Source organism: Eleutherodactylus coqui, chromosome 6 (assembly GCF_035609145.1).
Source record: "Eleutherodactylus coqui strain aEleCoq1 chromosome 6, aEleCoq1.hap1, whole genome shotgun sequence".
Lineage (NCBI taxonomy): Eukaryota > Metazoa > Chordata > Amphibia > Anura > Eleutherodactylidae > Eleutherodactylus > Eleutherodactylus coqui.
Genome location: NC_089842.1, coordinates 28,851,870 through 28,923,958, shown reverse-complemented (window position 1 = coordinate 28,923,958; position 72,089 = coordinate 28,851,870). Strand labels below are relative to the sequence as shown.

Below are 72,089 nucleotides of genomic sequence, written 5' to 3'. Positions count from 1 at the left end.
TGGCCGAACCAGTTTTGTCTATGTGAAAACTAGAAACAATGTCCCCTCTTTTGATGTGCAAATTGCTGATGAACTTTGAAGATTACACTTCTAGTCAAACGAGAAATGTAATTAACAAAAGTAGACAGCCAAGAGTCAGTCTTTATTATCACACTGTAACTGTTTCTATGTCTACTTCAAACAGTTTTGTTGATACCTTTTGTTCAGAAAAGCTTGTTGATTTACAGTTGCCAAAAGTACTTTGTAACCAGGCATCAGGTAACATTTGGAAACGCCTTCTTTACAACTTGCATATAAACTAGCAATGTACAACAATAAACAGAATTCATTCTGATTTACTAGACAGTCTGTGTATAGTGGGTCATTATGGTTCTCAACTATGAGTACTCTATATAATATTTCCTCTTAATTTGGATACAGGCAACATTCGCATTTCGGTCTGCGTTCCAGACCCCCCACAACCAGTTTAGCATCGCGGAGCTTCCCCTTTTGCAGGACCAACATTTTCCCTGCAAAGTTGTAGTCATTGATATTCTTAGCCAGCCGGGAGGCCAGCTCATTCACAGATTCCTCCTTTTTCTCGCTCCACATTCCCGTGCTTACCGGTGTCTGTGGCTCACCTTCTCGTCTGCGGGTCTGGCTGCGGGTAACAATCTCGCTCCCGGTGCTGTCGGAAGCCGCCGTGCTAAAAAAACGGGGGCACGCTGCTGCAGCCACGACCCGGACCCAGTCTCTTCTTACCTTCGCCTGCAGCGCCTGCCTTTCTGCGCGCTACTGGCTTTCCTGGCACCAGGGGCAAGGTTTTCCCTGCAGTCGCTGATGGTGCTGCTGCCGCTGCCATCACTTCCCTCCCTCCCCCCAAGTGGCCCCAGGGGGAGGAGGTGCGGGACTCCATCTCCAACAAAGCCCAGAAAGGTGCACCTTCTTGGGATACAAGCTCAAACAAAATCTCCTTCACCGACCACACCCTGGAAGTTGCAGAGCTTCACCAGCACACACCTACTCCAGAGCTGCACTCACTATTCTGCTGATGGAGTCACTGTGTACACACATTACTTATCCTGTACTGATCCTGAGTTACATCCTGTATTATACCCCAGAGCTGCACTCACTATTCTGCTGGTGGAGTCACTGTGTACATACATTACTTATCCTGTACTGATGTTGAGTTACATCCTGTATTATACTCCAGAGCTGCACTCACTATTCTGCTGATGGAGTCACTGTGTAAACACATCACTCATCCTGTACTGATCCTGAGTTATGTTCACATGGGACAGATACGCTGCAGGGTTTCCGGCGTACAATCTGCAGAGTTCTTAAATCCCAGCTAAATGAATGAGTTTTAGTGATTTTAGTCTAGATGGAGCCGGAAGTTCCCGCTGCGTAATTGTGCTTACGGGGCAGATTTTAATGTTGTGGAACAGCAGTGTATAAGTGACTTTTTCTGCATGTCTCGACAGATGTTTTTTACATAGAGGCAATATAGAGGAATAGAGGAAAATCCGCATAAACGAACGGAACTCAAAATCGCACTAAAATCCACAAAACAGCGCGCCGTTAGCCGAATAAAACGCTACGAAATCCGCAACAGACAGCGACTTAATGTGTGGCAGATTTCAAGACCGTTAATCAACTTCCCTGCGGAAATCCAGCCTTGCATCCGTCCCGCGTGAACATCACCACCTTCGCTGTCCCCCAGGCAGGCGGGTTAGCTTGTGAAGAGCATTAACCCATTTTTTTCATTTTCGGTTTCTCCTTCTCACTTCCCAATAATTATAACGCTCCTATTTATCTACCGACGGAGGGTTGTTCATTTCGGGGCAGGTTGTATTTTTCGCTGCTGCTTATAATGTGCTGAAAACATTTTAAGTTGAGGGAAATGGAAAAACAAATGAGCCGTTGGGGTGAACGTACGCTGTTTTGGCTGCACTATTTAAAAAAAATAAAATACTTTTGGAAAAACATAAAATTATTTTCTGACCGCCGTAATTTTTTTTTATTTTCCTGGCGACATAGTTGGGCGAGGGTTCGTTTTTTTATGGGACGTCCTTTACTTCCAATCGGCACCATTTTGGGGTCCATATGACTTTTTTCAATGTTTTTTATTGCATTTTTTTCTTGGGAAAGGTGTAATTTAAAAAAAAGCGCAATTCCGGCGTTGTCTATTTTTCTTTTTGGGTAACGTTCACCGTGCGGGATAAACTATGTGTTACATTGATAGAGCAGAGTTCAACGGATGCAGCGATGCCAAATAGGCTTTTTTAATTATAAATATGGGGAAAGTTTTTTTTTAAATTTTTTTCCTTATTAATAAAACATTTAAACTCGTTTTTACACTTTTTCTTGGTCCCCTTTGGGGATCCAAACGTGCGATCCCAATACTATAGTATTACATTAGATTGTGATACAACAGGCTCTTCAGAAGGCTCCGGGCTGCCATGGCAGCCAAACGGCACCCTGTGATTTCATAGCAAAATGGCTGTTTACGACCCCCCAAAAGAAATTGGGGGGTTAAATACCACTGTCAGGACTGACTGTCTGAGGCTACCTCCACATGGGCGAGGAAATCGTGTGAGATTTGTGCATTGTGAGACGCACAAACTACACACAAGAATGAACGCCATTCTTTTGAATGGGGTCATACACACGAGCGATGTTTTCCTGCACCGCAATGGGACGCGGGAAACAGATGGCTGCATGCTCTATCTCCCTGCGTGCTCTCGCATCACAGCGCCTATTGATTTCAATGGAGCCTGCGACACAATGCGAGGTCTCCCGTTGAAAACAATGGGAGAGAGTCTGCGATCAGCTGCGGCGGAGGATCGCTGCATCCCCGATAACGAGCATGTCAACGTGTTTTACCTGCGGATGTGGGGCGTTTTTCATGCAAATATGCCTCGCATCACTGTAGTGGAATTGCGCTCCACCGGCGCTTGCTTCACACATGTTGCAGGATCGGCAAGTCTTTCCCATTGATTTCAGTGGGAAACATCACATCGCACTCCTATGCCCACGGCATGCCATGTGTTTGATTGTCCCAAAGGGCGATGTGTTCAGAGGGACGCAAAAAATATAAGACACTAGCTTACCCGTCGCGCGTTGCTGTGAAGACAGACAGACATACATTCGTTTTTATATATCTAGATAACAACCAATCACAGCGCAGTTTTTTTAGGTTACCTCAGTGGTATAATATATAACAACCAATCACAGCGCAGCTTTCATGTTACCTCAGCTTTATAATATATAACACCCAATCACAGGGCAGCTTATATGTTACCTCACCAGTATAAAATATAACACCCAATCACAGCACAGCTTATATGTTACCTCACCAGTATAAAATATAACAACCAATCGCAGCACAGCTTTCATGTTACCTCAGCAGTAAGAGAAATAACAACCAATCACAGCGCAACTTTTATTCTGCCTCAGCAATATAAAAAATAGCAACGAATCACAGCGCGGCATTCATTTTACCTCAGCGGTATAATATATAGCAACCAATCACAGCACAGCTTTTATTTTACCTCAGGATTCTCAATATCCAGCAATTGTCTTGCGAAACGTTCGGCGGATGCATCATTTTGTAGTTGAACACGCATCCCGTTGCTCGTAATGCCTTTTGCTTTTGTGCTTGAGATGGAAATCAAACGATCTATGCCCCCAACTGTCAACGACACTCGCACGCACGCCACCTATCGCAGGATAGATGTACTATGCCAGTAATCTTCCCAGGAGTGTACTCAGCAACTTCCCATTAGCTTTTCCTATTTATGACATAATAAATGCTCGTGCCAAATTTCACGTTTCTATGACACCGGAAAGTGAGAAAATTAGATTCCGTACGTAAAATTTGGACGCCAATTCTTTTGCGCATAGAATTGAATAATCGAGTTGGGACCAATTAGCGTTTCCTATTTGTGACATATTCAATGCCCGTGCCAAATTTCAAGTTTCTATGTGAGAAAATTACATTCCGCACGTAAAATTTGTACGCTAATTCTTTGGCGCATGGAATTGAATAATCGAGTTGGGACCCATTAGCTTTTCCTATTTATGTCATAATCAATGCTCGTGCCAAATTTCACGTTTCTATTACATTGGGAAGCGAGAGAATTCGATTCCGTACGTAAAATTTGGACGCTAATTCTTTGGCGCATAGAATTGAATAATCGAGTTGGGACCCATTAGCTTTTCCTATTTATGACATAATCAATGCTCCTGCCAAATTTCATGTTTCTATGACATTGGGAAGTGAGAGAATTAGTGGCAGTGATGGAAATCGAACGATCTACGTGGGGGGGGCGTAACTGTCGACGACAGTCGCACGCGCGCCATTTATCGTAGGATAGTTGTACTATGCCTATAATCTTCCCAGGAGTGTACTCAACAACTTCCCAAAGTTTCATGGCGATCGGATGAATGGTGTAGTAGCGCATAAAGGACAAACACACAGACAGACACACACAGACAGACACACACAGACAGACACACACAGACACGCATACATTCAATTTTATATATATAGATGCAGCAATATTTTTTACCTCGCAGCATCACTGGGAGAGGAGAAAAAGAATCGCTCCTGCATTCAAAAGATTTGCGCAAGTTTTGTGCGTCTCGAAGCTTGGGCTTGTGTGAATGACTAGGGCTCTTTTCAGACGGCACAATCTCGTTTACGCAAGCGAAGGAGCTGATGACATCATCACCGGCTCGTTTGCACTGTGCAGCCTGTTTAGACAGGCAGACGAGAAGTGCTTAAACGGAACGGCAAGCGAACGAGCCAACGATGATTTTTACGCTTGCTGAACCTGAACGATGAGCAGCTATTCCGTTCGCTGTTCAGTCTTTGGTTAGTTTTTATACTGAATGGAGATCGTTCGCTTTTGTTCGTTTGAACTATTTTTTGGAACGATGGATAACTGAAATGCACTTTTTAAAAATATAGTGCCAACTTATTCCGCAGTGTTTCAGGTAATTTATCTATTACCCCCCACCAAGCTGGGTTCTCATTTTACCGACCTCAGAAGGATGGAAGGCTGAGTCAACCTTGAGCCAGCTACCTGAATCATGCAGGGATTGAACCAACAACCTTCAGGCTGTGGGCAAGAGCTGTCTTAACACTCTGCGCCACATGAAGCTGATTAGATGTTATTAGCTCAGGTTTTTAAGATATACAAATCAAAATACTAAAAATACAACTTGAAGCTCTTTCTTTTCTCAGAATTACTAAACTTCCCTAATTTGGGGTTGAAGAAAATGAATGTGACATGATGAAATGATTAAGAAATAAGGTGAAAAAGTCCCCTTGTGCAAGCACCGAGTCGTGACCGACTCCTCGGGTGACGTTTTCTTGGCAGGCTGTCTTTGTGGCGTGGTTTGCCATTGCCTTCCTGGTCATCTTTACCCCCCACCAAGCTGGGTACTCATTTTACCGACCTCGGAGGGATGGAAGGCCGAGTCACCCTGGAGCCGGCTACCTGAGCCATGCGGATGAAGAAATACCTATTTTCAAGTTGGAAACCCTTTCGCTGTTGCCCGGTGTAATCGCTCCGTCTAAAAGCTCCTTAAACCAGCAAGCGAAATGTAAAAGGTTCATCCGCCCGTATAAACTGGCTGAACGCGCCAGCGCCGTCATCCATCTCTCCTGTGAGTGACTTATTGCCCTGTGTAAAAGGAGCTTATTTCTAGGTGGGGCTGATTGTTGGAGGTGATAATAGATGGTCTCCATTGTTCTGCAGGTGAAGGGCTTCACCCAGTCTGGAGGCTTATTACCTGTTCGACTGGTTGGAGCTGCACAATGGTTTCCATGTGGTGTTACAAAACACTGAGGCTTACCATTGTTGTAACAAGTCACCGACCTGCAGAGCTGTAATCAGACTGGAGAACTCCACATTCATCTCACTGACGAACACACTGAGCAGAGCAGAGTTTGTCACCTGGTTCAACTCAGCAATGTCCCAATATGTTGGGAATTACAACCTCTGGGGTAATGTTACTTGTAGCGGCTTCCCCATAACTACATCCCTGCACACAGACATACTCTGGGTCTATATAAACCCCATTGGGTTGTTCGGATGGGGGAATACTACGTAATGTGTCCCAATCTGCATCACGGAGCAAAGTCACCCATTAAAGTCTATAGGGTCACGTAAAAACGCAGCAGACTGATAGTGGTTAAAAAAATAGTGACAAGAATTGTGTCAACTTGCTTTTTTTTTTTTTTTGAATGCGCGAAAAAATGCAGTGAAGATGCGTACAAAAAACCTATATATGCACGAAGTACACATATATACATGCAGTACAAATACTGCGTATTTCATGAGCCGCGTGAAGGAGGCCGGGGGTGGGTGCACACTACTATAATCTGGGGCCGTGTGTGGGATTCCACGGACAACGCACGGCCCCATTATAGCATGTGACGCTATACACACGGATTGGTCGTCCGCATTAAAAACCGCATGGCGTGTCCTGTCCTTGTCGTATCATGAATGAGAAATACCACATCACACGGGCGGGAAAATTGCGCTAGATTTGTGCGTTGCGAGATGCTGAAATCTTGTATGAATATGAACCTCATTCTTTTGATTGGGGTCATAGACACCGGGTTGCGGGGAAACAAATCGCGGCGCGTCCTTTCTTTGTGCGTGCCCTCGCATTGCACCTCCCATTGTCGTCAATGCGGCTGGCGGCAGCATCGTGCCGCATACTACGTGCACGGGCTGCGGTGCGATGCTGGGTTTCCTGATTAAAAACTGCGGCAGAAACTCCGTGATCCTCCGCCATGGCTCTTAGCCGCGGCGGAGGATCGCTACGTCCCCGAAAGAATGCGAAGTATTTGTGACATGAAAATGCCTCGCATCCACGGGAAACGGAATGTGTTGGCGAGCGCGATATCAGAACGTGATTGACAGCGCGCTATCAGGACGTGATTGACAGCGCGATATCAGGACGTGATTGAGAGCGCAAAATCAGGACGTGATTGACAGCGCGATATCAGGACGTGATTGACAGCGCGATATCAGGACGTGATTGAGAACGCAATATCAGAACGTGATGTACAGTGCGATATCGGGACGTAATTTATAGCGCGATATCGGAACGTGATTTACAGAGCGATATCGGAACGTGATTGACAGCGCGATATCAGGACGTGATGTACAGCGCGATATCAGAACGTGATGTACAGCGCGATATCAGGACGTGATTTACAGAGCGATATCGGAACGTGATTGACAGCGCGATATCAGGACGTGATGTACAGCGCGATATCGGAACGTGATTGACAGCGCGATATCAGGACGTGATGTACAGTGCGATATCGGGACGTGATTTACAGCGCGATATCGGAACGTGATTTACAGCGCGATATCAGGACGTGATTTACAGCGCGATATCGGGACGTGATTGACAGTGCGATATCAGGACGTGATTGACAGCGCGATATCAGAACGTGATTTACAGCGCGATATCGGGACGTGATTTACAGCGCGATATCAGGACGTGATGTACAGTGCGATATCAGGACGTGATTTACAGCGCGATATCAGAACGTGATTTACAGCGCGATATCGGGACGTGATTGACAGCGCGATATCAGGACGTGATGTACAGTGCGATATCAGGACGTGATTTACAGCGCGATATCAGAACGTGATTTACAGCGCGATATCGGAACGTGAAGTACAGTGCGATATCAGGACGTGATGTACAGCGCGATATCAGGACGTGAAGTACAGTGCGATATCAGGACGTGATGTACAGCGCGATATCGGAACGTGATTGACAGCGCGATATCGGGACCTGATTGACAGCGCGATATCAGCACGTGATGTACAGTGCGATATCGGGACGTGATTGACAGCGCGATATCAGGACGTGATTGACAGTGCGATATCAGGACGTGATTGACAGCGCGATATCAGGACGTGATTGACAGCGCGATATCGGAACGTGATTGACAGCGCGATATCAGGACGTGATGTACAGCGCGATATCAGGACATGATTGACAGCGCGATATCGGAACGTGATTGACAGCGCGATATCAGGACGTGATTTACAGTGCGATATCAGGACGTGATTTACAGCGCGATATCGCACTTGCCCGTGTGAAGTCAGCCTTGTGCATGTGACCACACGGTATCCGTGCATACTGGACTGGTATCCATTTGCGCCTAAGTCTCTTGGGCGCAAATCGCAGTCACGGCTAATGTGCACCCGGGCGCTCATTCACACGGGTGCATGTAATATTGGTCTGTGAGAATCACAGTTTTCAATGCGTGTATTTCTGCGTTTTTTTTGCGCGTTGCATCTGTATTCGCTGTGCTTTTCACGCGCGTCAAAATGGAATGTAGGAAGGCCGAATTCGCGTTGCCTCTTGTTGCGCTCCGTCTCTTGGCAACGTAAGAAATGTAACATCCGTATCCACTGCGGTTTTTTTTACGCTCCCATAGATTTCCATGGTCCATGAATACGAGCTAAAATAGGACGAGCTGCGCAAAACCTGCCGTCTGACGGTACCAATTCAATGGGTTCGTATTCAGTCTGTATCCAGTCAGTAAGAACGGACTAAATGTGGACAGAACATACGCAGCGAGAGCCGGCGAGTTCAGCAGCCGCACCGTACTACTCAAATGCTACTTTGATTTCAACTTCTCACCACTTTCAAGACACCTGCTTGCTGTCAGTGAATAGAACCATCGCTCATATCCATTAGATGAATGCGGTCCAGACCACCGGCAACTGACGGCCACAGAGACCCTCATACACTAGAAGAGTCCTGCGACAGCCGATGGATGTAGAGCTGATCATTCGCGGATGTAATCCGCCCCGCCCTGAAAAACAATGCCATTGCTGGGCCTGTTACCTCAGGAGTATAAGAAATTCCAACCAATCACAGCGCAGCTTTCATTTTACCTCAGCAGTATAATATATAACAACCAATCACAGCACCGCTTTCATGTTACCTCAGCAGTACAAGAAATAGCAACCAATCACAGCGCAGCTTTCATGTTACCTTAGCAGTACAAGAAATAGCAACCAATCACAGCGCAGCTTTCATGTTACCTCAGCAGTATAAGAAATAGCAACCAATCACAGCGCAGCTTTCATGTTATCTCAGCACTATAGGAAATAGCAACCAATCACAGCGCAGCTTTCATGTTACCTCAGCAGTATAAGAAATAGCAACCAATCACAGCGCAGCTTTCATTTTACCTCAGCAGTACAATATATAACAACTAGAGATGAGCAAGCACGCTTGGATAAGGCAGTTACTCGAGCGAGCGTCGCTCTTCTGGAGTAACTGCATTCTTGTCTGAGCAGGCTCGGGGGGGGGAAGAGAAAGAGAAGAATGCAGCTACTCCAGAAGAGCGACGCTCGCTCGAGTTACTGCCTTATCCAAACGTGCTCGCTCATCTCTAAAAACAACCAATCACAGCGCAGCTTTCCTCTTACCTCAGCAGTGTAAGAAATGACAACCAATCACAGCGCAGCTTTCATTCTACCTCAGCAGTATAAGGAATGAAAGCTGCACTGAGATTGGTTGCTATAGGCAACAGAGAGATTTTGTTTTAGCGGTCTGTTTTTCTGCGGCCATCCTGTATATTATTCTCTGTGTTCTGTACGTCTGTGTCGCCTCCTGTATCTGCTGAAATGACTGAGGTAAGTAAGTGAACCCCTCTCTTCTACCTCACATCTAATGGCTTGCAGGTTTATGGTGTGATATAAACCAATCACAGCGCAGCTTTCAATTTACCTTAGCAGTAGAAGAGATGAAAGCTGCACTGTGATTGGTTGCTAGGGGCAACAGATTTTCTTTCAGGCAGCCTTCATAAGAGTGAGCTGCCGGCTGCCTCTGATGACCCCGATGGGATCCTTCTCCACGGGCCTTTCCCCAGCTTTAACACATGCACCAGTCGCCAAAATGGCAGACGCAAGCGCAAAGGCTAGGGAGGGCCCGGGAAATTAAAAATCCCCCTGCTGTTGGCTACTAAAGGTTTGGGCCCCGTTGAGCATACGGACCTAATATTACGGCCACAACGGGTATGCCTCTGAGCACAGGGCAAATGGAGGGGTGCAAATCCTCATTTTCATGTGCATTATGGAAGAAAAACGGTCTTTAACCCTTTCCAATCCACTGTCTCCGACGTCTAAAGACATTCTGATTTGAAGGGTGTACAGCTCCGCTGTCGGAAGACGTTCGGCAGGGTATTCTTACTATGTATTACTGGGCGCTCTATTGTCAGGGGCCTCTCCAGCATGTCACATACTGCAGTACTAGGTCTAGCCAGCAGATGGCGCCATTGTATAATGGCAGAAAGAGAAAGCCCCCTAGGAAACCCTGAATCCAAAATTGGATTGCAAAGGGTTAAAATATCCATCCATCCATCCATTGAATGTCTGTCTGTCTGTTATGCATTACTACACCATTCATCCAATTGCCATGAAACTTTGGGAAGTTGCTGAGTACACTCCTCCGAAGATTATAGGCATAGTACAACTATCCTACGATAGGTGGCGCACGTCGCACCAAATATTACGGAATAAGCAAAGTTCTCCAAACATGTGAACTTATCATATGGGCCGACTGCACAATGGCTCTCACATGGACAGCTGTATGTGGCCGGCTCACGCCTCGGAAAAGCTTCTGATTTATTCGCGTACGCATCAGACGGAAAAACAAAAAATATCGCGGATCCACAAAAATAAATAAATAGAATTAAGACGACACTTTGAAATGTTTTCCAGATGAAAAGGAATGTTTCAATAACAAGTAAATCCAATGTTATCAGAACCAGTTTCCTTGATTTCTTCAGATATCGCAGCAACGCGCGACGGGTATACTATATATTATAAAGCTGAGGTAACATGAAAGCTGCGCTGTGATTGGTTGTTATATATTATGCTGAGGTAACATGAAAGCTGCGCTGTGATTGGTTGTTATATATTATACCGCTGAGGTAACATGAAAGCTGGGCTGCGATTGGTTGCTACTTCTTATACTACTGAGGTTACATGAAAGCTGTGCTGTGATTGGTTGCTATGTATTATACCGCTGAGGTAACATGAAAGCTGTGCTGTGATTGGTTGTTATATATTATACCGCTGAGGTAACATGATAGCTGCGCTGTGATTGGTTGTTATATATTATAAAGCTGAGGTAACATGAAAGCTGCGCTGCGATTGGTTGCTATTTCCTATAGTGCTGAGGTAACATGAAAGCTGCGCTGTGATTGGTTGCTATTTCTTATACTGCTGAGGTAACATGAAAGCTGCACTGCGATTGGTTGTTATATATTATACTGCTGAGGTAACATGAAAGCTGCGCTGTGATTGGTTGCTATTTCTTATACTGCTGAGGTATAATGAAAGCTGGGCTGTGATTGGTTGTTATATATTATACTGCTGAGGTAACATGAAAGCCAAGCTGTGATTGGTTATTTCTTATACTGCTGTGGTAACATGAATGCTGTGCTGTGATTGGTTGTTATTTCTTGTACTGCAGAGGTAGCATGAATGCTGCGTCATGATTGGTTGCTATTTCTTATATTGCTGAGGTAACACGTAAGCTGCGCTGTGATTGGTTGTTATATATTATACCGTTGAGGTAACATGAAAGCTGTGCTGTGATTGGTTATCTATCTAAATAAATATATATATATATATATATATATATATAAACGAATGTATGTCTGTCTGTCTTCTCAGCAACGCGCAACGGGTAAGCTAGTTTGCAATAATATTAAATTTTTTTCTCCTTTAAATTGAATTAACTCCTGAAAAGAAACTGTGGGATCAATATACTCCTGACCCCCTCAGTGAATACATAAAGGGTGTAGTTTGTAAAATGGGTCATTTCTGAGGGTATCTATCATCCTGACACCTGTGAGCCTTCGTAATCTTGGCTTGGTGCAGGAAAACAAAATGTTAATAAGTAATGTTAAATTTGTACGTCTTTTTTTTCCACATTTTGGTCCCCCCCCCCCCTCTTGTAAGAGGGGTTTTTCGCTGGATACATTTTAGAGTACCAGTTTTTGATCCATACAAGCTTTTGTTTGCTTTCTCTTCCATTTTTTGTAAGATGAATGGGCAAAATTAGGAATTTTCTCCATGGGTTTTTTTTGTAATTTTTTTTCACGGCTTACACCATGCTGGGTAAATAATGTACTAACTTTTTTTTATTTGGGTCAATATAAAGCAGTGATACTAAATTTGTGGTGAGTTTTTTTTAAAACTTTTGTCCCACTAGGGGACTTGAATTTCACCATATTTCATTGTTCTTATAATACACTGAAATACTTCAGTATAGCAGTGTATAATAAAGTTTACAAAGCTCAGCCAGAGGCTGGGCCTCATAGGTCATCATACCTGGCAGAGCCAGAGATCATCTGCAAGCCTCCGGGTGGCATATAGCACCTCATCCACACTCCCAGTGGACTACAGCATGTAAAGAGTTAAACTGTGGGGATCTGTGTTTTTTCAACGGTTCCTGCTGTTACAGCAAGTGGCGGGCTGTCAGCCGGCAGCGGCAGGACCCACCCCTCCTGTCAGGGCTTCTGCTGCAGCACTGTACAATGGTGATTGCATCAGAATGAAGCCCCTTAATGACCACCGTCAAAAAGTGTATAGGCAACTGCTAAGGGGTTGGGCCGGCTTCACACAGACGTAAGCCTATTAATGTGCGCATTCGCACGATGAGCGGGGGTATATTTGTGCGCATATTTTAGTGTTTTTTTCACACAAGCATGCTCCAACTGATTTCAATGGGCAATTAAAGATTTTACTATGTGCAAAACGCACGAATATAGAACATGCTGCACATTTTTTTGCGCAGACGAAATGCACATGCGAAATACATTCATGTGAGCGAACCCATAGAAATCAATGTATTCTACTACTGCGCGCCTAATGCACAGCGCAAATGTGTTTGGTTTTCATGGCGCCTTTCTCTCTCTTCTCCCACCTCTGTTTAGCCTCACCTTCCTGCTTCATAAATAGAATGCTAGAGTTACAGTGAAGACTGACACCCCGGCAACAGGATGCAGATCTATGTGGCATCTGACGTGCGACGACGACTCGGGGACTGGAACTTGGAGGGTAGGAGCAATACCTTCTAGTGCGGCCACGATGGCATCATGTGACCAGTAAACGCCCCCATCGTAGCAGCTCTGGTTGTGGGGAACAAGTGGATGATTACAGTAATGAGATGTTTGCAGAGGATGTGGCTGCAGCTGCTCTAAGATAATGAATGTTTTTCTTGCATGTAAACGGGCAGAGTCTCTCTACTAATTATCCGGGGCGGAGATGAAGAATTAACCCTTTGCTGCAACTAAGGCCGCCTTTACACAGGAAGGATCTGCTGCGGAATCGCAGTGGGAATCTTGCAGCTTTTACAGCACAAGCCACGCAGAGGAGGATTTAAAGAAATCCCCTCCACAGGGTGCGGATATTTTACGCGATGAATGTGACTTTTTTTTAAAAACACTGCGGCTTCTGATTCCGCAACATATCGATTTAGTCTGCGGAATCACGTTGCAGAATTCAACCTTTGGCCACGGTGGATTTCATTAGGCATTGCTGTGGGTATTCCATTGCGGAATGCTCACAGCGATTTACAGGACCTTAACCCCTTAGTGACAAAGCGACTTTTCGTTTTTGCATTTTTGTTTTTTCTGCACACCTTTAAAAAAAAATCATAACTCCTTTATTTATCCATCGACGTCGCTGTATGAGGGCTTGTTTTTTTGCGGATGAGTTGTATTTTTCAGTGATACTATTTAATGTACCATATAATGTACTGAAAAACTTTTTAAAAAGTCTAAGGGGAGAGAAATGTAAAAAAAAATAGAAAAATTCCGTTATCTTTCGGTGCGTCTTGTTTGTACGGCGCACAAACTGCGACAAAAATGACACTAACTTTATTCTATGGGTCAGTACGATTACTAAGATACCAAACTTGTGTAGTTTTTTTTGCTGTACTATTTTTTTCAAAAATATTTAATTTTTGTACGTTATTTTTTGTCATCTTCTTTGATCGTGCCGGCAGTATGATGTAATGCTTTAGCATTACATCATACTGCTATCGGGCAGGCAGTCTATCAAGCCACCCCAGGACATTCTGCTACGACAGCCCTGGGGCCTTTCAGAGGGCTCCCGGCTGCCATGATACTCGCACGACTCCCGACGGCATTTAAAAGAGTTAACAGCTCCGATGTGCTGCGTGGCTTATCAGAGCTGTTGCCGCTGGGTGTCTGTTCTAAGAAACCGATGATCTCCCTTCACACATGTCCTGCAGCTGCAGGCTGTCAAAAGGCATATTGGCGGTCATTAAGGGGTTAAGATTACCTTCGCAAGTGGCGTACTGGTTGGGAACTTTCCACAGCAAATACGTTTTAAATCCACAGCGGCCAATTTCACACCTAAATGGTTCCGATGTATTTAATTGCGACCTGCGGGATTTAATCTTTGTATTTCGGCCCCATGTGAAGGACATTTTTTAAACCCCTCCGACCTGCTTGTACTAGAAATGCTGCAGAATACCAGCGTGTGTGAAGACGGCCTAAGGCTGTTATAAGACGAGCGCCTCTCCCTTACAAGATGCATGCGGCCGGTACCCGGGCTCGTCATAGTGATTGAATCACAAACAGCATAGGTCTTCTACCGGGAAGAGACGCCCACATATTAGCACCCCCTAGGGGTATGTACACGGCCATTTTCATGGAGCAAAGCCAGTTACGGAATTCTCAACAGGGATCCGGCAAGAAGCGACATGTTTCTTTTGTTCCACAAGCGGTCTTGAAATCTGCATATTATGGTACGGATTTCTTGCGCCCAAGTGCCATTCAGCTCAAAACAGGTCATTGACCACCAGTGGCCCGCACCCGGGCCCACGCCAGCGGCCAAGCACACGGGCCCATCTGGGATCATTTTTGGACACAATGGGCATTCTTGTTTTTCTTTCTCATTCTGCATGGTTGATATTAATCTTCACCACAGGGGCAGGAGGAATGGGAGCAAATAAAGGACTTCTGCACGGATGAGGAAGAGACTGGAAGGGGAACAAGGTGCTCCCTCTTGTTCCGGCATGTGCGCCCCAGTGTGCTAGATCCTCATCTTCCATATTAGTCTTGAGATTTGGATTTTTTCCCATATAGCACATCACCTCCTTGCACTGAGTCTCCCGACTCCCCTCCTCCTTACTGGGGCTCATAAGACAGAAGACATCTCCATTCATAGACATCAAGCAGAGATCATGAAACTGGTTAGGTATAAAAACTGTACTGGAAACCTGCAGAACTTTTAATCGTATAACATGGTAAAGTACAGTGACATACGGTGCAGTAAGCTGCTGCGACCACTGTGTGGCAGTGTCATCTGACGCACTCTGTAACCCTCAGCTCTCTGCACACTTTCTGTAGCTACAAGGATGAGGAGTCGTCCAGCAACACCCTCCCTCGGTATGGCGTGAATGATAGCACATATTGGGTAGGAGTGCCTCCAGCCCAGAGAAGTGCAGCAGCTTGACAAGGCATTGATTCCACAAGAGGACATAAAATGCCTGGAGGGATGTTGAGCTATTCTGGAGACCACCTACAGACACCACGGAGCAGGATCCTGGGTGCGCACAGACCTCTCCACCACATCCTATAAATGCTTGACTGGGCTCATATGAAGGAAACGTGGAGGCCGCGCCATTCATGGGAACTCTCCACAATGCAGCTTAACCCAATGCAAATGGTCACCAAGCAGTGAAACATAGTGGCCACCAGTCACTGTTGTGTTTAGGCAGACCAGTGGACCCAACCCATGCTAAGCACCCATGTGTGGCCACTGCTCTGTCCACTATGGATGGTAATAAGGTATTCCTGATACACATGTGACACCATGGATGAAGGTGTGTTGAATTCCCGCACAACTTTGGAAATGTAATGCCCCATCCGTCCGGCACCCACTATCACGCCTCGATCCAACTCCGATAATTCACATCGCCTCACCATGAGCCGCTGGCCGGTGTTCAACCTCACTCACAAGATAACATCTCACAACTTATACAGGTGAGGGTGTCCTGAACGTCACCTGAGGAAACGCCACTTCATCATCAACCTACTTACTGCTATCCCAAGACGTCTGGCAAGTCAGGGTATACTGTGGATTGGAACGCCTCAAAGACCTATGGCGGGTCCCCAAAAACACAGTCATAAAAACTTGGACTATAAAAGACGGCAGGAGATACCAGGAAACAGTGTTTAGTCTAGGAGAGTTCAGATGCGACTACTAGTTCAGCTTAAGGCTACAACTGTGGGGGAACTACAACTGCCAGCATGAGTCTCACTTCAATAAATGGAAAAATATTGGAGGGGTTTCTGAGAAACGCCATCCCAGAATACCTCAAGGAGAACAATGGGACCTCACCAGCATGGGTTCATGAGGGGTCGATCAGGTCAGACCAATTTGATCAGCTTCTATGAAGTAAGTTCTAGGCTAGACTGGGGAGAGTCTATCGATCTCGTATATCTGGACTTCTCTAAAGCATTTGACACCGTGCCACATAATAGGCTAATATACAAAATGAGACAGCTTGGATTGGGTGAAAACGTGTGTATCTGGGTAAAGAATTGGCTCAGAGATAGTAAGCAGAGGGTGGTAATAAATGGTTCATACACTGATTGGGCCACCATCACTAGTGGGGGCCACAGGGGACAATATTAGGCCCCATTGTGTTCAACATATTTATCAATGACCTGATAGAGGGGCTGCACAGTGAAATATCAATATTTGCAGATGATATGAAATTATACAAGGTAATTAATGCAACGGAGGACAATGTGTGGCTACAAACGAACCTGGACAAACTGGGGGCTTGGGCAGGAAAATGGGAAATGAAGTTCAATGTGGATAAATGTAATGTTATGCACATGGGCAGGAGAAAAGGATGTCACCAATATTCGATTAATGGAGTACCGCTAGGAAAAAGTGATATGGAAAAGGATCTGGGGGTATTAGTGGATAGTAGACTAAACTGGAGTAACCAATGCCAGTCAGCTGCTGCAAAAGCTAATAAAGTCTTGGGGTGCATTAAAAGAGGCATAGGGGCGAAGGACGAGAACATTATTCTCCCACTATACGAGGGGCTGCTGATAAGTCTTTGACTTTACCCAGAAAGAAACGAGATGGGAAGATGAAACTTTACATTTATTCCACATACTCTCCACTGATGTCATCACACTTCTTACATCGGTATTCCAAGCTCTGTAAGCCTTGCAAAAAGAAGGATTTCGGTTGTGCCTCAAACCAGTCATCCGTAGCAGCCATGGAATCAAAAATGGTGTGAAATTTGGTACCCTGTAGGTGTTTCTTCAGGTTTGGAAACAGATGATAGTCGGAGGGAGCTAGATCTGGTGAATAAGGTGGGTGGTCAACCAGCTGGAAGCCTAGCTCCACCAGTTTTGCCGTGGTCGCTTGTGCAGTGTGAGCGGAGGCGTTGTCTTGCAGGAACAAGATTCCTTTGGACAGCTTGTCATGCCTTTTGGCCTTCAGGGCTGCCTTCAATTGGTCCAGAAGTTCAATGTAATACCTTGCATTGATGGTGGAACCATTTTGAAGGTAGTCCACTAGCAGCACACTCTCCTTATCCCAGAACACAGACGCCATCACCTTAGTGGCTGAACTTCTTTGGGCGAGGAGAACCACTGTGCTTCAACTCTTGACTGCTCCTTAGTTTCAGGGTTATACAAATAAATCCAGGTCTCATCCATAGTGACCAGTCGATCCAGGAAGTTCTTATCAGTCCAGAGACGCTGACAAATGGACCAGTAAGTTTTCACTCACATGCTTTTCTGATCTGTTGTCAAACATTTGGGAACCCACTTTGCAGATAGCTTCTTCATGAATAATGACACAAACACGTTCACCAGAAACCCCCATGATGTCTGCTATTCCTGCAGCTGAAACTCGCCGATTCTCCAGTATGAGGTTGTGCGCAGCATTGACGATCTCCGGAACAACAACCTCTCTCGGTCGTCCAGGACATTCATCATTGGTGCTGAAGTGGCCCGCTTAAGAACTGGGTTTGCCAAATTTAAACTGTAGAATATGAAGGGCATTGATCCCCCAATGTCTGCCACATATCACCATGAATATCCTTCGTGGACTTTCCTTGCAGAAACAAGAATTTGATCACTCCTCTGCTCTCATTTGCTGTGAATGTCGCCTTAGACTCCGCCATTTTGTTTTCCCGTGTGCCTGGATCACTATTGCCATAAGCTACAAACACAACATTTTGAAAACATATAATAGACACATAAGGCTTTCATGTGATGTAACATTCGGTACCATAGAAACAAAAAAAAGAACACAAAGCCAAAGACTTATCAGCAGCCCCTCATATAAGACACTTGTCAGGCCTTACATGGAATACTGTGTACAGTTCTGGTCACCGGTGCTCAGGAAAGATGTTACAGTGCTGGAGGGGGTTCAAAGAAGGGCAACTAAACTAATACATGGAATTACGGGACTGGAATACCCAGAGAGGCATCCAAACTGGGATTATTTACCCTGGAAAAAAGATGGCTAAGGGGCGATCAAATAACTACAATACAAGGATCTCTCCCATGATCTGTTTATACCCAGGACTGCAAGGGTAACGAGAGGGCATCCTCTACGTCTAGTAGAAAGCAGGTTTCATCACCAACACAGAAGAGGGTTCTTTACTGTAAGAGCAGTGAGACTGTGGAACTCTCTGGCTGAGGACGTGATGATGGCAAAATCTATTGTGAAGTTTAAGAGGGACTAGATGTCTTCCTAGAGTGGAAGGATATTACAGCATATAGACATTAGGTGACCAGCGGGGTTGTAGTTCTGGGTCTTACAGACAGGTAGGAACTATCAGAGGTTGATCCCGGGATCATTCTGACTGCCATTATGGAGTCGGGAAGAAATTTTCCCCCAAATGGGCTAATTGGCTTCTGCCTCTTTGGGTTTTTGCCTTCCTCTGGATCAAGAAAGATCTTCATTCAGCCTAACATATTATGTTACTATGATTTCGCAGCCGGCTGGGTGTTGTAGTTTACAGTATTTCCCGGCCTGACCGCGGTTCTCAGAGCGTCATACGCGGTCAGGCCGGGACACTTCCAAAGTGCGCAAGGAAACTAATACAACAAAAGAGAGTGTGGTTAACCCCGTATTATCACTGGAGAGGCTGCTGCCTCGTCAAATGGAATCCGGCAACAGAAACGAGACTCCAGATGTGAAGCGGCAGGTGGAAGTATAGAGCTATTTATTTCAGAAAGGATTCATATCATCTTCACATTTCAAAAAGAACAAAAAAAAAAACAAGCAAATATGTGTTCACTGTGAGATTCTCAGAGCTGGTCGGATCATAAAAGTGTCCGCGCTTACATCCCACACAACGGATTGGCATTAAAAGGCACTTTGGATTAATACTGGTCATTGTTCAATTCAAGTGTCTGCGCGTCCCTTTAACTACGAGGTCCAAGAATATATAAAAAGTCTCTTAATTTTCTCAAAAAGAAAAAAAACAAAAACAAACAAGACATGAAACTCCCAAGTCTGACGGTGTCAGTCCACTCAGAGGTCGCATTAGATTCAAAGGGAAAAATAACTGTAAAATCCTCATTAAAAGAACAAAAAAGTCAAAGAAAACACCAGAAATTGCACTTCTAGAAGCCAAATTCTCTTCTGAGTGATGGAAGGTCCTCCACAGCGAGGAAGTGCTCCGCAGCTATGACCATGTCCACCTCGGGGCTGTTTGAGTGCGCTGACCTCTACAGGCCGGAGATGCTGTTGCGGCTGCCGCTGGATCGGATCTTTGGTTTTGTAGTTCTTGATTACAGTATAGTAGAAGGAGAGAAAATATAATGATATACGGCGACCTCTCGTCGTCCCGCCCACAGGGGTCCGATAGAAGGGGCTTCAGGAGGATAGGGCACAGCTGGCTGACGGGCGAGGTGGCGGTCTCACGTGTGCGGCTTCAGGCCTTTGTCTGTGCCAATGTCTACGGTGATGTTGGTGTAGAGGGGGTGCAGCTCCTTGGAGAGGAAGTGGTACTGCAGAGAGTTCATCCCGTCCTGTTTCCACGTCCGTCTCGTCTTCGCCAAGAGGTTGAACCTGAAACGAGAAGTGGATGAGACGGAGGTGAGAAGAGAGACGCGCTGCAGAGATTTACTCTGAGAAGTAGGTTCATACGGCGGAATCCACCGCGGATTTTCAATAAGCAAACTCATACGTGAATTTCTCAACGAAGATTAGTCCAGAAGTAGCATTGTTTTTATTTAGCCCACGTACGGATTTCGAGTACACATGTGGAAAAATCTCTGCCGACTACACTATGGCGCCGATTCCCATTTAATGTAACGGTAGACAAGATACGGATTTTGCTGTGGATTCCGTCATGTGACCAAACCCTTAGGCCTCATGTCCACGGGGAAAATCAGGCCCGCTCCGGATTCTCCATGGAGAATCCGTAGCGGGTCCCTCGTGCCCCGCGGACATGAGGTATAAAGATAAGAATTAACTTACCTCTCGCTCGCTCCGGAACTTCCCTTCGCCGCGGCTTCATCTTCTCTCCGTCGCGGCTGGATCTTGTTTCTTCGGCCCGGCGGATGCGCAGGGCACGTCGGTTGCGTGCCGCGCGCATGCGCCGGCCCGAAGAAAAAAAGATCCGGCCGCGAGGGAGAGAAGATGAAGCAGCGAAGAAGGGGAAATCCGGAGCAGGTGAGTATATTCCTATTTTGGTCTCCTGCGGATCCGAACGGCTTCCATAGAAACCTGCGGGAGCCGTCCCCGCGGGAGACCCGCACGAAAATAGAAGCCTATGGAAACCACCCGGATCCAGAGAAGATGAAGCCGCGGCGAAGAGAAGATCCGGAGCGGGCGAGAGGTGAGTTTATTCTTATTTTTATGCCTCATGTCCGCGGGGCACGAGGGACCCGCTGCGGATTCTCCATGGAGAATCCGTAGCAGGCCTGATTTTCCCCGTGGACATGAGGCCTTAGGGTAGCTGCAACACATTTCTCTAGTCTACATCATTGGGATGATATCTACTAATGCTGCCGTGTCCTGAATGCATACTGGCAGCATCCCCGTCACTTACCCGCCAGCAGGGCAGGTAGGTAGTGCTTTTGCCTTATCTTTCTGACTCTATCGCCTGCTTATCATTCGCGCGGGGCGGGACAGCTGTTCTATTCAGCGGAGCCTTGTCCACTGTGTGCCTGCCAATATACAATCAGGGCTCGGCATTGGCAGATATCGCTCCACACTGCGGATGTTCATACGGCCAGGAAATGCTGCAGAGTCATTTCGCCTCTTCACATGAGGGGGGTGAAATCAGAGTGTTACATTTGGAATTTGACGAGACATTTGACACAGATCCACATCAGGGAGGCGGAATTGGCGCAGATTTTCTATAGCCGAAAATCCGCAGAAATGGTGACCGGAATCGGCGACACTCTTCACTCCAATTAAAAGGGTGACATTTTCTGCCAATCAGCATCAATATCCAACCCAAATCCGCTACGTGTGAAGTGTCCTCGGAGGGGCGGTGTGTTCACAGGTTGTGTATTTCGGTGCAGATCCGGCTAAAATCCGCAGCATATTGTGCACTACGCACCTGAGTCCGTAGCGGATTTAACCCTTTCAACTAAAGCAACGAATTCTGCTGTGGATCCAAACGTAAATCAGCACCAATTCCTCCATGTGTGAGCTTACCCTTAAAGGGTTTCCTGAGGTTATGCAACTGCCGATACTGCTGCAGAACTCGTAACAGTGTATCAGTGCAGCGTCATGTAACGAGCCCTGCACCTGTGTCACACAGACGTGGTCAGAACCAATTTTCAGCCTTCGCGTCTAAACAAAACTGCTGAGTGTCTTTCTTGTCTTAGAGCGTTATTACACAATTGCCGGGCTGCACCTTACAAGCGCAGGTGCGGCCCAGCAATTACAGCACTAGTGTAATAGCACCCTTAGGCCAAGTGGATGGGACATGCCGGTGGTGACGATGGTGAACTTGTTCCTTGGCCTCCACATTCCTCGGACCTTGTGATAAGAGTCTTCATACCACCCACCATGATCTGCGGCATCCCAGAAGCCATTGCATCAGTCAGTCGGACTACACTACAATGTGCACGGCAGGTACATAACTACAAGCTCCATGTGTGGACAAAGGGGGCCACATGGATCACCACTGAGGGGGGAACATTTTTGAAGTTGTGCTGCAAAACTTTTTGAGTTCCTGTTTCCATTTATATCAAATGTCTGTATCAGAATGTCATTAAAAGGGAGTTATGGGGGTCTGACCGCGGGAAGAGCATTTGTAATAACCGCGTTTAATAGGAGAGTAACAGAAGAGCTGACAATCTCTGGGTATAGAGGACGAGAATCTCTCTACAGCCGGTACCTATAGAAATAACGGGGGCAGATAGGCAGCGATGGAGGGAGCGCACTATTGAAGGGGAACCTTACTGATCTCTCATATATGGGCAGCAGAGGTAGGACCCGCTCACCCAGGATGCCCGTATGGAAATAACTGTGCTGCAGCACTTCTTGAAGGTGGCTGGAGAGGCTGCGGGGGTGAGGGGGGGGGGGTGGATGGATCGGCTCCATCACGTTATTGGTAATCGCTTCTCGTTAAATCTCTTAAGACGACATTTTTCACATAGTCAAATGAGCAGAACAAAGGGCTTAGCATGAGGGACGTGATGTGAAACCCTCTGTGCAGGCGCCACGCCAACGCTTCACAAGCCTGTACTGAGAACAGGGCGTCCTAGCTTCAAGGACAGGACGAGGCGTTCTAATAGGCCATCGGGTGTTATACTACAGCCAGGCAGACAAACCTGTCAGCAGGCAGTGTAGTACTACCAGTGCATACAAACCACCCACTGCTTCCCTGTGAGCAGGCACTAGGCAGTGTAGTACTACCAGTGCATACAAACCACCCACTGCTTCCCTGTGAGCAGGCACTAGGCAGTGTAGTACTACCAGTGCATACAAACCACCCATTGCTTCCCTGTGAGCAGGCACTGGGCAGTGTAGTACTACCAGTGCATACAAACCCCACACTGCTTCCCTGTCAGCAGGCACCAGACAGAGTAGTACTACCAGTGCATACAAACCCCACACTGCTTCCCTGTCAGCAGACACCAGGCAGTGTAGTACTACCAGTGCAGACAAATCCCACACTGCTTCCCTGTCAGCAGGCACCGGGCAGTGTAGTACTACCAGTGCATACAAACCCCACACTGCTTCCCTGTCAGAAGGCCCCGGGCAGTATAGTACTAGTTGAGGCGTAAAAATAATTAGATGCTTGGGCAAGTTGGGTGACAACCACAGAGGAAGCTATATTGGTAATCACGCAGCTTTCCCAGAGATGGCGGACTAATAAGGGACAGGAAGTTTGTGGGTTTTCTGTTGCATCGCATGAAAACATGTTTTTTTGTGTAGTGTGATGCATCTTTTACAGTAGAAAGTCCTACTGTGAAAGCCCTAAAATAAGCCCTAGCTGCATTAAAAAAATACATCACCCAACAGCCGCAGACTGGTCCACCGCACTTCTCCTCGCAGGTCCCTGACACTTGTTTGAAGTCTTGTCAGCGCTTCCTGGATTGGAGGTTCAAAATCCCAACATCAAGGAAGAGCTGGCTGTGATTGGTTCTTGAGTGCCGCGGCTCAGCCAATCAGAGCCAGCACTCGATGAACCAATCACAGCCATTCCCGGACAGTGCAGAAAGCATACTACAATAACTGCAGCGGGCCAGGCTTTTAGTGCAGGCACATTCAATGGGAGCTACACCTACACTACCAACCCGGGCCGCAGCGGTGATGATGGCACATTCTGCTGTCCGTACTGATAGCGGTGCCAAGAATCAGCTGATCGAAAGGTCATCAATAGAAAATTAATGCCTGGAGTCCCAGACAAACCCTTACACTCCTTCCGACCTTCTTCGGTAGAGCTGTGATGTTGGCACCGTGTGCCCGCAGAGCCGGATACATCGCAGTCTGAGGATGCCTCATCTTCTGCTTATTTAACCAAATCCTGTTTGACTTTTTTTTTTGATCGTCGCCCAGAACACTACAAGGAACAAGGCGGGCATGCCCGTGTACCCTGGCACTAAGCCCTGTTGTTCTTCCTGTACCCCTGTCGCAGGCAGCAAACAATGAACAGGAAAATTAGCTCAAAGTAATCACAGGTAATGAGACGGTAAATACTGAGAACCTGCCAGCTCTCGGGTTATAGCTGCACCGCCGACAGTTCATGGCGCCCGGCTTATAGTGCGACGCACGACAAAGCGAGACTGCCAGTCTTCAAAGGACCAGATAAGCTGATGCGGGGGAGGTGGACCCCTCACATTCAGGCTCGCTCCTCCATTAGAGACGAGAAGAAGGGTGGGTGGGTGAACTCTGATTGTTCGTGCCTACTGATATTACGGTGGCTGCCACGTTACGCTTCATTCTGCGGAGAACACGCTGCTGTTCCACCAACATTCAGAGATGAAAGTGCCGTCGTATTTTGGAAGGTTCTGCAGCTTTCTAATGTACTTTGTGCATCAATTTCTCATCATTTTTAAGATCTCTGCTTACGGTCAGTGAATGGGAACAATGGGGCAGATTTACGAATGCTGTCCAATATTCAGACAGAGCAAACTTAATGTTTAGTGCATCTTCAGCCCGCTGGTCTTCCACAGCGCCTCATCTGTCTCAAAAACCTTCATTTAACTTTAGACCCCCTACTTGAACGAATTTTGAGCGATAATCTTGTGTAAATGGGCTTTTACTATGCGCCAAAATTCTGCCACACCCTTTATTATTTTGATGCTTTTGCTTGATAGGTCTGAGCGCTCTTTATCAAGGCCCAATTGTCGAGCGCCTGTTGTCATAGCGATAATTGCTTCTGATGATCGTTCAGTGAATGGAGGCGGAGCACAGTGAATGGAGGCGGAGCACAGTGAATGGAGGCGGAGCACAGTGAATGGAGGCGGAGCACAGTGAATGGAGGCGGAGCACAGTGAATGGAGGCGGAGCACAGTGAATGGAGGCAGAGCACAGTGAATGGAGGCGGAGCACAGTGAATGGAGGCGGAGCACAGTGAATGGAGGCGGAGCACAGTGAATGGCGATCGCTCCATTCACAGTAAACAGTTGTTGAGCGATTATCTTCTATGTAAAAGAGCCCTAAGACTTAACGGGGTTGTACCAAAATCACCTATCCACAGGTAGGTCTGATCGGTGGGAGTCTCACTACTTACACCCCACTGATCCCCAGAATGCGGGTACCGTGTTCCTCTCTACTCATCACTGCAGGTTCTATGCACTCATCCGCAGTGATATATGGAGACTGGATGGAGTGGTGCTCATACATGTGCGGCGCTGCTCCATTCATCTCAGTGAGGCTGACTGATATAGCTGAGTACAAGCGCTCACCTATAAACAGCAGTCCTGTTGAAGACGAATGGAGCGGCGCTGTGCATGCTCGACTGCTGCGCCATTTAACTCCTCCTCCCTGAGGGTGGGAAAGTGAGGATGAGAAGGACCGAGACTCCCATTTTGGAGTCTCAGTGGTGAGACATGAAGTCTTTTTTCGGTACAACCCCTTAATGTGACATTATGCCCCAGAAATCTACTATTACAATAAGGCCCAGGCACAACCACATTCATAAATCAGACCAGTTATTTTGAGAGGCTGAGAAACTGTCCTCACCGACTTCTCGGAATGGAGGGTTTGTTACAATTGCATCAAGTCTAGAAAATCTTCTGGACTCCAGACTGATACATTGTAACAGCTACTAGGACTCTCACAGCAAATCTGACTGTTACAGCAGCACAAGTCTAGGTCAGGTCAGGTTTCCAGGCTCATGATACAAAGGAGACAGTTCCCATTCACTGACAACAAGCAGAGATATTGAAAACATTAAGCAATTGAAACAAAGTATATTTGAAAGCTGCAGAATGCTTTAGAATGCAACCATTAAGGGGGTTTTCCAGGACTATCCTCAGAATAGGCCATGAATAGAAGACTGTCTGGGGTTCACCGCTTTGGACCTTTGCCTATTCGCTGATCGAAGAGGCAATGGCACTCGGCCGAGCACTGTGGCATCTTCACAGGACCATAACATCATGATCATCGGTGACATGGCATGAGAGCAGCTCAGTCCCATTCAAGTGAATAAGACTGAGCTGCAATATCAGGCACAGCCACTATACAATGTATAGCTCTGTGCTTGGTATGGATTCAAGTGACAGTGGTGCTCATGCAAACCCCTGCTAGTCAACTAATTGCCGAACCACTCGCCGCATTCTTTGAAAATTTCTGGAGAACAGGAGAAGTCCCAGAAGATTGGAGAAGGGCAAATGTTGTGCACATCTTCAAAAAAGGGGCAAAAGGTAAACTCAGGAAACTATAGGCCTGTGAGTTTGATTTCTATACCGGGAAAGATCTTTGAACAAATTATTAAAGAGCATGTATGCAAGTACTTGGATGAGAACGTTACAAACACATGCTGGCTCTGGTTAATTACTCCATTTTCATCCAAGTACTTGCATACATGCTGTTTAATAATTTGTTCAAAGATCTTTCCCAGTATAGAAGTCAGGCTCACAGGCCTGTAGTCTCCTGGATCCACCATTTACTTCTATGACAGAATCACTGACCCGGTTGATCAGGAAAATGCAGTAGATCTAGTACAACTTGACTTTAGCATTTGAAAAAGTATCTCTCCATCTTTATTGAAAAAAATGACAAAATATGGGATTGACAAGGCAACTGTTAGGTGGATTCACAACTGGCTGAGTGATCATACTCAGAGTGGTCATAAATGGCTGCACATCCAAGTGGAAGAATGTATCAAGTGAGGTACCGCAAGACCCCGTCCTAGGCCCAGTGCTGTTCAACATCTCTATAAATGAGCTGGAGGAGCGAATTGCGGGGAAACTGATCAAATTTGCCAATGACACAAAGCTAGGAGGGATAGCTAACACTAGGGAAGAGAGAGAGTATTCAAAAAAATCTAAACATGCTTGAGCAGTGGGCGGCAACGAACAGAATGGTATTTAACAAGAATAAATGCAAGTTACAGAATGTGAGGAGTTGGGCTAAGCAGCAGCACATGTGAAAAAGACTTGGGTACACTAATAAATCACAGACTGAACATGAATCAACAGTGTGATGCAGCAGCCAAAAAGGTCATCAGTGGTATAATCCCAGAAAAACCTCTTCTAAGAATTTGTCTCAAGATCTCTGCTTGCTCTCAGTAAACATAACACCATTCACCCCTTGAGGAAGCCCTCAGCTCTGGGACCCCCATGTCCTCTTAGCGCCTTTACCTTTTAGGATTCTGTTCGTTTCCTTTGTCGTGTCCGTGTTTTATCATCTTATACCTCCCGTGTCTGACAGACGGACGAGATATCAACATACCGCTGAGCGCCACCCTGATGGAGGGGAGAAAAAAAGACAGCGGTCATTATGGGATGAGAATAACCCTCTTAACAAGAAGTTGTGCAAAGTTTTTTTTTTTATATCTTGGGGGAGCATTTTACTCCTTGCCATATACACCAATCAGCCATAAGAATACAACCCCCCCACCCCCCTCCCCATGTGTCACCAAAAGCCCTCTGACCTGGCAAGGTCCGGACTCCATGAGACCACTGAAGCGTCCTGTGGTATTGGCACAAGACGTTAGCAGCAGACCTCATTGTTGGGGGTCCGACTGCTGAAACCCCCACCAAGCAAGAGACAGGAAGTCCCAGGCCTCCCTGTATGAATGGAGGGCAGTCATGTGTGCGTGCTTCAGCTCCATTCATCTTTATGGCAGAAGGAACTGTCTCCAATATCCCCTACAGAACAGTATAGAAGATGAAGAAGTGCCTCCCAGCATCCCGTCTGCCATCTTGTGAACGGAGCAGCTCTAGCAATAAGCGTATATTGGGGAATTGCTAGTTTTGCAATCACCTGATATACTTCAGACACAAGAATATATACATGTATAGCGCGTTTCTCTGTGCAGGACCTTCCTTGCACGCTTTAACCCCTTAACACCCCAGGATGTAGATTTACATTAATGGGGGCGCAGAGTATGCGTAGAACAGATTGGGGGCCGATTCTGCTCCATACACAGCGGGTGTCATTGACCCTTGTCATTAACCCTTTAAATGCCCCTGTCAATTCTGAAAGCGGCATTTAAACACCACAATCAGTATTCGGGGGTCCCAAATGGCCCCCACAGCAATGAGTTCCAGATGTGCCATTCGGTTGCAATGGTTTTCTGAATAGACTGCCTATCAGAACGCGGTATAATGCAATACTGTTGTATTAGTTCAAATCCTCTACGGAAAAATATAAATATATATGAAAAAAGTTTTATTAATTAAAAAAAATAGTAATAAAACTTTATTGTAATTAAATAAAAAAGACAAAACATTTGGTATCGCTGCATCCGTAAAGGTGTGATCTATCGAAATAATACAGAATTTATCTTGCTTGGTGAACATAATCAGAAAGAAAAAAAAAGAAACACTGTCAGGATGGCGCCTGTCCCCAAGGAAAGAAAGTGATAAAAAGCAACCAGGAAGTTGTATGTACTCTAAAGTAGTGCTTATAGAATCGACACAACTTTATTAACAGAAAACAAATATATATATATGATGGCGACAGAAAATAATTGTATTTTTTCCCCAAGGTAGTTTATAAAATTTGCAATCGCCGTAAATCGCACGGACCCATAAAATACTGTAAAAACAAGATCCCCCCCACAAAGATGGTGGAATTGTGTTTTTATCCATTTCCTTGCACCTAAAAATATTTAACAGTTTTCCAGTACATTAAATAATACCACTAAAAAAACATCAATCTTGTAAAAAAAAAAAAAAGAAAAAAAAAAGCTACAATGGAAAAAATAAAAAAAGTTTTGATTTTTTGAAAGTGGGGAGGAAAAATCAACAATGGGGAAAAAAAAGGGCCACGTCACTAAGGGGTTAAGATTTTGCCGCTCGTGCCTTGAGTCAACAGTGGAGATGACGAGTGGTGACATAATCTGCTGCATCAGAGGTGCAGCTGCACACAAACTACAATAAGGAGCTGCCCGGTCAAAGACACATGACGATGGCAGTTGCCACATATCCTGGCACAACCTGTCCATTTTACCTGACTGCAATGTCATCGTCCTCGCCGCCCCACCCCCAGTAGTTGTTGGGAAATCCATTCATCTTCATGTACTGCTCTGGGGTGAGTGCAGAGACCCCACCGAAGTACGACTTGTAAGGCAACCTGTAAAGGGAAACATAAGAGGTGTGAGAACAAGTGAAAAGTTGGGTCCTGAGGCTGCAGGGTGGGGGGATGGCAGACCTGCAGCAGACTTCACCCCTTCAACTATAAGGCTCCAGATTGTACTGTTGTTCAGAGGCTGCATTAACCATGTAATGACTTGTAAATCTGCTGCTGCAGCCAATGATAGCACTCGACACTCTCATTGGCTGCAGCAGCGTGTCTGGAGATGGCTCCAGTTGAGTACAGCATGTAAAGATGACATTAGCAGACGGGCGAGCTGGAGGCGGCGGCAGAGGGGGGCGAGCTGGAGGCGGCGGCGGCAGAGGGGGGCGAGCTGGAGGCGGCGGCGGCAGAGGGGGGCAAGCTGGAGGCGGCGGCGGCAGAGGGGGGCAAGCTGGAGGCGGCGGCGGCAGAGGGGGGCAAGCTGGAGGCGGCGGCGGCAGAGGGGGGCAAACTGGAGGCGGCGGCGGCAGAGGGGGGCAAGCTGGAGGCGGCGGCGGCAGAGGGGGGCAAGCTGGAGGCGGCGGCGGCAGAGGGGGGCAAGCTGGAGGCGGCGGCGGCAGAGGGGGGCAAGCTGGAGGCGGCGGCGGCAGAGGGGGGCAAGCTGGAGGCGGCGGCGGCAGAGGGGGGCAAGCTGGAGGCGGCGGCGGCAGAGGGGGGCAAGCTGGAGGCGGCGGCGGCAGAGGGGGGCAAGCTGGAGGCGGCGGCGGCAGAGGGGGGCAAGCTGGAGGCGGCGGCGGCGGAGGGGGGCAAGCTGGAGGCGGCGGCGGAGGGGGGCGAGCTGGAGGCGGCGGCAGAGGGGGGCGAGCTGGAGGCTAATATGGCCATCAGCTCTGACTAGAAATCGCTTCCCTCCCTGTAAAGAAACACTAAACACTGGAAGGTAATGCTGGGAAATCAGCACCAGCGTACATAAATGTACTGATAGTCTATAAGAGAACTGTTCCCCCGGGGGGCTTGTGCATTGTGGTAGGGTGGTCGCAGTAGCCGATAGCAAGAACACACGTACAGAAATCAACCATCAGTAACAGAAGCGCGGCACCCACTTATATCCAAACTTGTCCATGGCGATCGACACGTGTTTTGGAAACTTGTCGCAGGTGTACAAGTTGCGATCGTCCTCGGGAATGAGGTCCACGTCATGGAAGAACATGCAGTCCCAGTCCTCGTCCTTCATCGCCTCCTTAAAGCCGACGTTCAGCAGCTTCGCCCGATTGAAGGTGTAATTGTCCGTCTGAAAACACAAGAGAAATATTTGTCAGAGGGGACCCCAAAAAAAACTCACATTACCCCCCCCTTGTGTATAACGCAATCTCTTAAATAGCAGTCACCCAATATACTATTCTCAGGAGTAATCCCATACTAGACTAGTACACTTGTGCCCATTCCCGATAGCTTGTAAGGGGAAGCGGGCACAGGATACAAAAAGTCAGGTGATGTGCTACCAAAGTGCCTATACAGCAATGCCAACTGTGTGCGCCACTTCTAAGCAGGTGATGAGCGGCTGCAAGGCCATCTGTTGCCGCTTATCTATGGAGGATGATAGACTTTGCACTGTGAGGCCTAATCTCCTAGAGCTACTATACATTGTTGGAGCGGTAGGTATGGCCATGTGCCTCTCGCTGCTCAGATCTACGCGTTTCAGACTCCTGCATTCCAGGTAATAGGAGGTACTGATATTTACGAGGAAGGACCTATTTATAACGATTCTCTTACACTACTGCCAGGACGCTAAACTGTAAGATAATCCTGAGTGACAATGCGGTGACATCGCTGACAGCTAGAACGCCTCGCAGGAGTGGAATATCGGACACTAAAGAGAACAGGAGACTCCCCTGTCCATATACACTACTAGAGGATACTGGGTGGGGGTTATTCTCCTACCCATAAACCCTACTAGAGGATACTGGGTGGGGGTTATTCTCCTACCCATAAACCCTACTAGAGGATACTGGGTGGGGGTTATTCTCCTATCCATATACCCTGCAATAGGATACAAGGAGCTGGTATTCTCCTGTCCATATACCCTACTAGAGGATATGAGGAGGGTAGTATTCTCTTGCCCATAGACCCTAGTAGAGGATACTGGGTGGGAGCTATTCTCCTGTCCATATACCCTAGTAGAATACACGGGGAGGAAGTATTCTCCTGCCCATAGACCCTGCTGGAGGATATGGGGAAGGGGGGGGGGGGGGGGGGTTCTCCAGCCCAAACATCCTACTAGAGCATACTGGGACGGGGTTATTCTCCTGTCCCTAGAAGAAGATACGGAGAGGAGGGTATTCACCTGAACATATATCCTACTATGGGATACAGGGAAAGGGTATTCTTCTGCCCATATACCCTGCTAGTGGATACTGGGTGGGGGTTATTCTCCTGCCCATATACCCCGCTATAGGATACAAGAAGGGGTTATTCTCCTGTCCATATATTCTCGTAGAATATACAGGGAGGACATATTCGCCTGCCCATAGACCATGCTATAGGATACTGGGAGGGGGTTATTCTCCTGCCCATATACCCTGATAGGAGAATAGCCCCCTCCCAGTATCCTCTACACATATACCCTGCTATAAGGATACAAGGAGGGGGGTATTCTCCTGTCCATATATCCTAGTAAAATATACGGGGAGGAAGTATTCTCCTGCCCATATCCTAATATGGTATACAGGGAATGGGTATTCTCCTGCCGATATACCCTTCTAGATGATACTGGGTAGGGGGTTATTCTCCTGCCCATATACCCTGCTAGAGGATATAGAGAGGGGGTATTTTGCTCAGGCCACAGAGGGCTAAAACACAAGTTTAAGATATGCAATTCCCTGCATTATCTCTTCTGATTTTATTACTCGGTGTTATCAGCCACTCCTACCTGCTGGATGATGTAGATCCCATAGTTGAGCTGCTGCCGCTGCAGGAAGGGGTGGAGATAATACAGAAGATATTTAAGGTGCTGCTCCCGGTTGCGGTGAGGGATAATGATAGCGGTCTTGTGCGTAGACTCGCAGTCAGGTGGCTTGTACCGGCCTCCTTTGGTCACATATGGGTTCTTTTGGACCACCTCTTCCAGGGTCAAGACCTCTGGCAACTGGACGCGGATGGGTCCTCCTGGAAACAAGAAGAACAGGTCAGCATTATACTGTATACCAGAGCTGAGGGAGGAGATACATCTGAGCCGCCGCTCTGCTCCACCACTAAACATCCCGTTACGTGCTATATCTTCAAGAGATTGTTACTTAGGTTTCTGTACTGCATTCACTTCCAAAGCTGCATTCAAAACTCTGCTGTTTCTCTCCATCTCCCTGGAGCTGGACTGAGGGTCTGTAACAGAAGGAGGCGCAGAGAACGATACAAGACCACCCAACACCGCCTCATGAAAAGCACCAGATGTGTTCCGGTTATTACAGCGCTGACAGATACCACATAACAGTCACCATTTTCACAGCTGCTTTGGTAGTGACAAGAGGATAAGCCATGATGTAACATAAGATAATGAAAATATGTTTATGCAAAGTGACTGAACAGAAGAAAAGCCGCGGAGGAGGCTCATGATGCGGAAATTCACAATACGAGGAAAAGCAGATACACGATATGAGGAGGCCATGATGTGCAGATACACGACATGAGGAGGCTGAGACATGGAGGAAATACACGATATGAAGGGACCTGTGTCGTAAAGAAGATACACGATAGGAGGCGATCTGTAAGGTGGAGGAGACTCATGCTGAGAAGGTGGTGTATGATATGAGAAGATCCACATAACATGAGGAGACCTGTGAGGTGAAGGAGATACACAATATGGGGAGAAATGCCCTGTGATGTGGAAACAAGATATGAGATGACCTGTGAGGAGAAGCAGATACAGGATATGAGACTCGTGACGTGGATTCATAATGTGGAAGAGAAACACAATATAAGGAGACCCGTGAAGAGGAGATACATGATATGAAGAGATACGTAACATGGAAGAGATACCCAATAATGAGGAGATACACGGCATGAGGAGACCCGAGATGAGGAGATACACAATATAAGGAGACTCGTGCGGAGGAAATACACAATCTGTGTTGAGAAGCAGATGCACGACACGGGGAGACCCGTGCCGCGCAGGAGATGCACGACACGGGGAGACCCGTGCCGCGCAGGAGATGCACGACACGGGGAGACCCGTGCCGCGCAGGAGATGCACGACACGGGGAGACCCGTGCCGCGCAGGAGATGCACGACACGGGGAGACCCGTGCCGCGCAGGAGATGCACGACACGGGGAGACCCGTGCCGCGCAGGAGATGCACGACACGGGGAGACCCGTGCCGCGCAGGAGATGCACGACACGGGGAGACCCGTGCCGCGCAGGAGATGCACGACACGGGGAGACCCGTGCCGCGCAGGAGATGCACGACACGGGGAGACCCGTGCCGCGCAGGAGATGCACGACACGGGGAGACCCGTGCCGCGCAGGAGATGCACGACACGGGGAGACCCGTGCCGCGCAGGAGATGCACGACACGGGGAGACCCGTGCCGCGCAGGAGATGCACGACACGGGGAGACCCGTGCCGCGCAGGAGATGCACGACACGGGGAGACCCGTGCCGCGCAGGAGATGCACGACACGGGGAGACCCGTGCCGCGCAGGAGATGCACGACACGGGGAGACCCGTGCCGCGCAGGAGATGCACGACACGGGGAGACCCGTGCCGCGCAGGAGATGCACGACACGGGGAGACCCGTGCCGCGCAGGAGATACACGACACGGGGAGACCCGTGCCGCGCAGGAGATACACGACACGGGGAGACCCGTGCCGCGCAGGAGATACACGACACGGGGAGACCCGTGCCGCGCAGGAGATACACGACACGGGGAGACCCCTGCCGTCCAGGAGATACACGACTTGAGGAGACCCGTGCCGCGCAGGAGATACACGATATGAGGAGACCCCTGCCGCGCAGGAGATACACGACACGGGGAGACCCGTGCCGTGCAGGAGATACACGATATGAGGAGACCCGTGCTGTGGAGGAGACGGCGCTCCCAGCAGGACGGTCTGCCCGGGCCACGATAATCACTCAGGGACTGGTTTGCTAGTACTTTCACAGATGAACACAAGTTCTAGTGTTGGCCGGTCAGAATAGACGCTGAACTCTTTTCTCTGCCAAGACAAACTTGATGCCGGCTGCCAGTCTTGACGCTCCACCGCCTGTGTGATAAAGTACACTACCTGCAAACACTAAAGGTGCTGAGGCCAAGGAAAGCATTAAAGGCACCTCTCTAATATCTAATGTAAACACAGCCCCGACCACGAAGGTCTACAAAGAATGAAATACCAGGGGTTACACCCAGTCGTACTTCAGTCACATCCAGAGCTGCAGTCATAGTTCTGCCAGTAACCTACCACTACTCTGCAGGCGCATCGCTGTGGACCAGATAGAGTCTCATGGTCTTCCTCAACCGATCCCTGTGGTCACCTCACCCGATTAGGGCGCCACTAGGGACCGGCAGTAGCGGGGACATTCCTATTCACATCAATGCATCATTAATTGCCCCAAATGGCAAGAATGACATAATGACCAGCAGGGGCTGCGTAACACTACATCTCCAACAATGCAAAGCAGCGGAGCATGCTTCATACCCGTGGTCCCCAGTGTAGGCAAGTATATACCCCAGTCCACAGCTGTCTGGACATGCTGGAGAACTGTGGGTAAGAGACTACACCGAGCCAGCAGGGGGTGCTGAACAGGTGAAGTCAGAGCCAACAGTAAAGTAACCGAATTGTGAGTGCAGCTGTATGTGACCGCAGCAGAGGCCATGATGGCAGCGCCGCTTATCTCACTGTATGATGATTAGGATGAAGCCGTTTCCATCCTGTCGGGTCATTAGAGGCCACAATCATTTCCCATGCATTAATCACCTCCTTATGACCACGAATGGTAACATTCTCATAGCTGCTGACATAATTAGCGCGGTCATTAGCGATAATCGCCTACTCAGACTCTTTAGCCTGTGAACATGTTAAGGCTGCAGCCAGGGATCAATAACGTCAACAAAAACCGCGCAGTCGCAGGCAATAACACGATTACCAAAGTCAGTGACCGATGAGAGGGAGCGGAGGGCCCAATCGGAGTCGCCGGCATCCTTTAGAATCCCGGATGAAAAAGCGCCATTTCATCAGAGCAAATGCTGGAGGGTATAACAGCGCCAAACGGAGCTCAGTGGGTTCCATTCGGCACCGTTTGAGTCCGGTATAGGCTAGATCCGGCATTTCCACTTTTGCCCATCAGGCACCAACTTGAGAGTGAGATTTCGTTACTTTTACTTTCACCCAATCTCATGATGCATCAGCCAAGCATTAGTCAAGGCTATACCATTTGTGCCTGCAGGTGGAGCAGCTTAATTATCATTACCGTCTACATTCACCTAAATAAGCCATAAGTATAAAAATCAGGAGGATGAGCTGTGATCTCCTCTATTATAACTGTGTGATCAGCATCCAGTAACTGACAGGAGTGCCTGTATCCTCCTCTAAGCAGTTTTTGTAGTAGATCCATGTAACCACATCACACAATGAGAAACGGACTAGAAAATGAATCCATAACCTACCAAGTAGACCTGACCAGGTCAGAACGGAGATCACATGACCATCTGAGGAAGAATAGGCCAAAGGTCTCAGACAGAAAGAAATAACTAACTAAGCAAGGTAACACTGACCAACACACACTAATTATATATATATATATATTTGTTTGCCCGAGCCAACGAGCTGGGATGGGGTGTTACTTAAGGTCCTTTTAGACAGGGCGTGCTGTTGGACAAATGATGCCCAGCACTCGGCCCAGTGGTGCTCGCTCCAGCATTATTACACAGGAGCGAGTATCGCTAGCATCGCTCACAGCGGGTTGTGCAGAAATGACTGACTTCCATTTACATGGAACGGCGCGTTGTTCAGTTTTCTGCATGCACGCGTTTACACTGGGCGATTATTCTTCAGATCTCTGCGGGATGTGTGCAGAAGCTGAACGAAGCATGAGAAGAGAATTAATTCTTGTTCGACATTCAGTCGGGGTGTGCCTTTACAATGAGCGATGATCTTTCCGTTTCCTGCTGGATGCTGAAATCTGAACAATTTAATAATTCTTCATTATGTGATCACAGATTAACGTGCCATTAAAAAAAACCTCCAGGACTTTTGTAACAAACTGTGTTTCAATCCCTCACCTTTCTGAAGATCTCTGCTTGCTGTCAGTGAATGTGAACATTCTTGTTTACATCAAGGGGCTGTTTGCATACAATGACAGCGAGCAGAAACCTTGAAACTGCTGAAGAACCCCTAAACCGCAATTCTGGCGCCGAAACTGCAACTAAGGTTTTGTGAAGAGTGGGCAATGCTTAGCGCGGTGCTGCGCCCGGCCTGTCAGATTGGCTAAAGGCCGGCGCTCGCATATGGCATTTTGTGCATTTTTGAAACACAAATAAAAAAAAAAAAAAAAAAAAAAAAAAAAAAAAAACACGGCTGCACACGTCCGTGATGGGCTCCGCCGCGAAATTCCGCGGCGGAGCCCGTCACGGCGCCCCCCCTGGAGACCCCATTACTTACCTGCGGATCCGGCGTCCTCGCTCCCGCATGACGCTTACCCGCCCACCTCTGCCGCGTCATGTGACACGCCCAGCGCGTCACATGATGCGGCCGGCCGTGTCACATGACGCGCCAGCCTCGTCATATGACGCGGCGGCGGCGGGTGGGGAAGCGTTTTCACGCTATCTTCCGCTGTGCTACAGCGGAAGATAGCGTGAATGGACGGCTTCCATTGACTGCAATGGAAGCCGTCCGCGCGTACACCCGCAGCAAATAGAGCGTGCCGCGGGTGAGGACGGGTGAATTCACGGTGCGGAATTCGGCGGTGGAATTCCGCACCGTGAGCCCTGAGCTATTAGGTTCAATAGAACTACGAATTACGCGGCGGAAATCCGTTCGTGGGAAGGCGGCCTAATAAACACTAACTTCTAACACACGTGATTAACTATATATGCGGTTCTGAGAACCACCTGACTTGATGCAGTTTTTTTTTTATTGCGGCTCAGAAACGCAACAAAAAATGCCACCTGTAAACGCAGCCGATGCCCAACAGAAATTGGCGTAAATTATAGCCGACACCCGCGCCAGCCTCTAGCCGATGCACGCTTCCTCTGGCGCTGCCAAATGCGACATATTCATTAAGAGGATTTCGGTTTTAATACATTTGTCGCACTTCTGCCGACGGAAACTTTTCTCACACCGACGGATGAAACAACCTGCCAACCAAACGGGTCCCGAAGTCTATTAGAAAGTTCCAGAACTTCTCAGTATGTATTAACATTGATGAAGCTCTCGCTAACAGGTGGGGTCGTCACTTCACACGATGGGAATATCGCGAGGATACGGCATCGCTTTACGATCCGGGGGGCTGATCTGTAGGACCTCCACCGACCCGCAGGATGAAGAGTAAGATGAAACGGAGGGGTGGAGGGGAGAGAACACTCGGATGTGTGTTCGTTCGTCTGCCGTACGTTCTGAGTGCGCCTGTTGAAGGTCAGGTAGGCGAGCGCCAATATGGTTACCTTTACACGGGGCGATTATCGCTGGAGACATAATCTACAGCCGTCCCGTATACAAGCAGCCGCCGGGCATCGAGCGACAAGTCTCTTAATTGTCAGAGTCGCTTACATTTTCTTTTTTTTTTATTTAATTTTTTTAATTAGTAGAAAAAAACTGTAGAAATTTGGTATTGTGGTAATCGCACGGATCCGCAGAATAAAGAGAACGCCATTTTTTATGCACTTTGTACGCATTAAACATAAGACTCCACCCCCTCTCCACCTCCCCCCAAAAAACAGTGCAATATGTTTTAACTTTTCACCTCCCTTAGAAATGTTTCCGTTTTCCCCTAGATTATAGGTCACCCCTGTAAAATACAACTTGTTCCGCAGACGGGAAGCCCCCTGACCGCCACCGAAATAATAAAACTTGTGGAGAAGAAAAAACGAATGGAAAAACTGACACTGTAGAGAAAACGTCTCATCACAGGCAGGACTACAAGGAAATGTAACACCTACATTTTACAACAGGAGAGGTCACAGCTCACCTCCTCCCCTTCCCTGCAGAGCATGCCCACTGTCTACCATAGAAGTCAGTAGTTGATGGTCACAACCTATCCTCTCTCTACACAGATCACACTACGACATGTTCTCACTAGAAGTCTATAGGTCATAGTCACAGCTCACCTCCTCACCCTCCTTGCACAAGTCACAAAGCTTGCCACCATAGAATTTAATAGGTCCCCTTCTGTCCATTGTGTAGCCCGTGACTTCTGCCGTAAAGCAAACGCCGCTAAGCGCATCACTGCAGTTCAGGCAAGATGGCTGCCCCGGGAGTCATGTACAGACAACAGACTAGCAAAATCATCTACAGTCAGCAAATAGAAACGGATTAGAAAAATGGAAAATGTGATGCCAATTAGTAGGAAAAAAACAAATAAATAATAAAAAAAAATATATATTATATATATATATATATATATATATATTACATTCCGTTTAACCCCTTAGCACCCCAGAATGTATATGTATGCCCAGGGTGTGCGAGGTCCCAAACGCTTCCCCGCAATGAGATCAAGAGGTGACATTTGGTTGTCATGGCAACTTAGGGCCTTCTGAAGGCCCCCAGGATTGCCATGTTTGTCTGCCTATTTAGACGGGCCTGTGGCCTATGTTAATAGAACGGCTGCAGAAATATCATACACTGCAATACTGAAGTATTGCAGTATATGGTATAAGTGATCCAATGATTGCAAGTTCATGGGGCCATTGTTTGCCTAGTGTGTATGCCGTAAAAACAATTACCCCGCAAAGATGGCGAAATTGTATTCCCCTCACGCCCCCATCCCAATTCACTTCACATAAGGGGTTAAATATGTCATATCTGACAGCTCAGAGGGCAAATAAAAGTTCAGTGTTGGAGTGTTCGGAAAGGGAGATGAACCAGAACAAGCGGAAGCTCCTGTGTCAATAAGAACGCTGACCGCCGCCGTCGCCGCGCCCCACAACGCATCAGTCAGAGTGGAGCTGCAAACAGTAAAACTACAACGAGCTCTCCGGCGACAATGAAGACCTTTACAAAAGCGCACAATACGGAGAAATGTCACCTTGTTAAGCAAACAAATGTTGCATAATAGCCTAGGAGACGGCAGCCGGGGCGAACTACAAGTCCCAGGCCCGAAATCAATAAGGCGACGCTGCTTGTATTTGCCTAATGGGAATCAGATACTAATATACAGGGAAGAGTAACTATGCAAAGAGCAGAGTAGTCAGTGCAGCCTGTTAGACAGAACTTGCCAGGGTAGACAGGAGCCGTTTCTGATGGGCTGAAAGGGAAGAAGCCCATTAACCCCTTGAGTGGCGGGTTTCCTACCACCCTGTCGTGCCCACCAGGGCAGGTTTTTTAAAATGGTCTAATCATTAAATTTCAACTAATTTTGCAGTTGCGTCTCAAGAGCCATAACTTTTTCATTTTTCCATTGACACGGCCATATAAGGGCTTGTTTTTTATGGGACAAGTTGTGATTTTTTAAACGGAGGAGGAAAAAAAGAAATGGGGAAAAAAGAAAAAAAGGGGCCATGTCATTAAGAGGTTAAATAATGTATTAACTTCCTTCTCTGGGTCATTACGACGCACACGGATACCACATGTGTGATTGTATTTTTTATTTTTTACAAAGTAAAGGGAGACGAGTGTTTTTTTTTATTTTTTTTATAATTTTTTTACTTTTTTTTTTTTTTTAATTTTTTTTAATTTTTTTTTTTTTGTCCCTTTAGGGGACTTCTACAGGGACCCATCAGGACCCCTGATCACATTCCGGGGGTCCGATGGTGACAGCCCTTTACATGCTGCAGTGACAGCCCTTTACATGCTGCAGTCACATAGACTGCAGCATGTAAAGGGTTAACACAGCAGAGATCGGAGGTTTTCTCTGATCTCTGCTGTAAGAGCTAGTACCTAGCTGTCCTCTGACAGCTAACAACCAGCTCTCCCTGCCACAGAGACCATCGGCTTGCTTCTGACAAGCCGATGGTCTCTATGGCAACTTGTAAACAAAGCAGGACATTGCCGACATGTCGGCAATATCTTCTGCTGGTTTTTCAAAGCCCTTGCTTTGTTCTCTGTGGGACTGTGCAGGCAGAGCACACTGTCACAGCTTGTGGCATTGTGCTCTGCAGCTCCCATAGTGATACATAGCCCGGAAATCTTCCGGGCTATGTTGCTATGAGCAGTGGAGCTCGTCCACGGAAATTTTCCGGGCGTGCCACTCAAGGGGTTAAAGGGGTTGTCCAGTTGTAAACTATTGACGGCCTATCCTCAGGATAGTAGATTGATGGGGTGCATTATTCAAGACACCAACCAATCAGCTGTTTGCCAAGCCAGTAGACTTATACACTGAGCTGATTTCTGCAGGAAGTAGATAGCTCCGGTCTTACTATAGTGGCCAGGCTTGGTTTTGCAGGTCAAGTTCCCATTCATTTTAATGCCTGTAATACCAAGCTTAGCTAATACAGTGAGAAATTATCTTCGTGCGCGAGCTTGCCGACTTTGGCGAACAGCTGAGCAGCGGCGATCCTAGGCGATAGAGCCTGACAATCTATTATTGATGACGTATCCTAAGAATATTCCATCAATAGTTTACAAGTGGGCAATCATTAGTGGGGAACCTAGTTTACTGGATCCCACAAACGCTTATTACGGCATGTCATGTCACAAAGTGCCAGTCCGGTGTAAAATGAGTCAGGATGTGTGGGGGTCAGCATGGACGTAGTTCAGCTGTGTGTGAGATGTCTGGGAATCAGGATGGATGTAGTAGAGCTGTGTGTGTAAAGTCTGGGAATCAGGATGGCTGTAGCAGAGCTGTGTGTGTGATGTCTGGGAATCAGGATGGATGTAGCAGAGCTGAGTGTGTAATGTCTGGGAATCAGGATGGATGTAGTAGAGCTGTGTGTGTGTGTAATGTCTGGGAATCAGGATGGGTGTAGTAGAGCTGTGTGTGTAATGTCTGCGAATCAGGATGGATGTAGCAGAGCTGTATGTGTAATGTCTGCGAATCAGGATGGATGTAGTAGAGCTGTGTGTGTGTAATGTCTGGGAATCAGGATGGATGTAGTAGAGCTGTATGTGTGTAATGTCTGCGAATGAGGGTGGATGTAGCAGAGCTGTGTGTGTGAAATGTCTGGGAATCAGGATGGATGTAGCAGAGCTGTGTGTGTAATGTCAGCGAATCAGGATGGATGTAGCAGAGCTGTGTGTGTTTAATGTCTGGGAATCAGGACTGATATAGTTGGGTTGTGTGTATAATATCTGGGAATCAGGATGGATGTAGTAGAGCTGTGTGTGTAATGTCTGGGAATCAGGATGGATGTAGTAGAGCTGTGTGTGTAATGTCTGCGAATCAGGGTGGATGTAGCAGAGCTGTGTGTGTAATGTCTGCGAATCAGGGTGGATGTAGCAGAGCTGTGTGTGTAATGTCTGCGAATCAGGGTGGATGTAGCAGAGCTGTGTGTGTGAAATGTCTGGGAATCAGCATGGATGTAGTAGAGCTATGTGTGTAATGTCTGGGAATCAGGATGGATGTAACAGAGCTGTGTGTGTAATGTCTGGGAATCAGGATGGGTGTAGTAGAGCTGTGTGTGTAATGTCTGCGAATCAGGATGGATGTAGCAGAGCTGTGTGTGTGTAATGTCTGCGAATCAGGATGGATGTAGCAGAGCTGTGTGTGTGTAATGTCTGGGAATCAGGATGCGTGTAGCAGAGCTGTGTGTGTGATGTGTGGGAATGTACCATGTAGCATAGCTATGAGGCGCATTGCGCCACCAGAAACACGGATACTATAATTTCCTAATAATTACTAGTCTTATAACTAAGAAGCCGCCAGGTAGGAGGTTTCTCACCCGAGGAGGCTGGGTAATCACAGATATTTCTGTTGTCAGTTCACTTTTTCTGTGCACAGCGCCTAATCAGTCCCAAACATGCAGCGCTGCTCCTTTAAAGGGCCCATTCCCAGAGGCGTATTTTCTGTTCGTATTACGCGCATATTTATAAGGACGTAATACATAGAGCATCACTGATCTGCGTTGGTGTACTCAGACACATATTGGATTAGTATAATAAATACATTATAGCACGGCCCACATTCATCTGTATTTACGGACAGAAAACAATAAAGTCAATGGGATCGCGTGACGACACAGCAAATAGGCAGCCGCGCGTCTGTTCATTTTTACGCATGTTGCCAGAAGACAGCGGTGAGAAGAAACTGACAGCAATTGGCCGTTCCGCGTTTTTTGTTTTTGCACACAAGTAAAGGCGCGGCGAACACGGGCGTGAGTATGCCACGTATTTTTCATGTGCGTAAATCTCCGTGGCCCGTATTGTGTAATGGGCACCAAAATAGGACGAGCTGCGTTTTTTTCCCCCCACATTCGTGATAAAAACAGGCAGGTCTGAGCGGCCCAACAGGAACCAATAGGATACGCGGGATACACGCGCCCACGTGAGCGAACCACACGGACGGAAAGAAAAGTGCACATGCATCAAACACGCGTTCACATACACACGCAGGGAAGAAGGTGCGTTTTTCAAGGACTGAAACTGCATGTGTGTGACGGGGCCCCAAGGCTCCAGAGGCATCAAACTTGTACAGACATCTCACAGCTGAGGGTTTGTTACAACTGCATCCAGTCTAGACAAGCTCTATGTATCAGTGCAGCATGGTTAATATACAGGATTACCTAGACTGGAAACAACTGTGACAACCCCTCAGCTGTGCGAGGAGTTCGCTCTGTACAGAGCGGCTGGTGTCCCCATTCACTGACAGCAATGATTGTCCCTTGTGAAATAGGAATCCGGGTCTCTGAGGACAAGTTCACGAGAGTCACGAGACTGTACTGCGATCAAGGGCATGCGAGTCACGGGCGTAGGCGGGCGGCGGCACACCTCATCATGGTGCAGTGCTACTTAAAGGGATGATTCTCACAAAATGCTAGTTATGGGGGCAGAGCCCACCCCACTGGTACGCTGCCCGCAGGACCTTTCTGCTGCAGTCGGAGAATTACGGATCTAACCCCGTTTTATAAGGTGATGATATATGACCGTCCTGAGAACGAAGCGGCTGATTTAGCGCTGCGCCCCGTTCTAAGCCCCGGCCACCAACTGTACGAGGAACAGCAGCCATACCCCTTCATGTGCCACAGGTACAACACAGCCAGGCGGTGGGGGCGCAATGCTAAATCAGTTCTGCAACCCCTTCAACCTCAGGATTAGTGGAGGTCCTTGATGTCAGAATCCCACCAAACCAAAAGGGACGTCTCCTCAACAGATCACGGCTGCAGCACATGGGAGACCCCAATGACATGTATGTAGGGGCCGATTACTACAGGGGCCCCCTCTAATGACCTAATCGGGCAGCTCAAACAGTACCCTCTGAATGGTGCAGCCCGACAGCCGTCCCGGCAACTATTGCTCCTTGCAGTCACACAGGAGCGGTGGTCTGCCGGAGATTTCATCCAGCCGCCCGTCTCCATTCGCTGCAAAGCTGAGTGACTCCTGTGTACAACGAACGAGAAGTCGCTTAGTAGTCATTCCGTTACAGCTCAATGGAACGGACTACTGAGTGGCTTCTCGCTCGTCGCCGGGGGCCGTGTGTACTCGGACCTTTACCCAGAGACGAGCGGGCCGGGTAGACGTAAGCGACCCAACCTAGTAACTGCCTAGGGCCATTCCGACGAGAACAGTCATGGTTACGGGGCCCGAGACGCCATCACTAGAAGAGTATCTGCACGCTACGGAATCCGACGCAGATTTTTCATGAATTCTGCCTCGCAGACCGGCTCCAGAAAGCGGCATTTAAGCCGCGGATTTCGGCTGGGAATCCGGGTGTGGATTATCCCGGCGGATCTGCTTTAAGTAGCGACAACTCACTGAACGCAGAGTCATCTGTGATGGAAGAATCTGCGTTGGATTCCACAGCGCGATTACCCCCCCACGGCTCCCGATTACCCCCCACGGCTCCCGATTACCCCCCCACGGCTCCCGATTACCCCCCCACGGCTCCCGATTACCCCCCCACGGCTCCCGATTACCCCCCCACGGCTCCCGATTACCCCCCACGGCTCCCGATTACCCCCCCACGGCTCCCGATTACCCCCCCACGGCTCGCGATTACCCCCCCACGGCTCGCGATTACCCCCCCACGGCTCGCGATTACCCCCCCACGGCTCGCGATTACCCCCCCACGGCTCGCGATTACCCCCCCACGGCTCGTGAATACCCCCCACGGCTCCCGACACTCCACGCTTCATCTGCTCTATGTACATATGTATTACAATACTGCCTGTGGAACGGCTATAAGCCCAGGTGCCAGTTAGCAAGTAGCAGAGGTCTACTGCATACAGTGCAGATCAGCCGCAGCGCCGACGGGCACCTTGGTGGTGACACTTCAATGACTGATGGGATACGACACTGCAATACTTGCATGTGTCCTGAAGGCGGAGAGGGGAGGAAACCCCTGACACAGAAAACCCCCCGAACAAGTCGATGGCGCCTGATCTGCAAGAACAGAAGGATGGGGCATAGTGACAGCCGTTCCTTATTGGGAGGTCCCAAACTTATTACATGACCAGCTGATATACATCTAATGTGCCCGAGCGGAGCCATCCCGCCGCCAGCAACAGGTGGGAGGGGGAGGAGAGGGAGAAGTCGGCTCATGTCCCACGGAGCGGTGACAGAGTTCGCCCATTCATCGTTCATTCACATTCACTGCACCCCGTTTTGCAACAAGATGTAAACGAGCGACGATTTTTATGCCTGCGGGAAATGAGCAACAAACAGGAAGCAAACAAATTCTCGTTCCTCGTTCAATTGTTTGCCGTGTTTACGCAGAAAGATTATCCGTCAAATTCGCACGATCCAATCATTTTTTGGACTACAGTCGTAAAAGGTTCCTTAAGGCCCATTTACATGCCGCAAAAATCGCTACCAAAAAAAAAAATCACTCAAAAGCGATGCGTCCAAACGTGCGGCCATCGTGCACTTTTCGTGCTAGTTGATCATTAAATTCAAACCAGCCTAAAAGTCATTGTGTGGTCTTACCAGGACCGCAGGCCGAGTGCTCGCGGGGAGTGCTGATAGCATTGTTTCAGCTATTTAACCTATCGGAGAGCAAAGGAGCTGAATGCAGATAAGAGCCTCCGGCTAATTACTACATGCAGCTACTGACTTCATTTCCATGCTAATAAGTGATTAAGCAGCTGAGTAACTATCGAGTTGCTACATAATAGTTTATGCTAAATGATCGCTCAAAGCTGTCACTTAGGCTGCCTGTCCACGGGCGGGTTTGAATTACGTTCCCCACGGCAATAATCCGGCCGCGAGGGACGCAGTCAACACTATGGAAAGCGCTTTTCCCTGTCCACGAGCGGAGAATCATTGCGATTTTCCGCTCTCTCCCAGCAATTAGCAGCATGCTGCAAATTACTGCGATTCTCCGCTGTCAGCCTGTCGGTCAGATGGATCTCCGCTGTCAGCCTGTCGGTCAGATGGATCTCCGCTGTCAGCCTGTCGGTCAGATGGATCTCCGCTGTCAGCCTGTCGGTCAGATGGATCTCCGCTGTCAGCCTGTCGGTCAGATGGATCTCCGCTGTCAGCCTGTCGGTCAGATGGATCTCCGCTGTCAGCCTGTCGGTCAGATGGATCTCCGCTGTCAGCCTGTCGGTCAGATGGATCTCCGCTGTCAGCCTGTCGGTCAGATGGATCTCCGCTGTCAGCCTGTCGGTCAGATGGATCTCCGCTGTCAGCCTGTCGGTCAGATGGATCTCCGCTGTCAGCCTGTCGGTCAGATGGATCTCCGCTGTCAGCCTGTCGGTCGGATAGGCTGACAGCGGAGATCTGTCTGCCGGCTCCTGCTCCCTGGCGGCGGCTCCCATGGCAGAGATCCGCCGCGGGATACCGCAACGACCATGGACAGGGGGCCTTGAACTGTCGTTTGAGCGCTCATTGCTCCCTGTAAGTGGGCCTTTAGAGGTTCTCTACTGTTTACGGATATATCTGATAACAGGGATGGCCAGAAATCTTCCCCGATCACTGCGATATATTTATCTGATATAACCTCCAGAGACATTTACATATGTGACTGATATCAGCCACACCTCTTATACGCTCTAGTACTAATATAACCTCCAGACATTTTACATCATATTTGCCTATTATCAGTCGCTCCTCTGATAACGCTCAGTCACATATTATGTAAATGTGGCAGGAAGTTATATTCTGCAGCAGTGTAAGAGATATCAGCAGGTTAATGTCTCTGGAGGTTATATCAGCCGCTCCTCTTATAACGCTCCAGTACTGATATAACCTCCAGAGATATTTACATCATATATGGGACTGATATCAGCCGCTCCTCTTATATCGCTCCAGTACGGATATAACCTTCAGAGATATTTACATCATATATGGGACTGATATCAGCCGCTCCTCTTATAACGCTCCAGTACGGATATAACCTCCAGAGATATTTACATCATATATGGGACTGATATCAGCCGCTCCTCTTATATCGCTCCAGTACGGATATAACCTCCAGAGATAGTTACATGATATATGGGACTGATATCAGCCGCTCCTCTTATAACGCTCCAGTACGGATATAACCTCCAGAGATAGTTACATGATATATGGGACTGATATCAGCCGCTCCTCTTATAACGCTCCAGTACGGATATAACCTCCAGAGATAGTTACATGATATATGGGACTGATATCAGCCGCTCCTCTTATAACGCTCCAGTACGGATATAACCTCCAGAGATAGTTACATGATATATGGGACTGATATCAGCCGCTCCTCTTATAACGCTCCAGTACGGATATAACCTCCAGAGATAGTTACATGATATATGGGACCGATATCAGCCGCTCCTCTTATAACGCTCCAGTACGGATATAACCTCCAGAGATAGTTACATCATACATGTGACGGATATCAACGGCTCCTCTTATAACGCTCCAGCACTGATAATCCCCAGACACACAGGTTTCACCAGCATCCACACCCCAATAACTATGAAGTGTTCTGTAGTTTCCTATTACAGTTCGTGATTCATTCTTTCATGATCTCCACTGCCCACTCTTGCTCCAGCGAGATGCCGATTTGTACAGTCCTAATACTTCTCACAGCTGAGGGTTTGCTACAACTGCAGTCTCACAGTCTTCCATAAACTATACACATATACCGCCATGACAGTTCGACCTCTATGTATCCGATCCATTCAGCAATACTACCTAGACCGGCCCCTCGGACCCCTGACTGGGGGTCCCGCTGCATGCAACACGGTATCTCTTTTGGCCAACCGAAATGCGTCAGAGCACGTTCACACGGTGTAATTGTCCGGGCGGAAAACGTCCACGTCAAAATACACCTCTGTGAACTCTCGGATTCCAGGCGCGAATACGCATCCAAACCGGTGAGGAATATTTTGCCGCGGATTTTGAAGCTGTATGGATTACAAAGCCAAAATCCAACGTGGAAAACTAAAACCGTGACGTCACTTACTATTCTCCGCGTATCTTAAACACACGTCAGGAAGCGACGCGTCGCCAAAGCGGAGTCCGTTTCACTGCTATATGCAACGGTTTTCAAATTGCTTGCAATATCGCGCAGCCAATAAGAGGGGGGGGGGGGGGGGGGGTCCGCAGGACGTTAAAAAAACGGTATACGGGCTTAAAGTGAAGAAAAACTGAAAACTCACCTATCCCGGCAGCTCCCCGCCCAGCGCTGCCCGCCGTAAGGAACCCAGAAAGAGCAGCAGGTGACTACTTGCTGTTCCTTGTGCGTGTAACGGCTCAGCCAATCACAGGCTGCAGGGCGATTCTTTTACGCCGAATAAAGCCTGTGAGTGGCTATCCAATCACACGCACAACGCATGGCCCGTGACCGCCCACCGCCTCTACCAGGTTCCATGCGCTGGACACCGGAGCTGCAGCGCTGGATGCGTGAATATTCAATTTCTCTTTTAAAAAAAAGTAATACGGCTTAAAACTAAGTCTGGGAAAACTCGTTAAACAATCAAAAATAGCCGTAAGCGCCTTTAATTAATCTGTTATTTGTATAGCGCCAACTTATTCCGCAGCGCTTTCAGTTAATTTATTACCCCCCACCAAGCTGGGTACTCATTTTACCGACCTTGGAAGGATGAGTCGACCTTGAGCCGGCTGCCTGACCCATGCTGGGATTGAACCCGTAACCCTCAGGTCGTGAGCGAGAGCTTAGGATGGCATTTTTGCTGCCTTTACGTTCTGCGCCACACGAACCTTTAAAGATCACATTCAAAATGGTGCCGAATCCAGATAAAACATCAGTATTGGCATCACAACACGCTCAGATGCACGGCGACCACTACATGTGGCCTTCCACTAACGGGGTGGAATCAGGTGATCCTGCTTAACCAATTATGGGCAGTGTTACATGCAGGGGCGATGTCTTATGCCCCCCCCCACCAGGAAGTTGTGAGGCTGTTCAGTGATGCCGCTGCCCCCCAGTAACTTGGCACCAATCTAGTGTTGATGGGTTGTAATTGCTAGGAGAGCAAGTTGACCACTTACCTATATACGGAGAAACCTCTGGGCAATATGGCAGCTGCTCCTTCCGCACGGCCGGTCTGGCTATCAAACTGAGATTGGCGTAGACGTCACCAGGCAGAGAGAGGTTCTGGGGGTTCAGGAGTACAAGAGAGGGGGACCCATTCTTGTAAAAAATACCAAAGAAATACGCCACCCGCTTGCGGTAACCTTCTCTGTACAGCAAAGCCATGACCACCAGCTGAACGCACAGGAACACCAGCAAGTAGCGGCCCTTGGCGATAGTCATGATTCGCGAGAAGCGGCAAAAACACGCAAAAAAAGAAATCTCGCAGCGCCCGCGTATCTCCTCCGGATTAGGGTTCGGCAAGCAGCAAGTTTCTCCTCGTCTCCCGATCAACGAAGATAAGAAGATGTGTCATCTCTTCACACCGCGGCCGGGAAACTTCACGAGGAAACTAATATGGCGGCGCGGCAAAAACTTCATAAAACCGTAAGGGAGGTTTAAGGCACATGAGCTTCGTCCCGTCTTCAGGTGCCGCTGCTGTTTCATAGGGATCCAGGGTCGCGATGGCAGAGGAACATCTTCAGATCCTACAAGACAGGAGAAAGGAATGGTGGTTAGATGGCGGTCACCACAAGCCGAGGAAGAGTCATAGATGGAAGCCCAGAATACCTGGAGCTGTGTGAATGCAGCCAGCTGAGCTTGTGGCACTCACTAGGAAGTGAGGCTGAGAACAAGAGCAGGAGGAGGAGCGCCGGCCGCCGCTGCTCTCACACAGCCAGCAATTAGGTAACTAGTCCCATGAATAAAGGAAGAGAGAGAAGGGAGCGGTGGAGACAAAAGCAGGAGATAAAAGCAAATTCCATCCTTGAAGATGCAAATAAGAGCTTTAATTACACGGAAGGAGCCGGGTTGACACATTTCACATCTCATGGCTGCTTAAAGGGGATGTTAAACAGTTAAAGCACTATGGCACATGCTTCAGATGCTTGGCCCGCAGGGTGGCAGTTGTGAAGCCACTCCTGGCCAGGGACTGCAACGGAGACTCAAGGACAGCTGGGAGTGGCACCAAACATGTCACTCTACAGGTCCCACATGATTATCCGGCAGCTCCTGTATTCACTCATTAGCGTTAGTGGTCTCTGCAGTGACCCCCTCCCCCCAACCTCTAACACTGGAGCAGCTCCTGTACTCACTCATTAGCGTTAGGGGTCCCTGCTGTGACCCCCCCCCCCCATCCCCCCAACCTGTAACACTGAAGCGCCTCCTGTACTTACTCATTAGCGTTAGTGGTCCCTGCTGTGACCAGACCCCCCCCCCCCCAACCTGTAACACTGAAGCGCCTCCTGTACTCACTCATTATCGTTAGGGGTCCCTGCTGTGACCAGGCACCCCAACCTGTAACACTAGAGCAGCTCCTGTACTCACTCATTAGCATTAGGGGTCCCTGCTGTGACCCCCCCCCCCCCCATCCCCCCAACCTGTAACACTGAAGTGCCTCCTGTACTCACTCATTATCGTTAGGGGTCCCTGCTGTGACCAGGCACCCTCAACCTGTAAGACTGGAGCAGCTTCTGTACTTACTCATTAGCGTTAGGGATCCCCGCTGTGACCAGACCTCCCCAACCTGTAACACTAGAGCAGCTCCTGTACTTACTCATTAGTGTTAGGGATCCCTGCTGTGACCAGACCCCCGCAACCTGTAACACTGAAACGGCTCCTGTGCTCACTGATTAGCGTTAGGGGTCCCCGCTGTGACCAGACCCCCCCCCCAACCTGTAACACTGGAGCAGCTCATGTACTTACTCATTAGGGGTCCCTGCTGTGACCAGACCCCCTCAACCTGTAACACTGGAGCAGCTCATGTACTCACTCATTAGCATTAGGGGTCCCTGCTGTGACCCCCCCCCCCCATCCCCCCAACCTGTAACACTGAAGTGCCTCCTGTACTCACTCATTATCGTTAGGGGTCCCTGCTGTGACCAGGCACCCTCAACCTGTAAGACTGGAGCAGCTTCTGTACTTACTCATTAGCGTTAGGGATCCCCGCTGTGACCAGACCTCCCCAACCTGTAACACTAGAGCAGCTCCTGTACTTACTCATTAGTGTTAGGGATCCCTGCTGTGACCAGACCCCCGCAACCTGTAACACTGAAACGGCTCCTGTGCTCACTGATTAGCGTTAGGGGTCCCCGCTGTGACCAGACCCCCCCCCCAACCTGTAACACTGGAGCAGCTCATGTACTTACTCATTAGGGGTCCCTGCTGTGACCAGACCCCCTCAACCTGTAACACTGGAGCAGCTCATGTACTCACTCATTAGCATTAGGGGTCCCTGCTGTGACCCCCCCCCCCCATCCCCCCAACCTGTAACACTGAAGCGCCTCCTGTACTTACTCATTAGCGTTAGGGGTCCCTGCTGTGACCAGACCCCCCCAACCTGTAACACTGAAACAGCTCCAGTACTTACTCATTAGCGTTAGGGATCCCCGCTGTGACCAGACCTCCCCAACCTGTAACACTGAAACAGCTCCTGTGCTCACTGATTAGCGTTAGGGGTCCCCGCTGTGACCAGACCCCCCCAAACCTGTAACACTGAAACGGCTCCTGTGCTCACTGATTAGCGTTAGGGATCCCCGCTGTGACCAGACCTCCCCAACCTGTAACACTGAAACAGCTCCTGTGCTCACTGATTAGCGTTAGGGGTCCCCGCTGTGACCAGACCCCCCCCCCAACCTGTAACACTGAAACGGCTCCTGTGCTCACTGATTAGCGTTAGGGGTCCCCGCTGTGACCAGACCCCCCCAACCTGTAACACTAGAGCTGCTCCTGTACTTACTCATTAGCGTTAGGAATCCCTGCTGAGAGAAGACCCCCACCACCACGCGAATCACTGGAGCAGCTCCTGTACTTACTCATTAGCATTAGGGGTCCCTGCTGTGACCAGACCTCCCCAACCTGTATCACTGGAGCAGCTCCTGTACTCACTCATTATCGTTAGGGGTCCCTGCTGTGACCAGACACCCCCAACCTGTAACACTAGAGCCACTCCTGTACTTACTCATTAGCATTAGGGGTCCCTGCTGTGACCAGACCTCCCCAACCTGTATCACTGGAGCAGCTCCTGTACTTAAGGCCCAATTAGACAACGATTATCGCTCAAATTTCGATCAAAAGCAGTGTTTTAAACGATAATCGTTGTGCCTAAACACGCGTACATCATGCAGTTTTCGGTAATGATTCTCTCATTGATATCTTTCTGAGAACACAGCAGAAGTATGCAGAAGACAGCGCTCCAGCCCCCCCCCCCCCCCCACTCAGTGGGTATCCAAGGCGTGCGACGGGCCGGCCCGGCCGGTATATAACGTGTGCGACGGGCAGCGCAGTTTGTGAACTGTTCACATGCTGTTGTGGGCTCATTCCATGTCAACTGGCCTAATTTGGGCGAGGATCCCTGGTCAACCAGTTGCAGTTTTGCTGCAGTCTTTACGGCATGTTCCTCTCATCTTCACTTGGTCCAATATATTCCAGGCAGGGCTCCACAAGCATTGGTTTGGTGGCTAATAAGGCTTAACGTTCTGAGCATTCCACTTGCCACTTACCAACATATAACCTTAAGAAAACCCTGGAACCAATTGGAGGATTTTTTTTATTTTACCTTTAAAAAAAAAAAAAATGATAAAAATTCATAAAAATGATTTTTCTTTTTTAACCAATTTCAGTGGGGGATAAAACCGTAAGTATGCAAGCAAAACAGAAGCCCCTTACCAGTGCTTTGGTAGCCACTTCTACTACTCACTGGCCAAATTCCAGCTTATGCAAGCCATTTGTTAATGAGTTATCGGTTCCGGAACTTGTGGACAATTTTGCCGCAGCATTTAGCAGCCACTTTGGGTTTTATTAGCCACCAAACCAACGCCTCGGGAGCCGTGCCGGCAACATCTGCGAACTCTACGCAAAAAGCGGACACCGCGCACCAAGCTTCAGCGAGATCACTTGCTTCGGTCACGAACTCTGGCAGCACAAGCTGGGGTCATTTTTCTAAAACGACCCGTTAGCCGAAAGCGACCTTTATAAAAATGGCTCTCGTGCCTGAACCAAGCGGAGACCGCTCACAACTTAATATCGGCGGTGGATGAACAGTCGGTAAAATTTCAGAAAAACTGAAGTTGGCTGAGCCGGGACCGTGAGGCCACTTGGCATGGAATGACCCTTGATCTAATCTCCCGATAACCCCCCCCCCCATATGTGATCTATATACAAGCTGCCTCCCCCCCCCGTACATCTCTGACCATCTTTGCCAGGATCTGATCTGCAACTATCAGTTGGAGTACGGATTTCACCCTCAATGTCAGGGGCCTCGTGTGGCGCTGAGGGTTAAAGCAACAGTTTACAGTCCTAAGCTCTCGCTCACGACCTGAAGGTTGCAGATTCAATCTCCGCTTGATTTCGGTAGCTGGCTCAAGGTTGACTCAGCCTTCCATGATCGGTTAAATGATGGTAATGAATTAACTGAAAGCGCTGCAGAAGAAGTTGGCTATACAAATAACAAGTCCCCCCCCCCCCCATTCAATGTGAATGTTTTTATTGAGGGAGAGGCCTGCAGAATTGTGCAGGTCCACCATAAAGTTGTATCACCGGTATCTACAGTGCCTGTCTGGGGATAAAACCATTTACTACTGTTTGCCATCTGATAAAATGTCTACTTAATATCTGCGAAAGAACGAAAGAAAAAGAAACACATAAAATCTGCTAAAGTATCTAGTAAAAGCAGGGAAACCCCAGCAGATGCCAAGCTACCTCGTACGACGGTCCCAGCCCAGAGCTCCGTCCCCACTGCAGAGGACAAGTCCCAGCAGCCCATGTAACGGACGCCTCAACGTCTTGGCCTTCCCACAATAGAAGAACATCCATTACTGGTGGATTCTTGAGGACAAACACCGACTCACTCATCATCTTCACAAGGCAGCAAGTGGCTGCTCAACGGGTCACAGCTGAGCGGAGCCGAACAAAGGCTGCTCACAATGTGCCAGAGATATAGAATCACCTGCCAAATCCTATCAGCCCTGTATGAGCAGGACCGAGACCAAAGGAAGGTCTTCATGGTTCAGATAGGAACGTTATCTACAATCAGGGTGGGAATCACCGCAGGGAACATGTATAGTGTGAGTTACTATAGAACCGCTACTGCACGCACATAGCAGAGGGAAATGTAGAATACAGGTGGGGGTGGGAAGGGGCAGTATTATAGTAGTTATATTCTTCTACATAGGGGGCAGTATTATAGTAGTTATATTCTTCTACATAGGGGGCAGTATTATAGTAGTTATATTCTTCTACATAGGGGGTAGTATTATAGTAGTTATATTCATGTACATAGGGGGCAGTATTATAGTAGTTATATTCTTGTACATAGGGGGCAGTATTATAGTAGTTATATTCTTGTACATAGGGAGCAGTATTATAGTAGTTATGTTCTTGTACATAGGGGGCAGTATTATAGTAGTTATATTCTTGTACATAGGGGGCAGTATTATAGTAGTTATATTCTTGTACATAGGAGGCAGTATTATAGTAGTTATATTCTTGTACATAGGAGGCAGTATTCTAGTAGTTATATTCTTGTACATAGAGGGCAGTATTATAGTAGTTATATTCTTGTAGAAAGGAGCAGTATTATAGTAGTTATATTCTTGTACATAGTAGCAGTATTATAGTAGTTATATTCTTGTACATAGGAGGCAGTATTATAGTAGTTATATTCTTGTACAAAGGGGGCAGTATTATAGTAGTTATATTCTTGTACATAGAGGGCAGTATTATAGTAGTTATATTCTTGTACATAGAGGGCAGTATTATAGTAGTTATATTCTTGTACATAGGGGGCAGTATTATAGTAGTTATATTCTTGTACATAGGGGGCAGTATTATAGTAGTTATATTCTTGTACATAGGGGGCAGTATTATAGTAGTTATATTCTTGTACATAGAGGGCAGTATTATAGTAGTTATATTCTTGTACATAGAGGGCAGTATTATAGTAGTTATATTCTTGTACATAGGGGGCAGTATTATAGTAGTTATATTCTTGTACATAGAGGGCAGTATTATAGTAGTTATATTCTTGTACATAGGGGGCAGTATTATAGTAGTTATATTCTTGTACATAGGGGGCAGTAATATAGTAGTTATATTCTTCTACATAGGGGCCAGTATTATAGTAGTTATATTCTTGTACATAGGGGGCAGTATTATAGTAGTTATATTCTTGTACATAGGGGGCAGTATTATAGTAGTTATATTCTTGTACATAGGGGGCAGTATTATAGTAGTTATATTCTTCTACATAGGGGCCAGTATTATAGTAGTTATATTCTTGTACATAGGGGGCAGTATTATAGTAGTTATATTCTGGTACATAGGAGCAGTATTATAGTAGTTATATTCTTGTACATATGGAGCTATAGTAGTTATATTCTTGTACATAGGGGGCAGTATTATAGTAGTTATATTCTTGTACATAGGAGGCAGTATTATAGTAGTTATATTCTTGTACATAGGGGGCAGTATTATAGTAGTTATATTCTGGTACATAGGAGCAGTATTATAGTAGTTATATTCTTGTACATATGGAGCTATAGTAGTTATATTCTTGTACATAGGGGGCAGTATTATAGTCGTTATATTCTTGTACATAGGGGACAGTATTATAGTAGTTATATTCTTGTACATATGGAGCTATAGTAGTTATATTCTTGTACATAGGGGGCAGTATTATAGTCGTTATATTCTTGTACATAGGGGGCAGTATTATAGTAGTTATATTCTTGTACATAGCGGCAGTATTATAGTAGTTATATTCTTGTACATAGAGGCAGTATTATAATAGTTATATTCTTGTACATTGGTTTTATCACCCCATGCCAAATGTCCAGGCTTTATTTTACACTATTTAGTCCTATGCAACACATGGTGTTCTTCCTGCAACAGTGAATAGTTATTGTGGAAGGTTATGTGCAAAGTGGATCAATTAAGGAAACGCAGGAGGCCTTCGCTGACAAGTACCCAGGTACAAAACCACCTGCTAAGCGTTGTATTCAGAGCCGGTTCAGAATCAGCACTAAAGTGGGTCCGTTATAAATAAGAAAATAAATAAATCTTGGTATTTGTATAGCGCCAAATTATTCCGCTTTCAGGTAATTATCACTTATTACCCCCCACCAAACTGGGCTCTCATTTCACCGACCTCGGAAAAGGATGGAAGGCTGAGTCAACCTTGAGCCGGCTACCTGAATCATGCATGGATCGAACTTGCAACCTTCAGGTCATAGGCGAGAGCTTACACTCTGCGCCACACAAAAAAAGCTGAGGTCTGTGTCAGTCCGAATGTCCAAAGTTGTCTGACATTTAGCAACGGATTAGAAATAGCTCTCGAAAATCTGAGTTTGTCCCGGCCTGTTGCTGCACCATGAAGGATGTGTGGGCGAGCGCCGAAATCTCTGAAATGAGCCATACTGAAGAACGTGTGCAGGAACTGAAAGAGTGCGACAAAGCCAGTCTCATAAATGACTGTACATGGTCAGTCGCTGACTATGGTTGCTAGAGGACTCCTGGACCCGTCGCTGTACTTTATGGCGGACGAAGCGCTGTTTCATTTACCTGGTCACATGAATTCACAGAATACAACATTCTGGTCTACTGAAAGCCCCACCGGACTCCCCTACCACCACCGCCCGCCCAGAAAAACTGCGCTTGGTGCGCAGTGTCAAACACGACTAGCGGGCCAAATTTTCTGTCAATACCGCGGTTTATCTGGTCGTTTTAACGGTTGTTCGACCAACTAACACCAGAAGAGATTGCTTTTTCCAAGAAGATGGGCAGCATGCCCCGCCTCCCGCGACACGGCGCGGGCTCACGAACTGAAGAGCGAACTGAGAACAAAACGTTACGGCCCCCGCGATCCCGGGACTTGTCCACATGAGATCGTTAAGGCAGAACAGGCATGGAAATAATCCGCATACTGTGATGAACTGAAGGAAAGCCTCACCGACGCTGCCTGCGTTTGCTACAATGTATCAGTGGAGATATAAGATGTCAGTCTGGAGTCAGGCGGTTTAGATGATGAAGGATGCCCAGACTCAACCCATTTGTAGCGAGCGGTGAGAAGTATTGGCCGGGCCCTTGGTTTACCTTCTAGAACCGTATGTAGGGGATCTTATAGAACTCCTCATCATCCTCCACGTCTTGTATCTGAGGAGCGCCCCTCTACGGCTCAATGTGATGCGAGCCTGTGTGATAGAAGAGTCCGCAGATGTCCTCAAGACGCCTTGGAGCGCTCCCCGCTGGCATAAGATCAGAGGAGGACGATTACATATGTATGCGGATCCGTCTGCAAGTAAAGCCCGGGCTGTCACCGCCGCCACCTGCATTTAAAGGGGACTTGTCACCTCTGAGCAGCGGTATAAACTAAGCAGCGGTGCTGTTCGGGGAGTCGGGGGTGTATTTTTTATACTCGCCCGCTCTCGCTGTGTCCGCCAATGAAGTCCAATATGAAAATCTGACTCTTCAGCGTGCCGTGTGCTCGTCTATAGACGTCTACGGGAGAGCGTGCGCACAGCGGTATGTAAAAAGTCAGAGCGGACTACTTCCGGGACATCGTGGGAACGGAGGAGCGGGCGAGTATAAATAATAAATCCCCGGCTCCCTGTCACCTCCCCCAACAGAATCAGAACTTTGGGTGCTTTTACACAAGACGAGTGTCAAGTGCAAAAGCGGCCAACAGTCACCCCAGCGATAGTCGCTCATCTGCTTGTGGTGATCGCTCGGCTCGTTTACATGGGCTGCCACTCAGGTTGTGTGCCTGCCTAAACCCAACGATAAGCGAACCAATTCTCGTACATCGTTCCATCGCTGCAGCATTTACGCTAAATGATTATATATAATCATATAAATAATAAAGTTGGTGTTTTTTTTTTTTAATCCTCAAAAACATAAAAAAAAACATTTAAAAAGTTAAAAAGGTGGCAACAGACTTTTTTTTTAGTTTCAAGCATTCTATTACAAAAAGTACATAAATTTGTCATCGTCTCGCTGGCGGCGACGCACAAGATAAAGACAACGTGTCACTTTTACTGCACCGTGAATATCACAAGAATGAAAAACGCCTTATTGTGGTTTTTTCCCACTTCGCCGCGCTTCTAATGTTTTGGAAGGTTTCAACAAAAAAATTACACGACGGTGCCACAGAAAAATTAAACGTGTCGCCCGAAAACAAATCCTGTCACCTGAAAAATCCAAGAGTGAAGAATTTTTTTGAACGCGCGGATACCGAAACTGCAGTGCGTGCCCCTTGGTCATGAAAGGGTTAAACGGGGCTTTATCTATAGACCTGCAGCTCCTGCCCACACCGGTGCCAACCAACAGGCCTGCCAACATAGCTGCCACCCGGGTTTCTCCGACAGTATCCCATAGGAAGCATGGCAGATCTGTGGAGCTGTACGAGTAACGACCCCCGTGTGCAGCGCCGTCACATCTCACTACCCCGGCCTGCGATTAGGCACATCCAGGAGCCTCGGGGGCTGCATCTGGCTCCCCGGCACATCTGGATCACAGGGCAGAAGAGGATCAAACGCTTCCACCAAGGAGAGACCGCTCGCTTAAAGGAACAGTCACCCGGCAGTTAAAGGGAATGTGCCATCAGAACATTATCTAAAGTTTATAGCCACTAATTAAAGGGAACCTGTCACCTAATATAAACTAAGTTCCGGTAGTTCTAGGACGGGTCCCACCGAGTCCGGGGATGTCATTTTTATCCTAACTGTGCACCCCATTCCAGAGTCGTCACCCCAGGAAGTCGGCGCTCCGTCTATCAGTATGAATCTTTCCATTCAGTCCATGAATGTGTACTCCCCTAGAAGTCTCTTGATGGTCACAGCTCACCTCCTCCCTCTCCCCCTCCATGCAAAAGTCACAGAGCATGTCTACAACACTCTGCCATATACATCTGTAAATGGCATTAGCTCACCTCGTTTCCTTCCATGCAGGGGTCACAGAGCACGCCCAAAACACTCTCCCATGGAAGTGAGTATATAATGGACACAGCTCACCTCCTCCCCTGCACCTGTCACATCACATGCCCTCAACATTCTCCAATAGAAGTCAATATGTCCTCTCCGCACTAGCTGGCCGCCCCCTTTATAACCATGCACAGAAAATAAAGTTTAATATATATTGTATGAGAAAGTAGATCAGATGGAGGATATCCGCAGCCACCTGGTGAAGTTCGTATCTGATTATACCGCCCTGTTATTTCAGTGCGTCATCCAATATAATCCCCCCCACCCTCATTATAATGACTTCTCTCCTAACTGTGCCGCACTATCATCAGCTCTGGACTTGTGATGCAAGGTAATAATCATAAGCTTACCCGGAACAAAGGAAGCCACTGTGCGGAGGCCAAGAGCCGCACGTGAGGCCGGTGGGCGACGTCCGTCAGATGCCTGGTGGAAACAGTCAGCATGTATCATGCAGAGACTGAAGAAGTAGAACACGCTGGGAGAGTTCAGCTCTGAAGCCTGCAAAACTGTGAATGCAGCCGACCACACAACCATTCGTAAGATGACGCAATTTGTAACATCCTGAATTGCGACAACACAGAAAAATGGTGGCAAAGTTGCGATAACGGAGGCGATTTTCAGCCATCGTCGCGGATTAATGAGCGCTTCCTGTCCCAATAGTAAATAAACGGTCGACTTTGGGATATTTTCTGAAAACTAAGCTTTGCCAGATTTTGTGTGTGTGTGTATGTGGGGGGGGGGGGGGGGTGCTCGTTAACCCTCCTCATTAGGGGCGATGCTCCATATTATGCACTGCCCAGAGAGTGATGAGAAGGTTCATGAGCTGCAGGGATCCTCTCCCCGAAGGGTTACAGCGAGCTGCCGGCGGGCGGGGGGGGGGGGGGGGGGGGGGGGGGCGCTGCCTCTTCCGCTCGCTCATTATCTCCGGGTTATGACTGATATTATTGCTCGGAAGCCTTTTATGAAGCGATGAACACATTTAATAGCTCAATAAAGAAGGCTGCCGCCGTAATGCTGGCGACCGCATCCGAGCGGGGGGGGGGACCAACGTACACGAGTGCGGCGCCCATTCTGCAAGCGGCATGTTCTACTAACGGATTCACCACTGGAAATGAAAAGTTCCTCAACCTCCTAGTATGCTTTCTGTTTCAGGTGACCTCTGCTTGCTCTAAGTGAATAGAAGCCCTCGCATAGAGACTAAACTCTCCCTCATCGTGTCCAGCTGATGACGACACGTGGCCCATTACTATATATCAGTGGCCGATAATACCGCGCTGCGAGTCTATTGGCCGATACGCTCAGCAGTACACGGCGGCCGATTATACCGCGCTGTGAGTCTATTGGCCGGTGCGCTCAGCAGTACACGGCGGCCGATAATACCGCGCTGCGAGTCTATTGGCCGGAGAGCTCAGCAGTACATGGCGGCCGATAATACTGCGCTGCAAGTCTATTGGCCGGTGCGCTCAGCAGTACACGGCGACCGATTATACCGCGCTGCGAGTCTATTGGCCGGAGCGCTCAGCAGTACACGGCAGCCGATTATACCGCGCTGCGAGCCTATTGGTCGGAGCGCTCAGCAGTACACGGCGCCCGATAATACCGCGCTGCGAGTCTATTGGCCGGTGCGCTCAGCAGTACACGGCAGCCGATAATACCGCGCTGCGAGTCTATTGGCCGGTGCGCTCAGCAGTACACGGCAGCCGATAATACTGCGCTGCGAGACTATTGGCCGATGCGCTCAGCAGTACACGGCGGCCGATTATACAGTGCTGCCAGTCTATTGGCCGGAGCGCTCAGCAGTACACGGCAGCCGATTATACCGCGCTGCGAGCCTATTGGCCGGAGCGCTCAGCAGTACACGGCGCCCGATAATACCGCGCTGCGAGTCTATTGGCCGGTGCGCTCAGCAGTACACGGCAGCCGATAATACCGCGCTGCGAGTCTATTGGCCGGTGCGCTCAGCAGTACAAGGCAGCCGATTATACTGCGCTGCGAGACTATTGGCCGGTGCGCTCAGCAGCACACGGCGGCCGATTATACCGCGCTGCGAGACTATTGGCCGGTGCGCTCAGCAGTACACGGCGGCCGATTATACCGCGCTGCGAGTCTATTGGCCAAAGCGCTCAGCAGTACACGGCAGCCGATAATACCGCGCTGTGAGTCTATTGGCCGGTGCGTTCAGCAGTACACGGCGGCCGATAATACCGCGCTGCGAGTCTATTGGCCAAAGCGCTCAGCAGTACACGGCGGCCGATAATACAGTGCTGCGAGTCTATTGGCCGGTGCGCTCAGCAGTACACGGCGCCCGATAATACCGCGCTGCGAGTCTATTGGCCAGTGCGCTCAGCAGTACACGGCGGCCGATTATACAGTGCTGCGAGTCTATTGGCCGGTGCGCTCAGCAGTACACGGCGGCCGATAATACCGCGCTGCGAGTCTATTGGCCGGTGCGCTCAGCAGTACACGGCGGCCGATAATACCGCGCTGCGAGTCTATTGGCCGGTGCGCTCAGCAGTACACGGCGGCCGATAATACCGCGCTGCGAGTCTATTGGCCGGTGTGCTCAGCAGTACACGGCAGCCGATAATACCGCGCCGCGCACAAGTCACCTCTGTTATTAGCATTTGCTATGGGATCCAGTAAAACCCGCAGATGCAATAATAGCTGTTATACGGAGAGATGTCCTCCCGTCACATACTCCTTACGCCCACCGATATCAGCAGTGATGTATATGGTAGGCTCCCGCTGGCAGATAAGGATCGGGCACTGCCCATGTATGGGGATGTCAGCTGAGCAAGCAGCTACGGGCCTCGGCAGTTAAAGGCTGGAGGACCCGGATGCAGCAGCATGGGGCCCCTCCCACAACTTTCCTCTGCATCGCTGGGTCTCTTACAGCCCGCCGATGCAGCACTAGCAGGCGGGGGCATTAGTCAGAGGCTAAAAGTAGGGGGTTCCAACGCAAAGTCTGTCCCACGGCCCCCCAACTATCCATGTGCCTTTTATAACACTGGTGATTTCTTCTATAAGGGCCCGGTAGTGACTGCATCCTCTGCATCCCTACAGCTAGGCCCCGGCCCGCTTGTGTACGAGTCCTTGCTATAGTCCTGGCACACCGTGTTCATCATGATCTTCCTGATTCATGAGCAGCTCTAGCTTCTACCCCCCGACTGTACACTACAAGTCCCAGCTTGTTCAACAGTCACTGACTAGCAGAGGGTACAGATCAGCTGACGACCCCTCGTAGTCCTGCTTCAGCAGGAGGCAGTTGGGATGGGGGACTACATGTCCCAGCGTCTCGTATACTGGCTGCCACAAGTGCAGTTGTAGGGCTTGCAGCAGCAGTGAGCTGATACCTGCGGTACACTAGAGTGCAGTGTATAAATATATACATATAAACAATATTTCTGTTGCCAAAACGCAGCGAATACAAGTCACCACAAGACACCCCGAGGCCTGGCGCCGGTGACAGCAAGGTATATCTGTCAGCCTTGTTAAGGCCCCTCCTCCTTATCAAGTCCCCTCCCCTCAGTCCAAGTGACACACTTACCCAATTACCTCTCACTGGGTGTTTGGTCCTTCGTAACTTATAATTATTAATAACCGCCGTAACGAACATCAGTCCTTTATGTAAGGAGCTTTAACACTAGGAAGCTGAGCTGCAGTGTAAAGCATGGGGGATGGTTTTTCTTTCAGCCTGAACATCTATCTATAAAGAGGACAGTAGATTTCAGACTCCAAGAAATAAAGTTCTTATACTGCTAATAGGCTGTTCTCAGTGTTTTCAAAAGCGCTGCTTGCTGTCAGTGAATGAAACCATTTACATCCAAACACGATGCAATTGTATCTGTCCCCGACAATCTGTAGCGAGTTACACAGAAGCGCAGCACGAATCTCCATTCGGTCCTGAAGGTTTGTTACAATGTATCAGTCTTGAGTTCGGGCTCCTTCACATCTGTCGCCGAATTCCGTTAAAACAACAGGCTGAAGTAGCGCCCCCTGCTGCACTACTCCGTCCTCTAAGAGGTTGGAAGCTCGGCCAGAAACCAACCTGACCCCATAACAGTCAATGATAGTCAATGAGGTCTTCCATAGCGGAGAAGGAAAGCAGAACCCAAAACCGCGGATGCGAACGAACGCCGACTCAAAAGATTGCCCGGTCTGGATACACTGTAACAAACCCACAGCTGTAAGAAGGTTACGGTCAGAACAGTTTTTAACCTCTTGATATATATGTGTCTCCACTCACTGACAGCAAGCAGAGCCTGGAAAGGACAATAAAAAGCTGCTGAAATGCTCATAAATGTGACCATCCGATGACGTCTCCGAGCTCATCAGCGCTTGTGAACTAATGCAGAATTACCCGCGTTTGCCTAATTTCCCCCCCCCCCCCCCCCTCCTCGCACGCCGATCACCGATATCAGATCCGCGCAATATTAGATGGTGAGAAAGGTCAGAAAAAAAACCGAAAACCGAACACGTCTTACGTAATGCAGCCTACCGAGTCAATGTGATTGGCTGACACGGCTCCTGTACCTCTCTGCACCAGCGGAGGCAGAACGTCCCTACATAGACGGACACCACCAGGTAGCGCCCGTCACACTGATAACAGAGATATGTCTGCTGTGTGGATCCGTGCAGTAGTTTTGGAGAAACTTACATTTTATTAGTAGCAGTATGACACAGAAGAAGTCCTCCATATTCATGAGCTCCAGCTAGCCACACCCACCCCGCCCTCCAGCTCTCTCTATGCACAGTAATAGACAGCTGTCAATCATTGGCTGGAGAGTGGGATGGGTGTGGCTAGCTGCAGCTCATGAATATCCAGGACTACTTTAAGTAATCCTCTATGCATGTGCTGCTACTAATAAAATACAAGTTTCTCCAAAACTACTGCACAGATCCCCACAGCAGACATATCAGTGTAATCAGCGTGACGGGCACTACGTTATGCCGACGGTCTCTTTAGAGAGGACATCCGGCTGTTAGCTGCAAATGTGTTAAAACAACAAAAGCAGCGGTACTTACCCGTCGTCTACCCCGGCCACCCAGCACTGCAGCCCTGCCGTCCTCCCGGTCTGTGTATAGAAGTAGCTACCAACTGACTGCTGCAGCCAATCAGCGTCCGCAGTGGTCATGTGACATTCTCCTGGCAGCAGCACTCATATGGCGGGGGCCATGTCGTCAGAAGACCCCCACCTGACTGCTCGGCCTGTGATTGGCTGCAGTAATCTGGTGCTTCACAATGCTAAACAAAGACCGGGAGGACCGCGGGGCAGCAGCGCTGGATGGCCAGGATACACGACGGGTAAGTACTGCTGCTTATGTTAATTGAACACATTTGGCGCTATATTTAAAGGGGTGTTCCGGTCAGGGGGTGATAACTGATAGACGGGCTGGACCTCCACTGATCCCGAGAATGGGGGACCCTCATTTCACAGTGGGGGATCCCTTCTCACATTTCTGTAGTGGTGAAAGTGCCGCTGGTCGTACATGCGCGGCGCTGCCAGCGGCTCTGGGCATACAGCCCATTCGCCACTACACTACAGAAATGGGAGAAGGGATCCTCCACTGAAATAAGTCCCACCGCCATTCTCGAGATTAGTGGGGGTCCCAGCGGTGAGACCCCACAGACCTATCAGTTTTCACCCGTCCACTAGATGCGTAAAATGTTATCCGCTGACCGGAATACCCCTTTAAAAAAAAAATTAAAAATCATCCGACAGCCGGACAACCCCTTTAATCCCATGCTGCCGGGTTACGGGGGATTCCAGCCATGACGCCACAGGACGGAGCGGTGCCAAGCACTGCGCCTCCGTAATACACTTTGGTTTCAATCCCTTTGCTTGTTGTCAGTGAACGGAAACATTCGCCGGCTGAAAACCTTCCCCGACTTTATATTAATGACAGCTCAGCCTGCAGAGCACTAGCTGTTTGTTACAATGTATCAGTGCAGGCAAACCTCTATGGACTCCCGCAGCGCTCTATAAAAGGGGCTGCGATTACAAAAACACGTCTTCAGTGTGCCAACAACAGCGCCACTCCGGTCCACTGGCTGGGTCTGGTACTGCAGCTCAGTCCTAAATCGAGTCCTGGGCTGGCCCACAGTAATCATACAGGAAACCCGAGCATCCTCCAGGGGCGCCGCTGATCGATGGCACATTCTTACCTACATCAAATACATCCGTGTGTACAAGTTCATTAGCCATACCGACACCGGCTGGCAGCCGTCCCGCGACCACAGATCTATAGAGAAATCAATGGGTAGCGCTGCAGCGGGGGAAACGCTTCTCGGCTGTCTGGAGGAACGTAAAAAAAAAGCCTTAAAAAAAAAAAAACAACTACTACTGCTCACGCATTTCAGGTGAAGACCAGAGTTGGTCCAGGGGCCCGGGGCCAAGAAAATCCCCACTAGTGCCTAACTTCTTGAGATGTTGTCTATGAAAGTTTTTACTGTTGGGCTACAAAAAGTGATCCGAGTGGCCCCTGACGCGATCCAACCGGCCCATGGCGCGATCCAACCGGCCCACGGCGCGATCCCAGTGACCCCTGGCGCGATCCAACCGGCCCATGGCGTGATCCCAGTGGCCCCTGACGCGATCCAACCGGCCCATAGCGTGATCCCAGTGGCCCCTGACGCGATCCAACCGGCCCATAGCGTGATCCCAGTGGCCCCTGACGCGATCCAACTGGCCCATAGCGTGATCCCAGTGGCCCCTGACGCGATCCAACTGGCTCATGGCGTGATCCCAGTGGCCCCTGACGCCAGCCAACCGGCCCATAGCGTGATCCAAGTGGCTCTTGAGGCGATCCCACCGGCCCAGGATGGGTATGAGCATTGTAGAATGAAAGAAAAGCCATATGAAACAAGTAGCAGCCTAATTCCAGCCAGAGTCGGCTTGACCTATCAGAAGAGTCTCTGCTGGAACCCCTTTATCTTAAACTGAGTAGAGCAGTCCAATGGACACCCAAAAACGCGTCACGTCTATGAAAAGAGACGCCCGAGTTAAGACCAAAACCCTGAGTCGGGTGGAAGTCACACGGTGAAAGAAGAGAATGCCAGAGGCCAGGCAACCGCAATTATTACAATTTATATTCAAATGGGACTAAAAAACGCGCAGCGACACATCGGGCTGAAGTCCGGGAAGGAGGTGAATCTGTGGTACCTCAGTGCCGGTGGAGGTGGAGGTCGCCCAAGACAGGTGAAGGCTGATTATCATCAACGGTTATTGGCGTGTGACTCAAAACGCGCAGAGTGGAACGAGTCACACAAGGTATGCAAACGCGTTAAACCCCAACGAAGGGTCGGGTACGAGAGACTGTGATGGAGGGGAAAGTCCAAACGAGCCAAACACTCAACATTCCCCGACAGGAGGTACTGACTTACAACGCGCAGGTCGTAGGAGAGGCCTTACAATGTGACCCGACGTGTTTCAGGATGCGCGATCTGCCGGCAGCTGCGACCGCTTACTGCCACGTCTTAAGACAAATGGAAAGAGTTAAGTGAAGGAAGATTGTTTTAACAGCTGCCCCCCGCAGGTATCAGCCGCGCCGGAGATTCCTTCCCCGAGGGCTTCTATACACGTTCAACATAACCTGGAATTTCCGACACGTTTCACATCTCAGCGGTGCGACTAATCGATTCCCACCGACTGCGGTATTCTAGACTGAATAATTTGAATTAGCGTCAGTCGCGGGGCAGGGAGACGGCGCGCCGGGGCAGGGAGACGGCGCGCCGGGGCAGGGAGACGGCGCGCCGGGGCAGGGAGACGGCGCGCCGGGGCAGGGAGACGGCGCGCCGGGGCAGGGAGACGGCGCGCCGGGGCAGGGAGACGGCGCGCCGGGGCAGGGAGACGGCGCGCCGGGGCAGGGAGACGGCGCGCCGGGGCAGGGAGACGGCGCGCCGGGGCAGGGAGACGGCGCGCCGGGGCAGGGAGACGGCGCGCCGGGGCAGGGAGACGGCGCGCCGGGGCAGGGAGACGGCGCGCCGGGGCAGGGAGACGGCGCGCCGGGGCAGGGAGACGGCGCGCCGGGGCAGGGAGACGGCGCGCCGGGGCAGGGAGACGGCGCGCCGGGGCAGGGAGACGGCGCGCCGGGGCAGGGAGACGGCGCGCCGGGGCAGGGAGACGGCGCGCCGGGGCAGGGAGACGGCGCGCCGGGGCAGGGAGACGGCGCGCCGGGGCAGGGAGACGGCGCGCCGGGGCAGGGAGACGGCGCGCCGGGGCAGGGAGACGGCGCGCCGGGGCAGGGAGACGGCGCGCCGGGGCAGGGAGACGGCGCGCCGGGGCAGGGAGACGGCGCGCCGGGGCAGGGAGACGGCGCGCCGGGGCAGGGAGACGGCGCGCCGGGGCAGGGAGACGGCGCGCCGGGGCAGGGAGACGGCGCGCCGGGGCAGGGAGACGGCGCGCCGGGGCAGGGAGACGGCGCGCCGGGGCAGGGAGACGGCGCGCCGGGGCAGGGAGACGGCGCGCCGGGGCAGGGAGACGGCGCGCCGGGGCAGGGAGACGGCGCGCAGAGCAACACCGCAGAATTCCCGGGGAAATCTGTAGCAAATTCGCCACGTGGGAAAATATGCTGAGGACGACAATTACAGATCCGTGATTCTTTACTTTCGGATGAAATCAGGGCGTCTGGTGAGAACCCGGGTGTCGTCACGCTCCACACTTCATACACTAATGGATTTGGTCACAATGAAGTCATTTAAAGGGAAGTTCCATAAAAACGGTCTCTTAAAGGGGTTGTTCGGTTAAAAACTAACCTTTAAAATTAGATCCATAAGGATGAAAGTAGTAAAACGGAGGGTACTTACCCGTCCTCGGCCCCGGTGATCCCGTGCTGCAGCCCTGCCATTCCACTGGTCTCTGTTGATGGCAGAAGTCTGCTGATCGCTGCCTGCCAATCAGATGCCATATGTCATTGCTCTGAACTCCCTGGATGTGAGCGCTGCCGCCAGGATAATGGGCGGCGAGACTGCAGCCTCTGATTAGGAGGCAGCAATCACCTGCCAGGCACCGATAAGGAACGCATCGGGGTCCCCCCGGCTCTCCCGGGCACCGATAAGGGATAAATAGTAGATGACGATTCTGGTAAATTTATTGGGGTGCAGCCACACCTGTAGGTCCATACTCATCATATCGGCCTGCAGGTGGCGCCGCGTCAGTGTAGCCTCGGACGTCAGGCATGTTACACAGCGGTTCCCATGACCAGCTGCCTCACACTTCCAGAGTCCATAAATCCCCAGACACTAATTACTAACTTCATATAAAACAGTTAATCGTTAACCCAAAGACCGAACGCACAGAAGCTTCCGACTCCTCCGACACGGGGGAACCACCAGGGAGGGACGCCCGGAAACGTAAAGCTAAAGAACGCTCACTCGTCAACTGATTGAGTTTTTCGAAAGGTTATGGGCCGCAGACTCATTGCATGAAGAGGGGGCGCAGCGCCAATGAGGACTACACCGTACGGGGGTGACTTACTGATCAGTGGGGGCGCACCGCCAATGAGGACTACACCGTACGGGGGTGACTTACTGATCAGTGGGGGCGCACCGCCAATGAGGACTACACCGTACGGGGGTGACTTACTGATCAGTGGGGGCGCAGCGCCAATGAGGACTACACCGTACGGGGGATGACTTACTGATCAGTGGGGGCGCAGCGCCAATGAGGACTACACCGTACGGGGGATGACTTACTGATCAGTGGGGGCGCAGCGCCAATGAGGACTACACCGTACGGGGGTGACTTACTGATCAGTGGGGGCGCAGCGCCAATGAGGACTACACCGTACGGGGGTGACTTACTGATCAGTGGGGGCGCACCGCCAATGAGGACTACACCGTACGGGGGTGACTTACTGATCAGTGGGGGCGCACCGCCAATGAGGACTACACCGTACGGGGGTGACTTACTGATCAGTGGGGGCGCACCGCCAATGAGGACTACACCGTACGGGGGTGACTTACTGATCAGTGGGGGCGCACCGCCAATGAGGACTACACCGTACGGGGGTGACTTACTGATCAGTGGGGGCGCACCGCCAATGAGGACTACACCGTACGGGGGTGACTTACTGATCAGTGGGGGCGCACCGCCAATGAGGACTACACCGTACGGGGGTGACTTACTGATCAGTGGGGGCGCACCGCCAATGAGGACTACACCGTACGGGGGTGACTTACTGATCGGTGGGGGCGCACCGCCAATGAGGACTACACCGTACGGGGGTGACTTACTGATCAGTGGGGGCGCACCGCCAATGAGGACTACACCGTACGGGGGTGACTTACTGATCGGTGGGGGCGCACCGCCAATGAGGACTACACCGTACGGGGGTGACTTACTGATCAGTGGGGGCGCACCGCCAATGAGGACTACACCGTACGGGGGTGACTTACTGATCGGTGGGGGTCTCACCGATCGCCAATCTTGAGAATGAGGGGCTTGTGTCCCCCATTCTCCTAACGATGGTGGATGCTTCTCCCCCCGCAGTGACATCACAGTGAGCGAGCATACGCACACCTCACCTCCACAGTCCCAATGGATGGAGCGGTAATATAGTGCCCCTACAGGAGAGATGGCTGACAGGAGCAGCAGTCTCCCATATAATACGAAGTTTGGGAGAAGTGAGAACTCCCACAGTGTGTGTGTGGGGGATGTGGGTGGTGAGCCGCACTGCAGTGTGTGTGTGTGGGGGTGTGGGTGGTGAGCCGCACTGCACAGCAGCCGGGGGGCTAATACTTATACAATTCCCTGACGGGCAGCAGAAGCTCCAGGGCTGCACCAACACCCCGGCCTCCACGCTGAAGGTCACACAGAGAACGAAGAGTTAAAGGGGTTTGCAGTTCTACTCAATTAATGAGACCCTCAGGATGGGCCATCGATAGCCAACCGGGACCCCCGGCCATGAGCCACGTCCGCAGCCGTCCACAGACCCCGCCGCTGACTGGTGGGGGGGGTGACAGACCCCGTGAGGAGTTGGGCCGTATTCACGCAGGTCATTTTCACCCCCACGTTCTGTCTGACCGCGAGACGGACAGAGGCGCCATGAAGAGAACCAATATACTCCAGCGGGATAAAACATGGCCGACAGAGCAATCAGCCGTCCTGCGGGACGCCGTGGAGTATCTGACAGCACTACATATCAGCCCCAACATACGTGACGCACAGCACCGAGGTGCCATGGCTTCTAGTAGTCAGCACCTTGGGGGGAGGGGGACAGTCCACAGCAGCTCAGTGGGGTCCAATGCATGTGTCACACACCGTGCATGTTGGGGGGGGGGGGGGGGGGGGGTCCGCTGCCCACGCAGGGTGTACGTTGGGGGGTCCGCTGCCCACGCAGGGATTACGTTGGGGGGTCCGCTGCCCACGCAGGGATTACGTTGGGGGGTCCGCTGCCCACGCAGGGTGTATGCTGGGGGGTCCAGCTGCCCACACGGGGTGTATATTGGGGGGTCCACTGCCCACACGGGGTGTATGTTGGGGGGTCCACTGCCCACACGGGGTGTATATTGGGGGGTTCACTGCCCACACGGGGTGTATGTTGGGGGGTCCACTGCCCACACGGGGTGTATGTTGGGGGGTTCACTGCCCACACGGGGTGTATGTTGGGGGGTCCACTGCCCACACGGGGTGTATGTTGGGGGGTTCACTGCCCACACGGGGTGTATATTGAGGGGTTCACTGCCCACACGGGGTGTATATTGGGGGGTTCACTGCCCACACGGGGTGTATGTTGGGGGGTCCACTGCCCACACGGGGTGTATGTTGGGGGGTTCACTGCCCACACGGGGTGTATATTGAGGGGTTCACTGCCCACACGGGGTGTATGTTGGGGGGTTCACTGCCCACACGGGGTGTATGTTGGGGGGTTCACTGCCCACACGGGGTGTATGTTGGGGGGTCCACTGCCCACACAGGGTGTATGTTGGGGGGTTCACCGCTAACAGGGTGTATGTTGGGGGGGTTCCAGCACACCGTGATATCTGAGGGGTGCAGGCTGAGTATAACACGCGGTAGTCCATACACACGAGGCGGTATATACAGACACCACCCCTTCCCCTGCCGATAACCGTTATCCGTTACCTGAGGCCTCCGCTCCCGAATGTCTCCGGTCTCCCCCCACCGCCCTGCGCCGGGAGGGAGTACTTCCCCGGTCACGTGTCCACCTCAGGGTCGCCTACGGGTGGAGCAAAGGGGGATTCCAGTCACGTGGCGGCAGCTTCCCACATCCCTCCCCCTAGAACTATGTGATCATGCGCGTCCCAAACATGGCGGCGTCAGCAGTTGCTATGGTAACGCATTACAGGCGGCCTGGCAACATATCCGCTGACTGCAGTGTGCGGGGGGGGGGGGGGGGGGGGGGGGATATGAGATAGATATGAGATAGATAGATAGATAGATAGATAGATATGGGATAGATAGTAGATAGATAGATAGATAGATAGATAGATAGATAGATAGATAGGAGATAGATAGATAGATAGGAGATAGATAGGAGATAGATAGATAGATAGATAGATAGATAGATAGATAGATAGATAGATAGATAGATAGATAGATAGATAGGAGATAGATAGATAGATAGATAGATAGATAGATAGATAGATAGATAGATATGGGATAGATAGATAGATATGGGATAGATAGATAGATAGATAGATAGATAGATAGATAGATAGATATGGGATGGTAGGTGACATTTACATATCCTATAACGGGTCTGATCACATATGCTATATGCTGACACACGACTGTACTGGGAATTGATGCATTTCTCTAATGTATTGTTGCACCATGCTGTTTTGCAGTGAACACCGCCCAGGCTGTTACTGGCAGCTGAGATGCTGGGCACTGCGCCGTTCATGCGGGGGCCCAGTCCTAGCTCAGGGACCTCACCTGATCCCCTGTAGGTCGATCCAAGTCTGCTACACCCTGACTGATTGGATGGCTGGATCACTAGCAGCTTAGCGAAAAAAGTTTGGTACTGCGTTAACCAGTGGAGCAAAATGTGACCTTACCTGAGGAAGAACCCCGGGCGGTTGGAAAGCTCGCTATAACATGATGTATTTTTGTTAGCC

The 72,089-nt window shown here is 49.3% G+C and overlaps 1 protein-coding gene across 3 annotated transcripts; it reads right to left on the bottom strand.

The window, feature by feature from the left end:
- Positions 1-19,267: 19,267 nt before the first annotated feature.
- On the bottom strand, positions 19,268-71,245 carry LOC136631987 (beta-1,4-galactosyltransferase 3-like). Of its 3 annotated transcripts, none has more exons than XM_066606506.1 (7): positions 71,095-71,245; positions 48,956-49,525; positions 32,152-32,387; positions 30,326-30,513; positions 29,157-29,279; positions 27,341-27,445; positions 19,268-20,135 (listed from the first exon to the last, which is right to left on the bottom strand). In XM_066606506.1, the coding sequence occupies exons 2-7, from the start codon at positions 49,218-49,220 to the stop codon at positions 19,985-19,987; spliced, it is 1,068 nt and encodes a 355-aa protein (XP_066462603.1). In that variant the 5' UTR covers positions 49,221-49,525; positions 71,095-71,245; the 3' UTR covers positions 19,268-19,984. The 3 variants fall into 3 exon arrangements, with proteins under 3 accessions (XP_066462603.1, XP_066462606.1, XP_066462604.1); XM_066606509.1 differs by lacking the exon at positions 71,095-71,245 and adding an exon at positions 49,833-49,896; XM_066606507.1 differs by lacking the exon at positions 71,095-71,245 and adding an exon at positions 49,608-49,713.
- Between the last annotated feature and the right edge of the window lie 844 nt (positions 71,246-72,089).

Coding starts and splice junctions, on each gene's coding strand:
- LOC136631987 (XM_066606506.1), bottom strand. CDS start 49,220: ATGACTATCGCCAAGGGCCGCTACTTGCTGGTGTTCCTGTGCGTTCAG. Junction 29,280..30,325: donor ATGGACAAGTTTGGATATAA/GTGGGTGCCGCG, acceptor TTCCCTTTACAG/GTTGCCTTACAAGTCGTACT. Junction 27,446..29,156: donor GACGATGACATTGCAGTCAG/GTAAAATGGACA, acceptor CCCCTCCATCAG/GGTGGCGCTCAGCGGTATGT.